This window comes from Ptychodera flava, chromosome 17 (genome assembly GCF_041260155.1).
Source record: "Ptychodera flava strain L36383 chromosome 17, AS_Pfla_20210202, whole genome shotgun sequence".
NCBI classification, from domain to species: Eukaryota; Metazoa; Hemichordata; class Enteropneusta; family Ptychoderidae; genus Ptychodera; species Ptychodera flava.
Window position 1 is genome coordinate 9954828 of NC_091944.1, and position 71851 is coordinate 10026678.

A 71851-nucleotide genomic window follows, 5' to 3' on the forward strand; every position below is an offset into this window, starting at 1 on the left:
AAAGAAAAAAAGAAAGTCACTCGCGAAATGCAAAAATTAAGTTGTAGAAACTATATTTTCAAGTTCCAATTTTGGTCCCTCATCTGAAAGTCCCACTAGCTGTATATTTTAAGATTATTTTTATTATTTTACTTTCAAGCTTAAACAAGTTTGTGAAAATGTTCTAAATAAATTTAGGTGTGTGTATACACTAATTATTTACTAGCCGCCGGGACTGTATGTGCAATTTTTAACAATATAAAATTTACACTGTTACAGTAATTAAATGTTTGTCCAAACATTAAATCGCAGCCCCATGCGAAAAAGCACAAACTGTGGATACTGTACACATCTACACTGAAATTTTCGCACAAACTGCACAGAGTAGTCCGATGTAATGCATATAGGGGTGAATGTTTTCAACTGTGACTTATACTCTGTTTCCTTTCTAACATTACCAAATTTTGAAAATGGCTTGAAATAAAAATGACTGTTAAAATTTGAATTTACTTATCAAATGTTTCACAAAGGAATGGTTTCCTAATGCATTAAAAGCCTATATCCCTTCAGAGGGTAGAATTCAGAGAAAAGAAGGAGAGAATAGGAAGATATTTTGAGGTCAACAAATGTCAGCAGTTACAGCTAGTTGGACTTTCAGAACGTTTGATTTTGAATGGCAGATCGATCTGAACACAAAGTAGCAAAAAATCCTACAAATGTAGCTGAGAAGATTTAAGTATAATGTATGAAAGGACCAAGAAAAAAATTACACTATAATTAATATACAAACAACAAAGTATTTAATTACAGTTAGTTGAAACTGAACTGGCCACTGGCATAAAAAGGTTTCAGTAGCGAACTTGCTAAATGCATGACGAAACGAAACGAAAGGAACGATACACGCCCTATGATTGGCTAGACGCTGCAACGTTCGTTCTTTTCGTATGCAATCTTTTGTTCTGATTGGCTGAACGAAAACGACGACAGCGTTTTCGTTCCTTTCGTTCACATTCTTTTTCTTGATTGGCTGAACGAAAGTGACGAAATATTTGCATATTCATTTTGTCTGCATTGAAGGGCGAGCTGTTGTTAACCGAAATGCTGGCGCCTCGCTCTCATTATATATTCACTATGTGATTCCGCCTGTCTTTAAAATACAAGGAATAAAACTGAGCACAGATTGAAACACTTTCATGACACGAGTTGTATGTAGGTCACGGTGAATGAAGTGTTTTGTAAAGCTGGTGGATTTCACGTTCATGCCCTGCCGTGGCCACAGTGTAGTATTATTTCACTCAGTACACGTTTCCAATGTACCTGGAAATAATGATGCGGAGCCTCCCTTTTAAAGGACGCCAAGCTATGGCGGCGTTCACTGTGTAAGTGGACACCAAAAGGGCAACACGCGGGCACACGCTCCAGAAAATGCCACTTTTAGTTTTCCCCGGCCGCAAAAACACAGACAGACTGTCAAGTGGTCAGCGCGAAGTTGCTGCCAATCGAACTCTGTGGGTATATTCAAAGTCTAACGCGACTGGAAGACAATTTTTTAGGAAATTGGAGCGTTTATGGGGAATCAATGACCTTTGGTGATTTTAACCGACCGTCAATCAAACGCTTGTATAAACACTGTTTGCAGGATTAGCAAAATGTGACAAAAGGTTGATATCAGTTTGTGTAATCAATGTTATAGAAATCAAACATCGTACTGGCCAAATGTTTTACTGGGAGGAGAACGCCACTAATGCGAGAACCTGGGATTGAAAAGTGTGGCTTTAAAGCGGCACTTTTCAATCCCAGGTTCTCGCATTAGTGGAGTTCTCCTCCCATTCAAACACTTGGCCAGTACGATGTTTGATTTCTATACCATTGATTACACAAACTGATCTCAACCTTTTGTCACATTTTGCTAATCCTGCAAACAGAGTTTATGCAAGCTTTTGATTGACGGTCGGTTCAAATCGCCAACGGTCATTGATTCCCCACCACAAACGCTCGAATTTCCTAAAAAATTGTCTTCCAGTCGCGTTAGACTTTGAATATAACCACAGAGTTCGATCGGCAGCATCTTCGCGCAGACCGCTTGGCAGTCTGTCTGTGTTTTTGCTGCCGGGGAAAACTAAAAAGTTGCATTTTCTGGAGCGTGTGCCTGCATGTTGCCTGTTTGGTGTCCACTTACACGATGAACGCCGCCATAACTAGGCGTCCTTTTAAAGGGAGGCTCCGCCTTTAAGAAAGTTGATAATTTTGTTTATGTGATAGAACAATTTATTGTCGCGAGAGGTCGATTGTTTGCGAATTAAATTACACGCGGACGAAGTAAATAATCATGAATAGTAATAATACAAACACTGATACGTAAACAATTCACAACATACATAACCCATACATAACCATTACATAACATGGGAATGAGATCAAAACCATTCGTTTTATTCATCAATAATTTACGTATAAAATTATGAAATCTACGTGTGTGGAGGAAACGATGGCGCTGCTTTGCGCGAACTTCAAATAAAATTGCATTTTATTGCTCATACGTGATAATAAAAGTGTCTGAAACAAAACAATATATAAAACGAAAATAAAACGACGCAAATTTTCTTTCCTTTAAACGTTCATCTCACTTCCCTGAACAAAATTATATGTCTCTGCGCTAAGAAAGCACACACGTCTGCAACAACAGGCATAAACCACCTGGGGTGTCGGTACATCTCTTTCACAGCTCTATATGTTTTCAGGTAGGAGATGACATGTTCAATTAAATAAGCGTCGATCACGACTATGTGGTATGGTCATGTGACGCCGGCTAAATCTCGTCATCAGCGGATAAACATTAGGATAACCCTGGTCGGCTAATAAATACACATCTCGTGGTAAGTGCAGTGCCTCGCCGGGACCAATCGTCGGTAGTAAAGCGAACTGACCGGCGTCGTTATTGGGCCCCAGAAAGCCCGATTGGATGAAGATTATATTGCATCGATTATCAGCTATTATCTGAGTAGCAATGCAATGATAATGTGCATAACCACTGTAAAAGTCACTCTGAGGTTCAACAGTTGGCCTATATATGTTATGCAACGTTCCGTCAATTGTTCCGATTGCATTCGGAAAGAACTCCCAGTTACCACGCAAATCGTCTATTTCTTGCCGTGTTGGCCATCGCACCATACCGCGGAAATAGTGCCACATCATTGGTACAATATGGTGAATGTCCCGGCTAACAACTGATGCCCTTACCCTAAACCAGGCACCCAGAGTGTCAATATTGAGATATTTCCTCAACCATATGAGTACCATCAGGATTCGTTGTTCTGGTGACAACGTGTTATGTCGTCCGACACGTCTTGTAAGGCGTGGCGACAAATCGTCAATTATTTGCAATAGCGATTCCGGTGTTTCTCCAGTCAGTAGCCATAAATTGGTAGGGTTGTCAAGGAGTTGCATCCATGCTTGCGAGTGGTAATACTGGGGCGGAAACAGGATCGTAGTTATCCGTGACAGTTGTGGAGGTATTGGCAGTGACGCATGCAACAAAAGCAGTGTGTCCAGCAGAGGCATAGTAGCAGTCTGATACTCCACGGAAGACTGATGGTTTGGAGGAGGTGGCAATACCAGTACACATAATTCCAGATATAGAGCAATAATGCCCAATATCTGAAAAAGCAGTTCACGAGTAAATCCAGGCATGGTGATATTTATTGATGCTGTGTCAATACTGCAGAAATTTGTTATTATAGTTTATGCAGTGTAGACGATTTTCTCCGCGTTGGCAATCATTTCAGTGATTGGTTAATAGAATAGTGTCTCGTGTATGCAAATTAAGGTGTAAATATACACTTTGCTGATTGGGTAATAACAACAGATGATACGCAACTTTATTGATTGGATGATGGCAGGTGCTATAGACGAGGAAAGTGTCTGTCCACGAGTCTTGAAAAGTGTGACGATCAGCATTCTCAGCATGGCCGCGCCGACTCGTACACGTACATGTATTTGCGTGCGAGAGCCAGAAATAGCAATTATTGCCGAAGGGTACACTATCTTCGGCAATAACTACAACCGAATTGTTGAGTATGTCAGGGGTCGTGGCAATGAGCTCCCATCGCAAATAAGGCAAATGTACACTACTGGTACAACAGTTAGACTGAGGCGGAGAATTCGTGATGCAATATCAAGTAGAATTGCAGAGTAAGTATCATGCAATGACATTGCATTATTGTTGCTATTATGGTAGAGGTGATAAAGTATTGCATGTTTTAAAGATAGTATAAGTTATTCTCTAAAATCGTAATTATCTTTGTTTCCATGGTAAAATCTACTGGTAAATCATTTTTACATAATATTTTGTAAATTGTTATTATTAGTATTATTGTTATTATTATTTATAGTCAAAGACACGTCCGGGAAAGAGAGATGCGATACGCACAGCAACACACGCCAGAACAACGACGACGACAGCAACAGCAGCAGCAGCAGCAACAACAACAACAACAACATCAACAACAACAACAACAACAACAACAACAACAGCAACTACAAGAACAAGAGCAACCAAATCAGCATGTGCCACCTGGCCGCGAGATCCCGGTTCCAGGACCACGGGCCGGCAACCGACGACCGCTTCACAATATTGTCAGGGAAAGTTATGAGGCATATCTGGTTCAAGTTATTATGCAGAGATTGCCCAGAATTTTAGATCAGATTGAGAGAACACTTGAAAATATAAACAATTCTTTATAGAGTTATTTCACTTTATTGTCATTAAAAACAGGATATTTCATTCTCATATAATTCTGTTTGAAGTGCATTATTCGCGAATATAATATCTTGGGTCAACTTTGTATGAGAAGGCGTCCACACCCTACCCCTCCCCTCGCGCCCATTCTAGCTCCACCACTGTCTGGTTACTAATTATAGCGAGGCTTGGACATTTAAGGTCCGCCGTACACCACACACCCCTAGTCATCAAATCTCATCTCAATTCACACAGTTAAGTTCAGATTTGTTCAGATTTAACGACTGAAATTCCACCAATGTGTGCCTGAAAAAGTGCGATCGCAGTCGTAGAACCACGTGCACTGCTACGACTGTCCATGACTGCGTGTGTTGAGATGAGTCCGGGCGTGTTGTTTCGGGCAGTGTGTGCCACTGGCCTAAACAATGAGCGTGATTCATTGCAGCACGCTCGATTGTTGCTCCATTCCATATTTGAGACCAAAATAACGCGAAATACTAAATGACCGGGCGGAAGTCTCTGTTTTAACCAATTTGGAAAAAAACCTTTAAAATATAAAGGACTAAAAATGCAAATTTGTCAGCCTTTCAAAACCGTTTAGGAGGCGTGTTGAATGGAGGTCGCGGTGAATGAACTCTGTTCAATCTGTGTTCACTGTTATTCCTTGTATTTCAAGGACGGGAGTTTAACATGGTGAATATATAATGAGAGCGGGGCGCCAGCATTTTGAGGAACAACATTAGCTCGTTCTTTCCATGCAGTCAATCAGAAAAATGAATATGCAAATATTTCGTCACTTTCGTTCAGAAAATCAAGAAAAAGAATGTGAACGAAAGGAACGAAAACGCTGTCGTCGTTTTCGTTCAGCCAATCAGAACAAAAGATTGCATACGAAAAGAACGAACGTTGCAGCGTCTAGCCAATCATAGGGCGTGTATCGTTCCTTTCGTTTCGTTTCGTCATGCATTTAAGTTCGCTTGTGAGACAGAAACTTAGTGTAATTAGTTTCAGTAGATAACATTTTATAGGTAGCAAGATGAATCGGCAAATCATGCTTGATGTCACTGTCGCACAGGAATGTGCCACTTTTACATAACAATAGAGTCTAGAACGGATATTTAACCATACCTTTGCGATTTTCGTCCGTCTTCTCTTGAGAGAATTTAACCGCGATGGAGTCGAGAATGTTTGCCGTCTGTTCATTTTCCTTCCCAAAATCTACTCTGAAATAGGGCAATCCGACAAACACGAGAAGAAGAACTACAACAAGTAACACAGTCACTTCTCTTCTGACCATTTCAACAGGTTTATCTAACGACTATGAGAAGGTTCGTGTCGTGAAGATCCGAACGGAAGGTCAGCATTTGTAAGGACGAGAGCTTAGCTGCGCATGCGTAGGTGGTACCTTTTTCCAACTGATTCTCATGATGATAAACTGCCTGGTAGATTTGAATGTGTAAAGCTGCATTAAATTTGTTGCATCATTACCTTTAGTACTAGACCGGTATTATATTTTTTTAATGCTAAGCTCTGATGAAGCCAGCATAATTCTGCTCACATTTTGGTCACGGAAACAGATACATGCGTGCTTGTAGTTTTATGATAATTTAGGGGAAAACCAAAACGAATGCTTGCAATTTGTTCACAAAATTTCGTAAAGAGCATTTTAACAAGAGAATTCAGATCGGCGATTTCTTTGAAGAACTTTTTTGACAAAAGAGTATGCTGACGTAAACACTACTGCTAATTATATCCCAATCTTAACAAATTTCAACAGAGTGACATTTTACGGGCAAGTTTAGCTTGAAAAATAGCTGGCAGTCATTAGACAATCCTCTACAAATCAGTTTCGACAATTAAAAATAACCACTATTTACTACGTTGGACAATTTAGGCGGCCATTCACTATGTTTGGAGGCCTTTTTACCTCCAACGATTGCCTCGTAATGAAACAAAATCACCTTTCAGTCTGGCTCTCTGCTATTCTGTGGTCAGATCTCATTCATGATAAGCACGCGATTGGCCTACCGATATCGGCGATATTTTGTATCGTCTATGGTAGGCGTTTTGCTGACACAGTCGTTGAGAAATATAGAGTTTTCTTCGTAGGTTTCAATAGGGAGATATACTCTGCTTTCGATCCTCACCGGGGAGTACTGGGTACATTCTCATAAGTGAATGATGATTATTTCCTGTATCACATAAAATGGTGAAAATTTGCAGTCAAAAATTTATGGAAAGAATTACCAGCTCACCGGTGTCATACCTGAGCTCACCTAGGACAACAATTCTTTGGCGAAAGCAAAAACCTTTCTCACCGACGGCGGTGAAAATAGCGAAAGATTCTCACCATGAGAAAAAGCGTCGCTTCATACTCTTGACTTGCGAGGTTTCCCAATAGTGCTTGTGTGTCGCTCTTCGTTTTGATCGGCGCCACTGTAGTTCTATTTTGAATTTTAGCATCTAAATAAGTATGGTTGGGACCACTGTTGCCTTAGCTTTGCTTCATCTTGCCCCCATGGGGAAACTCCTTTTTATCCCCATGCTAAATGAATCGTGGAGTTTCGCAGGCTGTTCGCTTATTCGAAGGAAACAACAGCCCCAGCTACATATTTTAAGTGTAGCTGGTGCCACTCAATTGTAAACCAATTTATTTGTCTTTTTTCCGTTTGACTGTCACCTGTATGGATCAACAATATGCCCAGTGTATGCAAAAGAAGTGTTTAAACAATAAAAAATTATATTTTTCAAGCTACAGCATCCGAAAAACGGGTGTGTAGGCTTGAGAAATTTTATATTACTTTGTTTTCTTGGCTGAGACCATAAAAACTTAAAGAATTTACTCAAACTGCTTTTAAACTGCGAAAAACTCTTGAGTCCGTATATATTTTCTATGGTAGGTCGGGTTACTGGAAAAACATTTGTCTGGGTTTTTAATGCCTTTTTAGCGACTAGGATAACACTGAGAAAGGTAAGTGTCCAAAGTATGCTGACGTCTGACAGGTTTTGTCGTTACTACACCCGTAACAAGTAGAATTATGAGTCAACATTTCACACCAGGGCACTTAAAGGGATAACATCATATTTGTATAAGTTTTAAAGAAGGTAACATTGTTTTCCTCATGCTGTTCCCCGAAGTACATTAATTTACTGATTAATAATCTTCCAAGAATGGCACGTTGTGTACAGTATACGATCATGATGTTATCGGTGAGAAAATGAATATTCATTTAGACTTATACCCATGTCTCTCTGAATAACATTGGACATTGCATAGAAATGTGTTTGTTTAAAGATTGAACACAAGGCATTCTGATATATTCTGTTAATTATCAGTGAAACTTTTCTCAATGACTTTCACTCTGACACTGACTTTCTGATCGATGGCCACGACTTATGCAGAAAGGATAGGGCAACAGGTATAGGAGGTGGGCTTCTTGCATTTGTGAAGTCACAAATTTTGTTCAAACGCAGGAGAGATCTTGAGTCCAATTCAGTAGAGATGATTGTTCTCGAACTTGAAATGAAAAGTGCACGCCCACTGATTGTAGTTGGAGTATACAGGCCACCCGCTTCCTCAATTTCAGTAGACATCGAAATTGAATCAGTTATTGAAACTCTTTATCTTGAAGATAAAGAAATTGTCGTCTTGGGAGATTTCAATTTTGACCTATTATCTCAGAATGGTAACAATCACTATATTTTTAAGTGTATGGATTCAATGAATTTTACACAGCTTGTCTCTGTTCCAACCAGACCAGTGTCGGGGACTCTCCTTGATCACGTGTATGTCAGTTGCCCACAGAATTTTTCATCTGTCTGTGTTGCTGAAGTTGGCCTATCTGATCATTATCCTGTTTTTGTTGTACGACGTTTGAATGCATGCTCTGATACCACTGGTTCCCATATTACGATTAAGTCAAGACAGTTTCGTAATTTTATTCCCGAGCACTTTGTTGGGGATCTGGAATCTACCTCATGGCCAGATGTCCAAATGTCTGATGATGTGGATACTACTTTCAATAATTGGACTAACTCCTTCAGTCGTATTTGTAATGCGCATGCACCGATTATCACGAGACGTGTGAGTAGGATTAGGCAACCACCATGGTTCTCTCCTGAAATTCTGGATCTTATTCGTGTCAGAGATTACAATCTTGTGAAAGCCACTCGGTCCAAAAACCCCAACGACTGGCTTGCGTATCGTTCGTTACGGAACAGGGTTGTCCATGCAATTACCTCTGCTAAGCGACGTCATTATCGTAGTGTCTTCATAAACAACCCTAATAACGCTTCTGTTCTTTGGCGTTCTGTTAATGATATTTTGTCCCGTGGTAACAGTCAGTCTCTCAGCTCAACTTTCTACCATGATGGTAAGAGGCTGAAAAACCATGGGGATATCGCCAAGGCTTTCAATATTCATTTTACTAGCATCATTGATAAGTTTCGTCAGCATTTTGACAACACTCGTGATCTCAGTATAACCAAAGCTTGGGTTAACTCGTGCCATGGTGACTCTTCACCAAGCTTCCGAATTCCTCCTGTCACTGTTGACTTTGTGAAAAAGCATCTTTCTTTGCTCGATGAAAAGAAGTCTCCTGGTAATGATGAGCTCTCCTCAAAATTTCTGAAGATTGGTGCGTCGTGTATTGCTGATTGTGTTACCAGTATTTTTAATATGTCAATAACAAATGGGGTCTTCCCTACTTGTTATAAATGTGCCCGTGTTGTTCCCATTCACAAGGGTGGTTCGAAAAGTGATGTAAACAACTATAGGCCAATTTCGATTTTGCCCTTCCTCTCTAAAATCCTGGAAAAGCATGTTTACATTAGCCTTTTTAACTATTTGCATATGAATCATTTGATTGTTGAGTCCCAATCTGGCTTCAGAGAACGTCACTCATGTCACACTGCTCTGATTAAACTGACGGATCATCTATTTTCGAACATTGATTCTGGTCTCTTCAATGGTTTATTATTTTGGATCTACGTAAGGCCTTTGATCTGGTTGACCATAATATTCTAATAGATAATCTTGCTATTTATGGTGTTTCCGGGTCATCCCTCCGTTGGTTTCGCTCGTACCTGACAGACAGAACTCAGCTTGTTCAGTATCTTGGATGTGAGTCGGAGGTCTTGCCAATTGTTAGTGGCGTCCCTCAAGGGTCTATTCTCGGCCCTCTGCTTTTTTTGATTTTCATCAACGACCTTCCCCTTTGCCTTAACACGGGTGAGTTAGATATGTTCGCTGACGACCAGACTTCGTGTGTTTCAGGTAATAGCGTCGATGAAATTACTTCTCGTATGAACGATAATGTTGTCCCAGTCTCATCGTGGGTTTCTAATAATGCTATGGTTGTCAACACGGAGAAAACTAAAAGTATGGTTATTGCTTCTTGCCCTAAAATTAGACATGTTACTAACACTGAGGCCTCTATTTGTGTCACGATACAAGAAACAATTATCTCCAATGTCTCTTCTTACATCCTTTTAGGCGTTTCAATTGATTCAACTTTAAGTTGGGATGTTCACGTTGATAACCTGTGTAAGAAACTTTCTACCAGAATTGGTATCCTTCGCAAACTACGTCCATTTGCCACTACGAGTACTCTTTTGGTTGTGTACAATGCACTTTTCCTTTCTTTAATTGATTATTGTTGCACTGTTTGGGGTAACACTTCGAAGTCAAATCTTCACCGTATTTACAAACTCCAGAAGAGGGCTGGAAGAGTAATTTTAGGGGTTGACATTAGTGTTCCCTCACGAACTATCTTTTTAACTTTGCACTGGTTGCCGATTGACCTTCGTCTTATCTATTTCACCGCATTATTGACATTCAAATCATTGAATGGCCTTGCACCCTCTTATTTGAGTGACGTTTTTCATCGAATTTCATCAAACACCCGTAATACCAGTCATGGAAATTTGTGTGTTCCAAAATTTAAGACTACCACAGGTCAAAAGTCTTTCTCTTTTCGTGCTGCAAGTACTTGGAATACAATTCCCCCTGCGATTAGAAATACCTCAACTTTAGCCACTTTCAAAGTAAAGTTGCGAGATTATCTTATGACGAAGTTTACAAATGAGGGTTCAGATTTAGATTAATTTATTTCTTTTTGTTGCAATGAAGATGTTACTCATCCTTTTTTGAACACTTGCTGTATTTACATGTACATTGTATTTGCTATTTATACGCATGTACTTTTTTTTCGAGCTCACAGAGGGCTCTGATGTAAATTACAATTTGTTTTGTAACTCAGATTACCCTCTTTAAATAAAGTCTAATAATAATAATAATAATAATAATAATAATAATAATAATAATAATAATAATATAATTTTGGTAGAAGAACAATAAATAAAATTGCGTTTTATTTACAGAACAAAAATGACGGAAGATACATACAAGCTTCAAGCAACAAACAATTAACATTTTGCCTTCGTAGAACCCATATAATTCGCAGATATGAATATTTTTATTACTGAAAAACATCACTTGTGATGACCAATATTTCAGGCCAATGTATGTGGAACATATTACACTTTCTGAACGTTGCTTTACCATTCGTGCAATATGACCATATTCATGGACAGAAGCTGTTTTAAGGTAGTATGTGCCTCGAAAGTCAAGGCCTTAATCTTATGCTCAAACTCTCCCAATATAAACTTTTAGTCATCTTCTTTGAAAATTAAGCAGGGCTAATTGTGCAAAGTTTGGTACGAGAGAAACAAATCACCTGAAATTTACCAATGTTTGAATTTCAAAAAGGCATCCATCCCAGTTCTAATGCTATGGAAAAAATAAATGTTAAGTTTGATAGAAATAATTCGGTTCAAACTTTACCTATCATAGGCTATTCAGCGAGCTTCGAAGTGAGCCCTCACAAGTGGTATGTCGGAGAGGTTACTGTGAACATTTGAGTCCGAATATCTGTCCTGAATATTCTGAATATTCAATTTTGATTGGTTCAGTATTTCGGTTGTGTCCTTTCAAATCGGATATAAACGCTCCGTCGATATTCACGGAATGCTTCAATCATAAAGACCAAAGAGTATCATTTTGTCAGTAAATGATTTTCACATCATTTTTTATATAAGATAATTTGATATTTAGTCTCGGGGAGGAGGACTGATTGTTTAGTATTTTTAAAATTTTTCCAGCTATGTTCAAAACGCGTCTTGTCTTGTAATCACGATTTTTTTCGGTGAATAGGTTACCTGATTCTAATAATATCAAGTTTCTGTTTGATACATTAGACGACCACAACAAAGTTTTCGGCTAGGGTAAAATTCCTGCGTCATTTGTCTCATCTTTGTTCTTGACTGAAATCGATGTAATCAACATCTTAGAATCTTACCTCTGCACTAGAATGATAAATTCTTCGCAATAAAAATGCTAAATATTACACTTGTAGAGCGTACACATCTATGATGATCACTAACATCAGTTATTCTCTGTCAATTCTTTCCTTCGCATCATCACACAAGCTGTGACATTCAGAGATTATGAGATGAAAACATAGCGTGGATAGTTTTATCTCTTTGTTTGCAAATCATATCATTATTATTTTCTCATTATTTGGTTATGCGGTCATTTTATATCGTTCTTTGGTCATTGTTTGCTCAATATTTGGTTATTTGCACCAGGCTGAACCATTACACACACCAATTTCTCTACATTTTACATGCATGAGAGGGAACACCCCTCTGACGCATTCCCTTTCTGCCTCTAGCGTGTTCTCCACCAATAATTCTGCCCTCTCAGGCATCCTAAGGAAACCCTTTCATGATACCCCTCCTCATTAAACAATACTTATATATGTTGGATACTGGTTGTAGCATTAGCTGTTATATGTATATTTTGTTGTGACTTTGGATTTCATTTTGTTGGTTTCACCTTTTTACCCGTCATGAGATAACCGATGATAATCTAGCAAGGTACACCAGGATTTGAAAGGTCTTTACTATTTCTGTATTTTTGTAATTCGACAAATACATGATGTTAACTTTTCTAAGTGTGTGTTGGGAGGGGTCAGTCAAACTTTTCGTGTTAGAGAGGGAGTTACTCAAATTTATCATGGCTGGAGGGTGGAACTTGAAATTTCAGAGTTTCCGTTGAAAGTCCATCGTCTCCCAAGGCCGTAAAAGATGGCGGCTCCCCCGGCGGTGGCAGTCCCCGGGTTGTTGGGTACCCATGCTTGTTACCCAAGTTTGAAAAGTACCCCCTTTCCTAGAATATTTCTGAGAAAAACACCCCCTATTTGTGGCAAATCTGGGAGAAATTAGCTGTAAAAAAACATACCCTTATTTTCGAAATCTCGGAGGTTTAATGTTGATGTAGGGATGGACCCTAAGTGATGGGCATGTATGTATACGTCATATGTACATACAAACGTACGGTACTGTTTTTCATTTTCTTTGTGAGTGAGACTAGACCAGATTTAGTGTCCTAGGGAGATTATGAGTGGACTACCCATAAGCTCGGAGGTTACTCTGGAAAAGTACCCCTTTTTCTCGATTTCACGGACCTAGAATCTCCGAGATGACTGAAGAAAAACACCCCCTTTTCCGTGAATTTGGTAACGCGCATGGGTACCCACAAACCCAGGGACTGCCACCACCGGGGCGGCTCCCTTATGCCACGATTCGCGGTACACGGTACTTCACTGCTAAGTTGCTGAATAATGACCGCATCGTATAAACTATTTTCCCTTAAGTTATTATGTTATTATGTTGCTGCAATTGTGGTTTCCTGGTTCAGATAATATCAGTAGACCACATTGCTCTGCAAACGGTCCTTCGTTGAGATACATTGCTCTATACAACATTGAAACTGTATTTCGAAAGTACCTCTCCCTCTCCTAGATTTTGTAAATGAATGGGTGATTTTTGATCCACTTTACTTCAAAATGAGTATATCTTTTTGGGTGAAAAATCCCAGGTAGCGATGTTTTGAATTTTTTGAACAAGCATGAGTACCTTTGTAGCCGTCTTGTGAGTGCCGTCGACGGGACTGCGAGTGGCAGCGTCATTTGCCGTTCCAAACGTCCGTAACACCCTGCCGTAACGACGTGTACACGACATCTGGTTATCATCTGTACAGCATGATTAAGTCATATAATCACGTAACCACGTAATTACGTAAGTAAATAAGGATAGAACAATGACCAAATTATCCTACAATAACTACAAAAGTGACAAATCGAAGTTGTGGCATAGTTATGATGAAATACGTTCTAAATAAAATTATCGATACTGAATAATGAGATAAAGCCAACCACTAACCAAGTAACAACTGATATACAAGAAAATAATAACCAAATGATCATATAATGACGTTGTCATAATGATGTTTAAATTAAGGATATCAATACTAAATAATGGGATAATAACGACTGGATATTGAGATAATGACGAGCAAATATCTAATTATTGAGCTAAATAGTGACCAAATTACGGATGAGACGCATATTTATTTTGAGAAAATATTGCCACTAGTGAACAAAAGATCTTCTAACACACCTCATCCGCAGTCTGTGTTCTAATTCGCCAATTGATAGTCACGTGGGATGCGTTCTTTTTGTGCTGATCTACGTAAACGACGTCATCAGGCATCATTTGTCGGAACTGTTGCCTGCCAGGCATCAGTTCGGAAAAATGATGCCCGCTGACGTCAAAAAACATTGGCGCATGCGCGAACTGGAATGTAAACAAAGATGTCGTCTGCGGCGGAGCGAAACGATATTCGAAAAATTTCTCGGTTTATCCTACTCTCTGAAGAAGAACTGAATGCTCTGGTTTCCAACAAGGACTCGAAACGAACGAAAACGATAATCAATGGTGCATTGAACATTTTGCAGAAGTATTGCGACCCTGTCGGGAAAAATTTTTTTTGCCGAACCACTTCAACATATTACATCATTCATGCGACAAGTTTTGTGTATAGTACGTTCTTATGCATGGCTACGGATGAGGTGTGTTATAAAACACATATTGACTGGCCATGCGGGCGACAGCATACGTCTTTAACCCCTCGGGCCTGTGAGTCACCCCAAAAAACAGACTGTTTCCCGAGCTGTAGGCCGAGGGAAACAGTCTGTTTTTGGGGGTGACTCACAGTCCCTTGGGGTACAGACGTATGCTGTTGCCCTCATGGCCAGTCAATATGTGTATATTGTAACACACCTCATCCGCAGTCTGTGTTCTAATTCGCCAATTGACAGTCACGTGGGATGCGTTCTTTTTGTGCTGATCCACGTAAACGACGTCATCAGGCATCATTTGTCGGAACTGTTGCCTGCCAGGCATCAGTTCCGAAAAATGATGCCCGCTGACGTCAAAAAAAACATTGGCGCATGCGCGAACTGGAATGTAAACAAAGATGCCGTCTGCGGACGAGCGAAACGATAGTCGAGAAATTTCTCGGTTTATCCTACTTTCTGAAGAAGAACTGAATGCTCTGGTTTCAAACAAGGACTCGAAACGAACGAAGACGATAATCAAAGGTGCATTGAACGTTTTGCAGAAGTATTGCGACCCTGTCGGCAAAAACTTTTTCTTGCTGAACCACTCCAACATATTACATCATTCATGCGACAAGTTTTGTGTATAGTACGTTCTTATGCATGGCTACGGATGAGGTGTGTTATAAAACACATATTGACTGGCCATGCGGGCGACAGCATACGTCTTTAACCCCTCGGGCCTGTGAGTCACCCCAAAAAACAGACTGTTTCCCGAGCTGTAGGCCGAGGGAAACAGTCTGTTTTTGGGGGTGACTCACAGTCCCTTGGGGTACAGACGTATGCTGTTGCCCTCATGGCCAGTCAATATGTGTATACTGTTGGCCATCGATTTTGTTATATTATTTTGAAGGGTCACAAAAGGTCATACTCAATATAGTACCTGGTGATTACGCAGAGTTACTCTGTCTATGCTATGCCTTGAAATGCCTTGTTCAAATATATATCCCTGACAAAACGATTTTGTACACATTTTGTTCAAAGTATCAGAATGTTGAGCCTTTTTGAATCATTCGACATGGGTATGGTGTGTATTCATTGCTTTTACACACAGAATGGCTTGATAGTGACTATGACCTCTGTGACCTTGATAATGAAAATATGCCCTTAAATCCATGGTATCAGGATAAAGCTAGATTGGCTGCACCACAGGTGCAGCCAATCTAGCATTACAATTACCACTCATTTGCTGACACCCGTCTTGTCTCATAATATGATTGCTTTGTTTTACTTTTTTCTTTGAGATTGGGGCCATGGACTAGATTAGTCTCTATGGACTATTTCCATGGTCCTCACCAGAAACATTGTAACGAGGTATACCTTGACACTTGTTTTTTGTGTCGTAGTTGTTTTTTCTTTCTGGTGAAATAAATTTGATGATTTGATAAAGAAAATGAATGAGATTTTTGGTGCTACAGTTTCCCTGTGTGTCTGTAATTGTCAAGTCTGAACGTGAATGCGTACAGCTCACTAAAACGGAAAAAGACATAAGAGCCAGAGAGGAAATTCAGTCTGTCAAGGAAACATTGTGAAGTGAGGAAAAAGTTTCTACCTGATGTTTAAATATCTGAAGGATCCGGCTCAAAACTGAGAGAAGTCAATCTTGAGGACTTCAAAATTAATAATTCCCTTAATGTATTCAAATTGCTTAAATTGGATGCATTCATCTATTGTTTTCAGAAACATTCAACATTCAACTTACCACCTGATACAACTCTCCTCAATTTTAAATGCATTGTAAAAGGCCAGTTTGTCTACAACAGCATCATCTAAAGTCCTAAAGAGACAAGAAAACGTTTGAACATCTGACAAAGTAAAATACATGTACAGTAGTGAATATATTAAAGTTATCGCCCGAAGGGCACGTCAAAAACCGTGACTGAATGATGCAATTTGTGACTTTTCTCATGGAAAAGAAACTTCAAATATGCAAACATCCAGACATCTGATATATGTCTGATATATTAAAGTTACCCGCCCGAAGAGCACGCCCAAAATGTAGGTCAATTATGAAATTCGTGGCTGGCGTGATGTATTTTGGGCAAGTATGACCTCGTGTTGTAATTCAAAAACACACTGATTTCCTCCCCCTCCATGCAGCATTTCAAAAACATGGTGACCACCCATCACCAAAGTTAAAAAAAAGGTGACTCTCTCCATGAATCCAAAGCCCCCTCCCCAAAGGCCGAAGTAACTGACCAGTCCCTTTGATCTTTCACGTATACTGTTGTATCGTGTACGTAAAGCAAACGGCTGCCTTGTGGTTGGCCTATAACAATGCAACGAGACTTGCTTTTCAACTTAAAAATGGCTGTAGTAGTACTGTAATACCTGTCCGCCGAGAAATATTTTAAGTTAAGGTACGCGGAACATCGCATATTTTCGTTTTGCACACTTTTCTGGCCATTGCATACGCAAACAGTATAGAAAAAGAAAAGGCTCCTCCCAGCACCTTAATCGAAATGGCTTGCTGTACATACTAAAAAAACATTTGAAGTGGTGTTGTGCAAGTTCTCAATGAGTGATGATCATATAATGCATGCCAGATAATGATAAAGAACTGTTTTGTAATACCACCTCTTTTACTTGTCTTTGCAAACAGCTTTGTTGATCGCCAATGAGAGTTTAAGTTGTAACCGTCTCATAACGTCGTCTTTTCTTCCCTGACAGTGAATACCTATGCAGGAAAGCAGACTTGAGTTATAGCAGCCTTTGAGAATCAATACAATATCCAGATCTCTTTCACTGCAACACAAAGGAGAGGAAAGATGCATCGATGTCAGACGTCAATCTCCATGTAGGTCGTAAACGCCCTTTGACATAAGGAGCGTAAGGATGGGCCAATTTGTAAAGAATGGTTATACATTTCTCTACACTACCTATACTCAGTAACAATCTTTCATATTCAGCGGACAGTTCGAATCAAAAAATGCATAACGTCGTTGGAGGAAAGAAGATGTAAGACTTCGATGTGGTGTAACACTTAATCTCCATAAGACCAAAAGCCACGTACCGGCATGAATAGGCCTATAGCAATCATCATTTCCGTCTACCTGTCTTGACTTATGAATTGAAATAATGGGACAAAGACATTCTTTTTTACTTTTTCTATGAAATCAAAATATATGGAATAATTGCATAAAGTCATTCAGTGTCATATGAATGTGAAACTGTATAAATTTACCCCTTTGATTAATACAAGTAGATGATTTGTGACCGGTAGACATAATAGATTTCCTATGATAAACAAATATTGCCACAATGTAAGGAAAAACTAATATACATATCTATATGAAAGGCACCGCCGGATAGGAATTCACCGGTAAAGTTTGCATGAGGTCGATGATTTTCAGGGATAATGTGAATGAGGAAATTCAACCATTTTCCTTGGCATTGGGGAGAAGAATCTCTATTTGCTTGTCGTAGTTGCCGGACTATTTTGGATGCATGTCCTTCTTTGGTCAGTACCTCTAACTATTCACCCCATCGTATCTTCAGGGACTTTAGTGCGGCTTCTGGAATGTTCAGTTTGCCATTCGTCTTCGAAACTAGGGTTTCTGCATCGAGGTCGACCAGCTGCTGGAGCGTCGTTTGCTGGAGTCTGCCCTGTTCGAATTCAAGGAATTCAGGGTCACTCTTAAATCCCTCCGGGAGCGAGGCGCCAGTCTTAATGACATATGGATGCATGCAATACCGGATAATAGTAAAGACAACTTTTCAGGGCGGTATCCGCTGCTCATTCGTTTTGCTCGAGCTTCAAGACTACGGTTATGTTGCTCCAAAAGTGTGTTGTCAGAACCTATATAATCCGAAACACCAGTCTCTCTTCTTGTGGGATTTATTGCCGGGTCAAGAAATGCAGCGATTTCCCTGATCTTTGCTCTCACCCTCAGACAGTCCGTTTTGTGGCGTTTCCAGTCCGCTGTCTGGCACTCTCATCCGCAGTACCGTGCCTCCAAAGAAGATGCACACATTCTTGATGAGGCTGTGGTCTTCGTAGAGTGTTCACAGGTTGGCTTGCTCATTACATGCTTAAAATAAACTTTAAAAATTAAAAATGCCCGCTTTACCCAATGTTAATGCTGAGGGCTAAATATTCTATTCGTTAAAATAACGTTGGTGAAAAACAACGAGCATATTGGCATTGTAAACTGTCGTCGAGGATACTTCTACATCAAAGGCCGTTTTCAATTGTTTCCCTTATTTCTTTGATACAAATAGGTACAGAAAGTATCGTTACTCAAGATAACGTAATTCTGGTCCAAAAATTTGAGCTCTTTAACTGGAGTTACAATGAATTCCGTGTATATGATAGAGACAGTTTCTTGTGAAAAATGTTAAAACAAGAACTTAACAACTTTTCATTTTAGCGTGTATTCAAGATATTGCCGAAAGCCGGCGGATGTGACCCTTGGCAACTAGCAAGTTAGTAACTCGTGCTCGAACAATAACAAGTTAACATAATTCAATGATCAGTTCAACAGAGCTTTTGTTTAGCGAAGATATGCAGCTTTCTGTCGCAATCAAGAACGTATTTGATTCCATTACCAATAAGGGACGAGATCTCTAGCTTTTGATAACTTTTTTATATTCCGCGAAACAAATAAACTTTCTTATTCATAAGTATATTAACATAAAATACATTATTTAGCGTCGCAAACATTGTGCATAACAAACAATGGCAAATAGAGTTTTAAAAATCGTTAAAACCAACACTATGTCTGGATTCGTCGTCGTACAAGCAAATGTCACCACAGTACAGGGCAAATCCACACATGGGACACTTAACTGTTCCCTGTTGACCACACCGCTAACAGTCAGCGATTGCAGAGTAGTCCATGTTTCTTCCAGGACTGGTAGGTACGTACTGTCAGATTTGAAGCTGGTTGCTTGTAGTTACGGGGTGGTGTAATCTTGCATGCCCCTTCATGGAAAAAAATGGGAATCCCCTTCTGCGCATGCACTTTCCTTTCCGCATAAGCATAGCTATTCGGAGAATTCCAAGTCCAATATGACCTCAGTACTACTCGCACACAACATGAAAGTATTCTGGCCCTGCTTTCAACTATTTCCGCACATATGTAACGCTCGTTCACGTTGATTAAAATAGCTCTTGTTTCCTTTTCAAAGAGTTTGAAGACATTGTAAATAAAATAAACGGTTATTAATTTCAACTTTCTCTATCAGTAGTACCTAACACGCTCCAGGACCTAACTCTAGTTGCAAGGTTAAAGATGAGATATCTACTATTGTGTTCGAGTCGTCAAAATGAAAATTCACTCAGGGTATTTGACTTTTTGAAGAGAAAAAATGCAAACATACATACATACATACATACATACATACATACATACATACATAGATACATACATAGATACATACATAGATACATACATAGATACATACATAGATACATAGATACATACATAGATACATAGATACATACATACATACATACATACAGACAGACAGACAGACAGACAGACAGACAGAGTTTCTGCCTGTGGATATTTACTTGTCCCGAATCTGTCTATAGCTCAGTAAAAAGCTTCGTGCTTTTCCGATTACTATATGTGTTTGTCTGTGTGTCGTCTGCTCCACGCACACTGTGTTGTTCGGTCGCACACAGAATTGTAACATCTAAGTCGGTTACTGTGACTTTTGGGGTTGGAAACGGTGGCCGACTGGTTTTATGTGAGGCCTAGCACCTAGGCGATGTTGCCGTGAGTGTGTGGGGTTCGAATCCCGTTTCGGTTATAGTAAAACATATATATACATACATACACACATACATACATAAATCGGACATACATAAATCGGACACATACATACATACATACATACATACATACATACATACATACATACATACATACATACATACATACATACATACATACATACATACATAAATCGGACACACACGCCACGCAAACCCGTCTGGTGATCATTATTCGCCGTGAAAAACAATCAAACTGCTTAAACGTGACCAAATAAATAACATCGATCGATGATTATAGTCTCCCGACATTTAATGATCGACTTTGGTAGCTGAAAAAAGGAATGAATACCATATCTTGACCCCAAAATATCTTATCTCTTTATCCGGACAGCGGCTACCATGGAGGCACTCTTTTGGTACCTCCATACTACTACGCTAATAAAAGCGTTTTATCCACGGTTTTACCCGTGGTTAATTGTATGAAATAAAATTCCACCTTAGTCATTATCGTTTTTGTTGTTCTTGCCTTCGACTGATTCTCCCAACACACTTGTCAGATGTCGACTGTAGTGAGATTTTTCTAAGCCGACAAGACCACACGGTACCTCATATTTAAGCAGATCGAAGGAACTCTGGGAACATGGAAAAAGAGATCCCTGACACTCATGGGCAAAGTTCAGATTTTGAAAACCTTCGCCCTATCACAACTTAATTTCGTCATGAGAATGACCACAATAACACCTGAAATTCTTAAGAGATTTGAACAGCTTATCTTCAATTTCCTCTGGAATGGGAAAGATAGAATAACCAGAAAGGTAATGGTCAGAGGGGTCTCCGAGGGGGGCTTAAAGGCCCCGATGTGAAAACTACGCACAAGCTTATGCGTATAAACCTTATTAAAATGGTATCTAGATGAAAACATAGAGCACCCCTGGAAACTCTTTCTAGACCATCGCCTAAAATCTGTGGGTGGAAAGTACCTATTCAAGTGTAACTTCGATATTAACTCACTCAGCCTGCCCCTACCGAGATTCTACCAAGAAATGCTTGAATCCTGGTCGGTCTGCAATGTTGCGGTCAATGACTCTGAGATTGACATTACTTGTCAAACAATTTGGAACAACAGAAATGTTCTAATTGCGAGGGCATTCTGTCTATAATCCAAAGCTAAGACAGAAAGGGTTTGATTTAATATTTGATTTACTTACCGAGGAGGGGTATCTGTCATGGGAAAAGTTAGCCAACAAAAACCTCCAAGGGAACGAAGTCCTCCTTCTTTATGGAGCAATCACATGTCTCAGAGTTAGGTGGCCAGAGCAATTGCTGGTTGAACCGGTGTTTAAAGGTGAATACGAATATGTGTTTTTTAATTGTAACTTTCGACCCTCCCACAAAGTTACCAGGGAGAGCATCAGAAACGCCATTTACAGTAAAGAGGAATTAAGTTTAATTAATGAACGCTATTATGAAAGAGAATATGACTTTACCGGACCATGGTCTCCCATATATAGTCTACCATTTAAGGTAGCCATAGACACAAAAACACGTGAATTCCAGTTCAAACTTCTTCATCATATTCTATACACAAACTACGATTTATCTAGAAGAGGCATGGACCAATCACCGCTCTGTTCATTCTGCCAAAACAGCAACGAGACACTAGATCATCTTTTCTACACCTGTAAATTCACTGAGACCTTCTGGAACGAGTTTCACACATTTTTCGAGGAATCTCTCAGTTTGTTCACTAGACATAACTTAAATGAAGTGCTCTTTGGTGTTGACGGGTACTCTGACATTCATAATCACTTGCTACTGTTAGGCAAAAGACACATCTATGCCATGAAAATGAAACAGAGTAAACCACACTTTGCAGCTTTTATGTTGCAAGTGAAATTCAGCTACCATCTAGAGTACGAAATAGCTCTGGAAAAAGAGAAATTAGAGAGACATTGCAGCAAATGGATTTCGATTTTACACAAAATTGTAGATAACTAAGCATTGTACTTCATTTCAATTTAAGTTCATGTTACTAAAGAAAATGTTACCAATAAAACAATTTAAATACAAAAAACGTGTTTTTTTTTCTACCAAATTAGGGGTTAATGAATTGTCCAAAATATTGAAGTATCTGACGATAAAACAACTTGAAAGCAACAAATTTAATATGACACGGACAAAAACAATGGTGACACTAATTCTCGAGAACTATCCTCATGGATTCTAATGAAAAAAAAAACTGACAGCGAGAAAACCTAATCACAACAGGCATGGTTTGATAGAAAACTGGTTTCGCGTGAACTGGGGCCTACTGGGACTTGAAACACCTTCATTAGAGAAGTTTTAGTCACTAAGTTTCTCGATGCTCGAAAGAATGGGTTAAAAATCATGTCATGCCAATATGAAAGGTAAATATATATACCTACAACGAAACAACATGTCACTTCATATGCTGTTAACTTTAATTAAAATTCGTTCCAGTACTTGATATAGCCCGACAAAATGAGTGACCGAATACGATGACAAAGTGTTATGTTTATGTTTCCCGACCGCTTTAGTCAATATTATGTGGAAACCAGACAGAGCGAGCTCAGAAAGAGAGAGAGAGAGAGAGAGAGAGAGAGAGAGAGAGAGAGAGAGAGAGAGAGAGAGAGAGAGAGAGAGAGAGAGAGAGAGAGAGAGAGAGAGAGAGAGAGAGAGAGACAGACAGACAGACAGAGACGGACAGACAGACAGACAGACAGACAGACAGACAGACAGACAGACAGAGACGGACAGACAGACAGACAGACAGACAGACAGACAGACAGACTATGGTGGAGAGGAGTGGAGACGGAGACAAATAAGACAGACAACGCCAGAGAAAGAGGGTACGAGATTTAATACTTACATATAAAGAGAGTGTAAGCGCAAGATTGAGACAATTAGTGCCGGATTCAAAGACATAGTGACGTATATCTGGAGGAAGAGAGAGTCCAACAGTCACAGTGAAAGGAGGGGAACCGAAAAGTGTTACTGACCGATACATACTGTGAAAAAAGCCTATAAGCACAGTCACAGTTTAATTCAAAATACTTATTTCGTAGAAACTGTACATAATATAATCTTGTGCTATTGGCCCATAGGTCTCCAGCAATCGTCGCAATATTGTCAAGTTGTACTGTCCAGCAAACATCTGGAATACGCAAGATTTTCAAGTGTGGGTTCAATTTAGGACAGGGTGGAGTTGTCCGCTGTGCAATTGGAAATAGATGACACTGCCTTTGAAAACAGATCACAGCTGGACACCGGATGTTCCTGTAGGCACGGTAGTGGGTCATGACCTTTCTTCACAAGTACCATTGATACCCTTCTCATGCCATCCAATGCTTTACATTTCATTTGATCTGTGAATGCTTCATACGGAGCTACTATATCATCAAGTTTTCGGTGAAAGTTGCCTTCCATGTTGTGCTCCACACACATTTCCCGCTCTTTGCTCATGGTCATGTTCAGGAACTTGACAATGCGCCGTACTTCTACCAGAGTATGTTCTTTCAGGTTTTCGTAGTGAACAACCAAAGATGGCACTTGCAACTCAACGAAATTGTTAACAATGTTTTCAAAATGATTGAGCTGAGCTTGGCGATTCCAGTCTGAAACATGTGGAGAAGTATAATTTATTGGCTATGAGTCGCCGCCGGTAGACGTCGAAAGATACCACTAATTCCAAAATACAAAATGAATTGAGTGACGAAATATTCTTGTCGATAGTCTCAGATATTGAAATATTATTCCCGAAAAACCAAGAAAACAATTACCTTTGTCGAATCGTAGGGATCTATCCCATGGTGCAGCTTCAGTAAGGCTAGACGTGAGTTTCCGGTTTCTTTTCGCGATTGTTGAGTCGATTGGATTGCGAATGATCAAAATTGCTGCTTTGCTAATTGAAGCCAAACGCGACACACCATGCACTTTTACCGTTAATGTGGTGCCTGCCATGTAGTCCTCCAACTCACCGAGTAATCCTTAATAAGAATAGGAAAAGCAATATTATAATAAAGTATTTTAACATTCAACATTTGTTAAAATTCTAAAGCGCCAATTCTGCAATGAGGTATTCAAAAGCTCTGTACACGATAATTATAAGTTATAGCAAATATAATGAAATCAGAGCCTTCTAAAAATATTTACAAATGTTCTCAGCTTTCGTTTGAATTAGCCAAATTATTTATAAATAATAAAGTCCAACACCCAGTTCACTTGGTCACCAACTGATGCGCAGAGTTCACAGGCTTTGTCAGACCTAGGCAGGTCTAGGGTTTTTGTTTATGATGTCAAAAAGTTGGACAAGAATGGAAATTTTTGTACAGAACATTTTGCATTTACCATCATGGTGCATCTAACAACCCATTTTGTTAAACAAGGGCTCGTGGATAATTAAAACACATGCACGGTGAATGCCATTTCTACGTTTGTGGGATTGGCTGTATTTCGATTACCGTGCGAAAAAACATGCATTTATGTATCGCAAATATCGCGCTATATTTTTAGCAATCCATGTACAGGCCAGTGTGACACTAGCGCTACAAAACTGTATTCTTTTGACATGCATGTGGTTCAAAGTGCGTATAAAATAATGTAACAATCATTTTGGCTAAACTGTTTTAAATTCAATTAATTCTATTAGTTGCGTCATTGTCGAGTTGGCGCTCGAGTTGGCGCTGAACAAAGGTTGATTTTAGAGGGGGCGGGGGGGGAGTGGCAGGTGGTGGTAGCGGATTCGTGATTTCATGGCGACGTCATTATCGATTGTATTTATGCTGATACAGTATGAGACTTTGTAGATTTTCGCACTTCCAAACTTTCGGATTTAGGGGTGGGGTTAGCCAAGCGCAATTAGTTGCGTTTACCGTGCTCATAGTTGTGCCATTATTATGGTTGCCATAACAACTGCACTGCCCGATTTTCAATTGCGAGCTGAAAACCTTTCAGTTTACTAAGAAAAATGGCATTTTTTTGCAAGGTAGGTATTGACACAAAGGGCACTTCTAAATGTTAATGCTGTCGTCTACAAATTCAATCCCAGCATTCTTTACCTGTCTCCTCGTTTATATATGCACGAGTTTTCTGTCTCTTTCAAATCATAAGTCTTAGTACATAAACGTGGCCTTGCACTCCCTCCCTATGGAACCCAAGGCAAGGTTAAGACCTACTTTGGATCACCAATATCGCTCCATCCTGTTTATGTTAAATATCAGCCGTGACATATTACGAAAAACGTCGAGATATGCACGATGAACTTTATCAGTTTGGAGTATTCATTTGCAATTTGATAGTGAATGAAGTAAACAAACAAAATTCCTGCCGCTATCCGCCTATAATGCGCTGTGCTGCGCTGTGACACGGCAGTAATATGATTATACTTGTAATGTTATCCCGTTATTATTCCATTCAAGTTCTTGTAATTTTTTGGAGAAGCTCTTGCAAATACCCTACCATTCAAACGGCACAGACGTCTTCTGCCGAGCAGGTAGTGAGCGCATGGCGTAGAAGTTGTGTGCAACACCTGTTGACATGGCCTGGAGTAAATGGCCGTCTTTCTCCGTTTTGTAAGATAATCGAGCACCATTGAAATTCACTGAGGACAGATGCGAAAACATATTGCAGAATTAAAAGTTCTTCCCGTGCGACTGTTTTTGAGTCCCGGTGCCTTTGCTGATGATGATGTTCATTGAGATATGGAGAAATGGTCGCCCGCACATAAGAAATAGAAATGCTCGGCCAAGGTTACTATACGCTACCCAAAACACTGATGGAAGCTTCTGTTTACACATCTATATTTATACGGCTCACGCCTCAAAATTTAAAGCGTATCCTATCATTTGCAAAATTCTAGGCATGAATATCTAAAAAATCGGTTATTAAAACAATGATGTCCCCCGACCGATAAATGACAAACTTTGCAACGACAAACGACATAAGGAAGGACGAGGCGTACCCGAGCACATAATGCAGTGCAAAGTTGGCTTGAATCCATTGTTGGCCGGAAGGGGGTAACATTATTGCTATTATTTTACAGTTTTGGCAGTGTCACTGAATTACACAAGAAGAAATTATTGCGAGAAAATAGCAAGAAAAAACACTTTCTGGCTTTTTATGAGAGTACTGCTAGATTTCATTTTTATCAGATATTCTTGCAATATATCTGCAAGAAAGAGAATATTCATAATCGATCTACTATAATTTTTGTTTTGCAATCAATCTGAGAGAAATAGAATTCAACCTGACCAAATGTCAGGGTTGATCTGATACGTATAACATCGCAGAGATCTTCATTACTTGAAAATATCTTAACTTCACTACTTTGAAATTATTTATCAGAATTCTTCGAGGCAATTTAGAAACCTATAACATTCTGAAGAATCACCATACAGATAAATTCAACTTGGGAGAAAAAGGATAACTTCTTTGCAGATTAACAGCACAGCAAACTAGACATCTACTGAATGTGCTTATGTGGTTTACAACAGGTCCATTACATAGTAATACGCTTCACAGTACAATCCGGTGTCTGTCACATCATTATATGTAGCATTACCCTATATACTACCTAATAATAAATCAACAACAACAGCGAGTAATGGTAATGCACCAAAGAAATTGTTTTTATGATTTTACTGTTAGCGAAAACAACACTGAAAAATATGGTAGCTCTGTATTGACAAGCCTTAATATTTTTAAGCAGGCTGTACTCATAACACATAGGAATACACCAGTCCTCTGTTCATATGGTTTGCATTTACAAAACTCAGCAGTCCAATAGTGACAACTCTGTTGTTGGTCACTATGACAACTAAAAGTTATCTCAAAGTAGAAACACACTGTAGTGAATTTTTAAGTGTACAGAGAAATAGCCTGCAGGCTTGAGGCTTACTCAAAACTGACACTTGAACAACGCAACATTTCGGTACAATTCAGTAAACACTAAACGTCAAACTGAAATTAGTTTTAGTTCAACCAAATTAATACTACAGTATTTCGGTGTCAGAATACTTGTACAAACACTCATACATAAGTACAGTTTACTCGGTTCGGAGGACTAGGACAGAATCCTTGTTAGGTCGAAAAAAAAAATTATGGTGTTCCGATAACCCGACCTACCCTATTTTTTACCTGTCGACCCTAAACTTCTTAGAGCTACGTAAACACGGTAGTGAAAAAGAGGGGAAACCCCGTACAATCACGCGTTCCTATACTTGGCATTTGATTTTTTCTTGAACGAGGATGTCTTTTATGTTTTTTCCCCTTTTATATGTACGATACATTTTTCTGGAAATATTGTGGCCAGTGTTTGACTGCCCTGAATCCTAAAAATGCATATTTAAAATAAAAATGTTTTGAAAAAAATCCTGCCGACCTACCTCCCTATTTTTGAAAACCATGTTATCGGAACCGCACAATTTATTTTTGGCCTTATCCTACAAGCGTGTATATCTACTAAACCTGGTGGTTGCTGTTCTTGACGTCCGGAGTAGCGTTGAGGGTGCCCAGAAGTTCTATAGGTCGGTAAGTTGCCTTTCGCGCCGAAGCTCCCGTTCTACCCTTCATGGACCTGGTAATATATTACCTTGAATGGAAATGATTATTGGACCAGTTTAATGTCATATTTTGTAGCTACGTCACTCGCCCACACATGGTCGGTGCTCGGTGGATCGTTTTGTCAGAAATTGTCACACTTACCGTATACCAATGTTCTTAAAATGTTCTTGAGTCTCACCCATACTAAACGGTGTGCATGTTTGAATCAGTTCAGACGTTCAAAACGTTCGAAACGGAAAGCTTGAACATATTTACACAAGTCACGTCCGGCTGCATGCCATCTACGAGTTTCTTCTTTTATATACGTCACCAGACACGTGACATATACGTCATGGCCCGCCAATCGTTGGCGCTTAGCAAATAGACTCTGTAGGCTGGTGTTCTGTTCGCAGGTTACCGCACAAGACCAGCAATAAGTTCTTGAATTATCATCTCCATTCAAATGTAAGAAGATTGATGGAGTCTGTATCTCCAGCAATATAACAACGTGTGACTTGAATCCTTCTAGGCCCGTTTTTGCGTACAAGTAAAAATAATTTTATTTATCAAAGATTCATGGCGGCAATGTTCTTTCACATGTTGTAGCTAGAAAAATAAATTCTCGCTGATTTATTGCTGGATTTTTGTTTCTCGCAGACTCATGGCGAGAAAAATAAATTATCATAGACTTAGAAAAAACTATGAAATCTCGCAGCAGTCTCCCAAAAAGCGAGAAAGTGTTCATTTCTTGCTATTTTCTCGAAATATTTCCTACTCGGCACAATGCGTGATAATTGGATACATTATCAGTGCTAATTTGATGGATGGTGTCACAAAATTCACAGGTATTGATCAAGCTATATTATAATTTCGTATTAGCATTCGTTCAATTTGTGCTGCGTCAGACATGAGAAGAATGATACATCACAGGAACAGGGGAGACCGAGTATTATCAAATGATGCTTACAGAGCCAATGTATCCTTGGGACCAACATAGTCTATCGTGTCTTTATCGCACGGGGACGCCTTATTCAGGAATGAAAGCGATTAAAGTCACATGGCCGCGTTCATGTGATTCGCAAACCCTTATCCTATCCGATGCATTTAGTGCCAATGCCGCTGTGTCAAGGGGAATTAAATTCATTTGTGATATACCATGTTTCATTTCATCAAGGAAGTTATCACCCTGTCGTGTAATTATCATGTTAATGTGATCGACATTTAGCCTGCACCTGTCAATGTTAATAAGGAGGAAAAATATTGAGAGATGGGTTTGATGAGTTATTCAAATTGAATTAGAGATATTTCCAACACCACTTTCATTGGCTACTATGGCCTCCTCGCACTTTAGGCTTAATCTTGACTGATCACTTTCTTTCCCATTGCTCGGCGCACACTGTGCCATATGTGAGCTTATTAACGTCATCTGGAGATAATGATGGAATTTTGACATCTCGTGTCAAGAATATGAACAAAATTCCGAATAATTTATTCGATGAGTATATTGCTTTATGTTGATTCATTGATCGATTTAATCCCTCGTTGAGGTTAATCGAACAGTGTGAATAGGCTGATCATAATATGGTTTGATCAAGCGATCAAAGGTTGCCACTTTCAGTGAAGAGACCTCTGGTAGCAAATACATGTTTTATTGAGAATATCGATGCTGTAACGAAGATCAAAATCGTGCCCAGATTATCTGTCAATCTGCGAAGCACTTTTATACGCACGAACCCGAACAAACCTTGTTCAATTACAGCATAGACTCCTGAATATTATTACAAAGACGGTCAAATTAGCATACACAGAAGAAACTACTAAAAGTTGTAATCAGTGTTTCTCTAACCTTATCCGTCAAGAGGCTGTGTTCGTAAATTGTTACTGGGAAACGAACTCGATTATCGAGTGCAGCTGTTGTGTAGTGTGCATTTTGATTCCAAAGCAAAGCGGGTCTTCTGAACCGCTGGCATAATTATCGATCGTACTATATATGTTTTCAGCACGACTGCTGTATCAGGTGTTGCTTGCAAAACAAATAAGAGCTTAAGATGTAGTGATTTTGTGAGAGAGTGGACGTGCCGCTGGCTCCCTGATAGATGTTGGCCACTTAGGGAGCCGTCATTATTTATGGCCGGGGAGCACTCAAAAAATTGAAAGCTACAGGGGGGGGGGGTGCTCAAAAGTGGAGAACAAGAAAGGGGGGCTACTCAATTTTGTTGATATGTAATGAAGCATTTAGTGAAGTTATGAATTAATACAACAATAATAGTAAAGATTGGCAATATGTATGCTTGAGATATGTATGTTCATACCCGGTATATGTACACACACACACACACACATAATATATATATATATATATATATATATATATATATATATATATATATATATATATATATATATATATATATATATATATATATATATATATAATACAGGTGGTTTCAAGTAAAAACTAAAATCTCATTACAATATGTGTTCCACGTTATTGTGTTCTTCCGACGAGAATGATCAGCTATTCGACGGGGCAAGCCTTATGTTAGAGGCTAGTACTGAGTACATTTTTCAGTATTTCTTGATTAAAGATTGATATACTTGTTTGATCATTCATGAGAAACGTCTGCTTTCTATATTCTACATTGTATAGGTTACCGATAGGGGAAAATGTGTAAAGCAAGCTAATTTTGATTCTATAAAGTTTAAAACTAGTGGAATGACCTCGACAACAAACCCATCTTTTATTGCACGAAAATAATAATTAATAATAAATGTGAATAAATCTATGTCTGTCGCTATTTTTTCGTTTTCAAAAAATTATCTCCATTGAAATCAGTGATCTGGAATATACGTTTTGGAATACTGTCTCAGATTTCTGTTCCTTTTAGTTTTTTATACGAAAAAAATCTGAAAAACATACTGCCCTAGTGCCACCAAATAACACTATTTTAAGCCCCTTTTTTTCATAAGCTCCAACGACCTCCTAACCTCCCCCCGTGACCGCTTGCGCGGTCGCTTGTGGTGCTTTCACAAAAAAATCCTACGGAGAATACTGCATCTCATCAGAGCACTGGATACAGACCTGTACATCAGCCCCTGTCACAGCAATGGAACCTCTTTCCGACACAGACCTGTACCTCAAGATTTAACCAGGGTCTGTACAGGGCCTATCGCAGCAAGAATCAATTTTACTGGCGGGGGTCACTCAAAATGTCTGTAGCAGAGAGGGGGGGGGGGTCACTCAAACACGTCATGGTTGGCAGGGGGTTACTCAAAATTTTGGAGTTTCTAAAACAATTCCTCTGGACCCGCCCACCCCCCGCCCAAGGCCGTAAATAATGACGGCTCCCTTAGTGCATCTAAACATTGAGGCGCAACAGCAGAAAGACTATAATAGTCGCGCCAGCGGATTACTGACTACGCATGCGCAGTTCACAATATACCACGCGAGTAACCGGAAGTGTGCCCGACCTAATTCACGGACGCCGCCATGTTTATTTGAGTGTTGAACTCGTAAATAAATAAATAAGAAACGTGCAAAGTTTCATTTTATAACATGCCATTGACAAACTATATCCCTTTTAATAGCCAATAAGTACTATTATCCATCTTGTTACTGATACAAAATATCGTTACTATCACGCCTAAAAAACGGAAAAAGAGAGAAAACTGTCGTGCATATGAACAAGGACATACGCAAAGACTGCTTGGACTGAATTCTAGAAAAGCGCCCTCTGTGTCAATAACTAGATGCAAAAAATGCCACTTTAGACGGAACGCTAGCTTTCAGATTGCAAGTTGAAGTTAGGCGGTGCAGTTACTATTGCAACGATAATGACGGCACAATACGTCCCCTGTTAAACACAGTAGATAGTTTTCATGCTAAAAATTGCCAATTTATCCCAACATTTTTACACATTTCAGAAAATCTATACCTGCAGGGTCTGACATCATGTACGTGATCTGTTTCCATCAGAGGGTAAACTGGGTAGGCCTATAGTTGTCGTGCAAATCTATATAGCAAGTAACAATTAATTCTATTTTATTCTTTACTGTTACTAATCATAAATCAATACAAATAACATTTCTAATCTTAACTCCTGGCGCGACAACAAGGGCTGAGCCCTATGTAATATTAGGAATGAAGTGAGAATCGGAAGATAAATATTTAAATCTCTATATTTCTCTCTTTCGAGAGAAAGAGAGAAATACATAGAAATGACTTATCGTCATAATGATTATGGCAAGATTCCATTTACTTACCACCTCGGTAAAGTTTCTCATCATTGAACCTGGAGCCGGTGTAAAACCCAGTGGCTTGTTCTATGAGATGTCGGTCCATGTATTGCCTGAACCTGGTACACTTACTAGCATCGTTAACGGGAATGTATTAGGAGCAGCTAACCGAACGGAGCAGTTAGTCGTACCCGAGGTTTGGTTTGCTGAGAGGAGACAAGACGACATTTGAAGCGGGTATAGGGCGAAAAAAATGCATTATATACTTTCCCAATCTCAAGCTGTCGTAACGAAAAGTCATAATACATTAGTTGTGAAATTATGTTTTCAAGTTCCGATTGTGGTCCCTCATCTTAAAGCCCAACAAGCTGTATATTTTAGCATTATTTTATGATTTTACTTTCAAGCTTAAATTAAAGTTTGTGAGAATGTACTAATTTACATGTATCTATACACTTATTATTAACTACCCGCTGGGACTGTACAAGCAAATTTAAACAATATAAAGATTACACCTCGATTAAATTTTTGCCCATACATTAAATCGCTGCCCCTTGTGGAAAAAGCACGAACTGTTGATACTGTGCATATCTGCACAGAACTTTCCTCATAAACTTCACAGAGCAGTCCGATGTAATGCCTAGGGGAATGTTTTCAACTGTGACACTGTATGTTCTGTTTCCTTTGTAATATTACAAACTTTTGAAAATAGCTTGAAATCAAAATGACCATTAAAATTTGAATTTACTTATGAAATGTTCCACAAAGGAATGGTTTCTTAATGCTGTGAAAGCCCACATCCCTTCAAAGGGTAAAATTCAGAGAAAAACCAGGAGAGAATAGGAATACATTTTAAGGTCAACATATTTCAAAAGTTAAGACTAGTTGGGCTTTCAGGACGTTGAATTCTGAATACCAGATCGATCTGAACTCAAATTAGCAAAAATCCTTCAAATATAGCTGAGAAAATTTAAGCAGCATGTATGAAAGGAGCTAGTATAAAATTACACTATGATTAATATGAAAACAACAAGGTATTACAATCAGTGAAAACTGAACTGGCCACTGGCATAAAGAAGTTTTCTGTGAAACAGAAACTTTAGTGTAATTAGTTTCAGTTTAAAAAAAACTACAGGTTGCAAGATAAATCGGCAAATCCCGTTTGATTCCACTTGTCGCACAGGAATATGCCCCTATGGTGTAACATTTAGTCTAGAGTCGATATTTAAACTTACCTTGGCGATTTTCGTGTGTCTTCGCCGTCTGTTCATTTTCCTTCTGCATATCTACTCTGAAGTAGGGCCATCCGACAATCACGAGAAGTAGAATTACAATAAGTGACACAATCACTACTCTTCTGACCATTTCAATAGCTTTATTGAACGAATATGAAAAGTTTCGTCTCGTGACGTGCCGAACGGAGGCTCAGAATTCGCCGGGACGAGAGCTTAGCTGCGCATGCGTAGGTGGTATATTTTCAACTTAATCTCATGATGATAAACGGTCTAGTAGATTTTAATGTTTAAAGCTGCATTAAATTTGTTGCACCCCTGACATTTACTAAGTACAATTTTTAGCTTAAGACTGGTATTATATTTTTTTATTTATGCTAAGCTCTGATGAGGCCAGAATTATTCTGCTCACATTTTGGTCAGAGAAATAGATACATGAATGCTTGTAGTTTTATGATAATTCTGGGAAAAAACCAAACGAATGCTTGCAATCTGCTCGAGAAATTTCATAAAGAACATTTTAACTAAATAGTTCAGACCGGTAATTTCTTTCAAAGAACATTTTTTTACAAAAGAGTGTGCTGAAGTATACAATAAGTCCTACCTGAGTCTCACGAAGGACAACAATTCTTACAATTCGTTTGTTAAAACAAAACCTTTCTCATCGACGGCGGCATAAACAGCGAGAGATTCTCATTACGAGAAAAGGCGTCGCTTAATCACTCTTGACTTGTAAGGTTTCCCCATAGAGCTTGTGTGTCGCTCTTCGTTTTGATTGGTGCCACTGTATAATTCTATTTTGAATTTTATCAAAGCAGTCAGCCAAACAATCTCTATAACACATTAGATTAGTTTGGGTTGATCCGTGCTTAAAAAAACCATATTGTGACTAAGAAATATGCTGTTTAACATGATTGAACATCTAATCAAATATAGCCTACTCAAAAATCTTACCGAGAACTGAAAGAAGTGAGACATCACATTTGGTACCACTTTTAAAAATTGGAACCACGTTTGTTCTCTTCAGCTGGCTTGGAAATTTCCAACTCTGAACTGTTGTACATATATGAATGTCAATCATTGATATCAAAGAGAGAACAGCACTATATGAAGTACTTCAGTTGGTAATTTCGATTGTTGCCTGCTATCCAATTACATCTCCTGAGAAGCCGTGAACAGCTAATTTATAAGTTGAAGCAAAATCTTAGAAGACCTTTTATTTTATCGTTGAAACCATAAATTCAAGGTTATAATGACAAAAACTATGCCTTTGTTAACGATCATTTGGGTCATGAGAAAGACTTTGACTTGAAAAAATGTGGCATGAAGGAAAATAGTTGAATCAACTAGAACGAAAAATATCTTGTCATTTTTTCTTTCTTAAATATTCATTGTATCGAATGTATTGTGAAATATTAGTGCATGTTGCTTTCTTAGACCGCATTCTCATAGAGAACCTAGAAAAAGATCAGGAATTTGCCACGCTTTTGTTATGAACTGCAGATATCATAATGATTAGTACTGCAATTTGCAAAAACGATTTTCAATTGCACACATTAAGATGTGTCTGATATATATTTCTGATATATTTAAGTTATGTGCCCGAAGGGAACGTCAAAAACTGAGACTTAATGATACAATTTGTGGCCGGTATGACAGACAAATAGAAAATCTGTCTCTCTATTTGTCTGTGCCAGTATCATGCTTTGCAAAACAAACTTCATATATGCAAACATCCTGACATCTCTGATATATGTCTGATATATTAAAGTTACGCGCCCAAAAGTCAAGCCGAGAAATGCAGGTTAATGATGAAATTCGTGGCTGGTGTGATGTATTTTTGGAAAGTGGGACCTCGTGTTGGAATTCAAAAACACACTGATTCCCCCCTCCCATTGAGCATTTCAAAAACATGGTGACCCCGGCGGAACATCGCAAATTTTCGTTTTGCACACTTTTCTGACCATTGAATACACAAACAGCATAGAAAGTAAAAGGCTCCCAGCACCGTTAACAGCATGGCTTGTTGTAAACACTAAAAACCTGTCTGAAGTGGTGTTGTGTTTAAGATAGTCAAGGTCTCAATGAGCGATGATCATGTAATGTAGGCCAGGCAATATTTAAGAACTGTTTTGTGATACCATCACTTTTACTTGTCTTTGCAAACAGCTTTGCTGATGGCCAATGAGAGTTTAAGTTGTAACCGTCTCATAACGTCGTCTTTTCTTCCCTGACAGTGAATACCTATGCAGGAAAGCAGACTTGAGTTATAGCAACCTTTGAGAATCAATACAATATCCAGATCTCTTTCACTGCAACACAAAGGTGAGGAAAGATGCATCGACGTCAGACGTCGATCTACATGTAGGTCGTAAACGCCCTTTGACATTAGGAGCGAAATCTCTTAATCGTCGGAATATTTCCGTTTAAGGATGAGTCAATTTGTAAAGAATGGGTATTTGACAGGCTGACGCTTCGCAGGACGCAAGCGACCTGAAATAGGTAACCGTAAGCTCGATTGATGCCGGGCAGACACGCTTTCCTTGTAGCGGTCGTCACTTGTACATTTCTCTACATTACCTATACTCGGTAACAATCTTTCACATTCAGCGAACAGTTCGAATCAAAAAATGCATAACGTCGTTGAAGATGAAAGAAAACTTCGATGTGGTGTAACACTTCATCTTTACTTATGAAAGGAAATAATTAAATCACAGAACGAACAGCCTGTCCAATGGGACAAAGTAGCTCTTTTTCACTTTTTGTGAGATCAAGAAAATATAGAACATTTGCATAAAGTCATAAAGTGTAGAAAATGACGGCATATGAATGTAAAACTGTCAAATTTATCCCTTTGCTGAATACAAATATCCTATGACATACAAACATTGCCACAATGTAAGGAAAAACTGTTATACATATCTATATGAAAGGCAACGTCGCATAGAAATTCACGAGAAAAGTTTGCATGAGGTCCAACCTTTATGAAACTGTACGTTCAGTCATGCATGCATCATTACTCATACGGAAGTCGATTTTTTGGTGCAGACCGTAAAACGTTTCTCTGAATGTTGAATCTTGTCCGGCTGTAAATATCCCCTGGCAGGTTTTTACCTCGCCTTTACAATGGTTTACATAATGGATCAGTCTTTTTTTAATTATTTTTACATACTTTTGATCAAATGTAGTCAATACTTGATTAATTACAAGTAAGTATTTCCTTTTGTGCTTTGCTTTCAGTTTTTACAATTTAGATTCTTGCTACCCCTGATTGAAAAGGGAAGTCAATTAATCGATCAACCAACCTATTAACCAATTAATCAACCTTGGATACATACCTCACAATTGATATGACGGCTATGTTTCGTTCATCATTGCTAAACTGTAGAATTTCTGCTCACTCTCTTATGATTGAAAAGGGAAGACACTTTGGTATTCAAAGAATGGACAGAAAATGTCCGGTGTGTCTCGACATCATTGAAGATGAGTTTCACTTCGTTTCGTTTGTCTTTTTTATGTATATTCCAAGTACTTTCACAGAGCAGCCACTTCCAAAATTTAAATTCATCAGACTTATGAACACTACAGACCCTATTGTTATAAGGAATTGTGCACGATACTCGTTCTATGCTTTTGGAAAATAGCATTAAAGGCAAGTTTGTACACTGTGCTGGTGGCGTGTAGTGCTTATTCAATAAATACTATTACAGAGACTAAAATCGTCTAGAATGACATCATTCGTACGTCATTCTAAACCTCTTCACCTTAGTCCTGACTGACAATCACGGCGTGTCTTGGTTGCTCTTCCACTCCAAATTTCTTGCCCATACAGCGACCGATACTCGGCGACAGTTTGCCTTCCATCGGAATGGAATGACAGAATTCAGTTGATGGATAAAATCGCACATTGTCAGTCCATTGTAGTTCGCGAAAAGAGCCTTTGTAGGAATTTCGACATCATCGAGTTTCTTTCCAGTTTTCGTTGCACTGTGTTTCAGAAATTCTGCTCTCAAGTATCTGATGAACTGGGGCAAGGTGTCCTTGTACTCTTCGCCCATAAGTTCAGAAATTCCAGAATTGATGTTCGCTGTAATCCCAGTATCGTTGAAGATGACGTGAGGTATGTTAATTTGAACTGCTTTGGAGCCAGGTGGCTGCTCAGTATTGCAGACCGACGACAGATTGATCAATTCCGTGATGAGAATTGCTTTGGAATTGGTCACAGATAGGAAAGGTCGGAAGTAATCAAGGATAGCCGGTATTCCATAGTAGTCGGCCAAGTTTGAAGTCGAAACGCGATCAAATTTAGTTTCGACCGGGTTGATATGCTCATGAATTTCAAAACAGTCGCAAACGAGAACCCTGAACGACATGTTACCAATCTTCAACTTCTTTGCGAATGTCTCTATCATGTGGATTATATAATTTGCATACATGGTTTGCAACGATGGGACATCGCAGAACGCTTTAACCTCGAGATAGTCCCATCCAAGAAAAGGGATAAGATCTGCCACTAGGTGAATCATCTTTTCTTTACGCATCCAGCTCGGCAAATTTTGAAAAGCTAATCGTCTGTGTAGGGGTAGGCTGCAGGTAGGGCTTAGTGTCGGGTTCTTGTGTAGCAATGTGACATTTTCGACTTGCACTTTTGATTTCATCGAGCTCGGTAACATGAGTCCTTCGTCGACCCAGTACTGAAGAGAAGGCCGATGCTTTTCGGGGATAATGTCAATGAGGAGATTCCACCATTTTCCTGGAGTAGAATCTATCATTGCTTGTCGTTGCCGGACTATTTTGGATGCATGCCCTTCTTTGGTCAGTACCTCTAACCATTCACCCCATCGTATCTTCAGGGACTTGAGTGCGGTTTCTGGAATGTTCAGTTTGCCATTCGTCTTCGAAACTAGGGTTTCTGCATCGAGGTCGACCAGCTGCTGGAGCGTCGTTTGCAGGAGTCTGCCATGTTCGAAACTTATCGACACCGAGTACCATATCTGAACCAACGTTTCCGAGGTACTTCTAGTGTCCTCACAAGTGTGAAGCCAGTACAGGAAAAGGACGTTCCTGGCCATGATGTAAGGGCTGCTATCGTTCAGACAGAATTCCAGGTCACCCTTAAATCCCTGCGGGAGCGAGGCGCCAGTCTTAATGACATATCTCAGGTCACCAATACCGGCTAATAGTAAGGACAACTTTTCAGGGCGGTATCCGCTGCTCCATTCGTTTTGCTCGAGCTTCAAGAGGTCCACTGCGGGTGTGTTGCCCCAAAAGTGTGTTGTCTGAGCGGTATAATCCGAAACACCAGTCTCTCTTCTTGTGGGATTTATTGCCGGGTCAAGAAATGAAGCGATTTCCCTGATCTTAGCTGTCACCCTCCGACAGTCCGTCTTGTGGCGTTTCCAGTCCGCTGTCTGGCACTCTCGTCCGCAGTACCATGCCTCCAAACAAGATGCACACATTCTTGCTGAGCCTGTGGTCTTCTTACAGTGCTCGCAGGTCTGCTTGCTCATTGCATGAGTGCATTCCACCTGTACCAACATAATTCATTGCAATCAATAACAAGGAAATGTATCTATAGTGTTTTTGAATTTTGAACAGTTAGTGGTATTCGAAGTTTGAAGATTATTTATATTTAAAATCTGATACTAATTTTCGGGCGCTCAAACTCCTTAGCAGTGCCGTTGTGTTCCAGACGACACCTTATGCAAAACGCTACCCTCGCACAGAAAATGCTATGTACATTTTGCAATCTTATAATATAGAGTGAACTGGTAAAAAGTCGAAAATGTAATGTTATGTAGGTCATTTTATCCCACTCATGACCAGAGTTTAATTAGTCTAGAACATTCGTAAGGTCACTGTCCTTCACGACCTTGAATTCAATTAGTCATGTTTGTAACGTTCTAGAAATTCGTTTACTTAGTCACAGGTGGAGATATTTTTAGAACAGTAATTAGCATATCGATAGAAGTTCTAGATTGTTCTTTGGAAACTCCAGCAGTGTTAATTCTAAGACTTTTCAAGACCTCCACAGCAACGCTTGATTTATTCTGTGGACTTTATGCAACCTTAAGCCTGCAAACAAGTCAAAGGACTGTTCACTTTGTCTCAGTGTCTGACTTAACTCTGGAGCTGTGTGCCGTCCAAGCTGAGATAAGTAGCCTGTAATTTTTTACAGTTTGTACTCTAACCCTTGACTTTTAAATGTTTCCCATTATTTCTGTAATACAAATACATACAGCAAGTATCGTTTCTTACGGTAACGTAACTCTGGTCCCAAAATTTGAGCTCCTTCACCGGAGTAAGAGTCTTACAATGAATTCCATGAATATGATAGAGACAGTTGCTTCTGAAAAATATTTAAGCAAGAACTTAACAACTTTCATTTTCGTTTAAAATAAAAAGTACTGGCGTGTATTCAAGATGTTTATCGAAAGACGGCGAATGTGACCCTTGACAACTAGTAGTTAGCGACTCGCGCTCAAACAAACAGTTGATAAAATTATCTGGCGCTTGATAAATGGCAAATGCTCCCGTGCAGAAAGGTGTTCAGGTTTCTCTATCCCTGAATAGCTGCGCGGATGATAAGCAAATAACATTGTTCAATAATCAGTTCAACATAGCTTTTGTTTAGCGAAGATATACAACTTTCTAACGCGAGAATATCTTGATGCAATTACCGTTTAGGGCGAGATCTCTAACTTTTGATAACTTTTTTATATTCCGCGAAACAAATAAACTTTCTTATGCATAAATATGTTAACATAAGAAATATTATTTAGCGTCGCAAACACAGCCTTCTGTGCGTAGCAACCAATGGCTAATGGAGAGTTAAAACTCATGAAAACCCACCCTATGTCTGAATTCGTCGTCGTACAAGCAAATTTCACCACAGTACAGGGCAAATCCACATTTGGGGCACTTCAATGTTCCCGGTTGACCACACCGCCAACAGTCAGCGATTGCAGAGTCCATGTTTCCTCCAGGACTGATATGTACGTACTGTCTGATTGAAAGATGTTTGCTTGTAGTTACGGCGTGGTGTAATCTTGCATGCCCCTGCCATAAAAGGAGTGAGAATCCCCTTCTGCGCATGCACTTTCCTTTCCACGTAAGTATAGCCATTCGTAGAATTCTTTGTCCAATATGACCTCAGTACTACTCGCACACAATATGAAAGTATCCCGGCCTTGCTTTCAACTATTTCCCCACATATGAAACGCTCGTTCAAATTGATAAATCTTGCAATTGCTTCCTCTGCAGCGATTTTTAAGACATTGTTAATAAAACAAAGGATTGTTCATTTTTAACTTTCTTTATCAGGAGTACCCAGGATTCTCCATGACGTCACTCTAGTTACAAAGGTTAAAGTTGAGATATCTATTATTGAGTTTTTTTCAAAACGAAAGTTCACTTGGCGTGTTTTCATTATTTGAAGACAAAGACACAGAGTGTTCTCAAGAAGTTGAATTATCGTACTTTTCGGTTTATAAGAAGGCATTTACTATTTGTATAGTGGCGCCAGAACATTTCGTGCACAGATATTGGAAAAAAAATCAAAAGATTGCAGGTACGTGTCAAAGTGTCCTCCTGGATACAAATAAAATTCAGTTTCTTCACATTGCTTTAAAAGTTAAGCTTTCAAATATTTGTGACAGTGCCATACTGAAGATGTATCTTAAACATGTATGTAAATACAGTATATGTGAAGGAGTATGAAGGCAGGGATGTACATGTATACGCTCTCACACATGCACACCATACATACATACATACATACATACATACATACATACATACATACATACATACATACATACATACATACATACATACATACATACACACACATACATGCATGCATGCATGCATTCATGCATGCATGCATGCATGCATGCATACATACATACAAGCCTATACATACATACAAGCCTATTCTATATACATAAATGCATATACCGGGTAAATTAGTTTTGCGTGTAAATTGACAAAAGTTATACGAAGAGCGTGATATGAACCGCCTCCAAGCGACGAAAAAGAGAATGACGTTCAGAAGAATCGGAATATCTATATTTAAATGAGATGCGTCACATATGTTAGAACGCGGTAATCCCTGAACACAAGGCTCAAATACGCAGCATAACAGTTGAATCGGATACTGTATTCACAGGAAGCAATGACAATGACAGCTTCTGCGTTGACAGTACGCAAAACGTACAAACTGTGTTCTTTGGTGATATTCGTGGTTGTATTGATATTCATTTCGGTTCATATTGGTTCACTATCATCAGGCCGGCCAAGGTAAGACTTGTGATTGAGATAGACCTAGATTTGAAATGCACCTGCCAGTCACAAGTGAAAATTACTTGAAAAAGTGTCATCGGTTGCATCAGGGGTTTGATCCTCCATGTCTTCACTCTCATAATTTTGTCCTCTGACAACAACAACTGTACGTATCTTAACATTCCTCTTTTGTGTGAGACTGACAAAGACAATCTATGGTAGATTTACTGACAGAAAATCTTTTCAATACTGATATAATAACATTTGCATAATGTTTAAAATTTGTGAATGGTTGTCTGTTACAATCCTCTTTAGGTTCGAATTAATCATTTGTTTAACACTGTATAAAGCAAAATATGACAATTTTTATGCTTTAAAAGCAGACTAGCAAAATTTTTATCAACTTTAATAGTTTGTCTGTGTGAACACACAAAATTTAAATTTTAATTGTCTTAATTGTATGTAAAGACGTGGCAGCAGGTTAACTATCGACCAAAACATGGAAGCCTTTTCCGTACAATCCATTCTTTATTGCACAGTTTGCAAGCAATGGAACATTTGTATCGGATGGCCATGCAGCTGGTGCAGTTTGCAAGCAATGGAACATTTGTATCGGATGGCCATGCAGCTGGTGCCTCGCTTTGTCTAGAATTATGAGGGAACCAAGCAGGAGAATTTAACATCGGTACAAACAGCAACGTCAGATTCATATGAATTCACCTTCAAAAAATCAGAAAAGAATAAATGTCATGTCAAAGAAGTGTCATTACAGTGAATTTCAAAATAGCTTACAACGCGCGTTGGTGATTAGAAAAACGTTTCTGGCGATAGAAAATAACGCAAACTGCATCCATTGCAAACGTTCTCCTTTGATAGATTTTGTAACAATTGAAGCCAATACGACGTCCACTGTTCTCACTTCCAGAACACGTTCAGTGTAGGAAACACCAATCGTTGTACCGACCCATACACATATCGAGAAAAAACCTGTCGTTAATTTTCTGTGCAGTTTCATTACCGGGAAATGTGATAAAGGCAATATAAGAATGCTCAAGCAGTCAGAGTGCGGTGAGTTTTTCAATGGGAGCGCGGTGTTACAACCGATAACATAGTAACTAACCGATAACGTATCAAACCCGATAACGTAGTAAAAATTTACCGATAACGTAGTAAATCAACCGATAACGTAGTAACGAACCGATAACGTATGAAACCCGATAACGTAGTAACAATTTACCGATAACGTAGTAAATCAACCGATAACGTAGTAACAAACTGATAACGTAGTAAATTTTTCTAACCGATATAGTATCAACAAATTTACCGATAACGTATCAAATCAACCTATCAATGTATTAGATTAAGTGATTCATGGGAATAGATTCACAGAGATAGATCAATTCTCGATCGATCGATCAATCCATTGATCAATCGATGCACTGATTTATCAATCGATTGATCTGCCTGTCGATTAAATGATTGAGTGAATTGATCAATTGCCAGATCTTTATATATATAGGTATATATATATATATATATATATATATATATATATATATATATATATATATATTATATATAATATATTTCGATGGATAGATCGATCGATCGACGGATAGATAAATAGAAAGATAGTGTATCAAATCAACCCATAAGAGAGCCAAGTGAACAATAACGTATCAAATCAACCGATGACGTATCAAATCAACCAATTATGTATCAAATCAACCAATGACCTAGCCAAGTCAAAGAGTAAAGATTCCAATCAACTGCCAATTCATCAAGTCAACAAATAAATTATCAATCGACCGATAAAGTATTAATAAATGGAAACTAACTGAACATAAATGAGTGTTGTATCTTTCGTATTACTAAGACATCACGAATCGAATTTCATCAATTTGGGAAATGCGAACTAATTAATAAGTACTTCTGCATGATGAATTAGAGATACAACACATATGTGATACTATTTATCGACACACTTTCTAAGTTAGGAGGACTTGCAAAAAAGTTTTCAACATGATCGAAATCTGGTGACACAGTTTTTCTAGCCACTTAGAGCCAATTTATAGCCTTCAGAAACGGATTGTTCGCTCAATTTCCTTTCCTCATTTTGCTCATTCAGAACCTCTGTTTTACAAACTGAACATTTTAGATATTTACAAACTGAGTAAATATTGTACTTGTATGTTTGTATATGATTTTAAAAAATAACAATCTTCCTCATGCAGTTGAACACTATTTTGAGATTCCAAAGCATTCGTATCCAACAATTTACCACAAATTGAAAATTTTCGCATTCCAGGTTCAAATTTGACAATTTCACAACATAACAGCTGTGAAACACTGGAATTCCCTGCCTGGCTATCTCAGACAATTGTCAAGTAGACAAGTTTTCAAGTCCGCATTGAAGCATCACTTACTGAATCTACATTAAAACGGTGTTTGTTTCCATCATACATCATACTTAAGCTTGTGTTACATAATTATAAGTATATGCAAGGGCCATGAACTCGACTAGTCCATTAGACTATTTTCATGGTCCCCACCAGATTATAAAATGCTGCAATGTTATTTCTTTTTTGACTATGTACAACTTAAGTAAGGTATCGTTTCTTTTCATTTCATTATTTGTATATACTGTGAAGCATCTGGTGAAATAAAGCATTCATTCATTCAACCGGCGCTCGGAAACTCCATGTGGTCGCAGTACATACACACATACATACATACCTACCTACCTACCTACCTACCTACCTACCTACCTACCTACCTACATACATACATACATACATACATACATACATACATACATACATATTATACATGTGCGCACATTGAATGAATATTTAAACTATCTCTATTCCGAAAGCCTATTCTGTGCACATCAGTGCACATGCCGGGTAAAATGGGCTTTTTCCTGTAAATTAACAAAAATTATACGAAGAGTGAGACACGAACTGCCTCCAACCGACGAAATAGAGAAATGCTGTTTTGAAGAATCGAAATATCTGTATTTAAATGAGATGCGTCACATATGTCAGAACGCGATAATCCCTGAACACGATACTGAAATACACAGCGTAACAGTCGGGTCAGCTGCTGTACACAGCAAGCAATGACAATGTCAGTTCCTGCGTTGACGATACGCTACACGTACAGACTGTTTACCTTGGTGATATTTGTTGCTGTGTTAATATTCATTTTGGTTCATCTTGGTTCACTGTCATCAGCCCGGCAAAGGTAAGACTTGTGACGTACGACGTGATTGAGATAGATTTGATCCTAGATTCGAACTGCATCTGCCAGTCACAAGTGACGTGACAATTACTGAAAAAAGTGTCATCGGTTGCATCAGGACTTTGATCCTCCATGTCTTTACTCTCATAATTTTGTCCTGACAGAAAATCCTGTCAAAACTGATAGAATAACACTTGCATAATGTTTAAAATTTTCGAAGGGTTGTTTACTACTATCCCCTTTAGGTACGAATTGATCATTAACACTGTATAAAACAAAATATGACAGTTTTTATGCCATAGCAGCAGACTAGCAAAATTGTATCAACTCTTAGCAATTTGTCGGTGTGAACACATAGAATTCAAAGTAACGTCGTTTGTAAAGAGGCATGTCGACTATCGAGAAAATAAGGAAGCTTTTATGTGCCATCCATTCCTTATTTTAATATATTGCGCAGTTTACATGCAATGGAAAATCTGTATCCGGTTGTCTGGCCGACACCAGCTGGTGCCTCGCTTTGTGTAAAATGTCGAGTGAACCACGTTGCCAATTGTTTGAGGAGTCATCCATACCGCTTCGCTTAATCTGGGTCATTTTTCGGGATGTCAAATAGAAATGCCATAATGATCCCAATGACCACTGTAGCGCTAATACTAAATAGGGATCTGAGATCACTTATCGGCATTATGGTGAAGCAAATTAAATAGCGCGTTACTTCGTTCATTCATCGATCTGACATGACATGCGCAGAGAATAATTTTTAAGGTTATAGTTTTGAAGGTAATAATTTAATAGGAAATCATCTCGCGACTTTTGCTATTTTGTTATTTTTCTTGTCTTATTCGCTTTTCAGCAGTTTCAATAGTGTTCTCATTGTAGCCATGGATATCATACATCTTTAGATAATCATTTTAAAAATCTATACATCATAATTGGATAACTTAGTGTTACCTAAGTAAGACAATTTTTTCTTCTTAACAGGAATTTCTCTCTGAAGACCAAACTTAAACATTTGAATCGCAACGGCGACGTCACATTCGCTGGCAGTTTTGACGTAGGGGAGAACAGAACTTCACAGTCCGGCCATTTGCAGAGCCTCATGTCACAGTATCCATGGTTACAAAAACATAATTTCATACCGAATTATTACACGCTAGGCAACGGTGATAGGAAGCGCTACAAAAATCCACAGCTGTCAATAGTATTTGTGCACAATCCAAAGGCTGGTGGCTCGAACGATGAAGTCTTGCCTGGATAACATTGCCCATCTACGATCGTATCCGAAACCAACGCGCATCAGAATACGTGACAAGGAATATCCATACGACAGTTTGGAGGTCCAGAAGTTTTACGTGTCCGAGTTTACATTTGGGATTTGCGATACACTCGATGGGAGCCCATGCTCTTATTTCACTCTTTTGAGAGATCCATATGAGCGTCTGATTTCATGCTTCGATTACTGCAACGTGCCGGAAGTGTACGATCCCATTTGTGGAGTCGGCGACGTCAAACACACCCCTCTGCGGGACTGGGTCGTCAAACAAGGAAACCACTTTTTCCGCCAGTTGCTCTACAACTTCAAAGAGGTATGTTTCAACTCGGCAACTCACGACCGACTCATTGGAGATACCGACGGGCACAAATTCCCTTGCTGGTATCTGAACAAACTACTTCTTGATAAAATTCTCACCGAGGAAGAAAAAGACATTTTATTACATCACATCCTGAGTAATCTTGAAAGGTGGTTTGCCGTGATCGGATTGGTTGAAGACTATGATCTGTCTTTAAAAATGCTCGAAGAAGCTTACGGCTTACCGTTTTACCAGGAATGTGGCAATGTTCATATAAGCCGACCAGGAGTGAACGTCGAAGACGGAGATGAAGACGACGAACATAAAAAACAGCAGCAATTTGCGTTTGACAGGAAGAGAGAATTGATGGCAGATACTGCCGTAGCCGAGGCACTTAAGCGCGACGTACTCATTTATGAAAAAGCAAAGGAAATATTTCAGAGACAGAAAGATCGATATTTGGCACTTTAGAATTCATGAAAGTACTTAGTAACTGTCTGTGATGACAAGGGCACAGCCCTCCAACTGTACCAATTGGAACTGCAAGTGATGACGACTATCAAAGTGTACAAATATGACTATGACAATCTGTCCTCTCCACCGTATAAACTTTGAAATCCACAGAAGGCTGAATTTTCAGTCAAAACTGATTTTGTTAAAGGAAGGTATGATTTATTGGTTAAATTATGTATTAATTCGACGTCTTTTGCTGTTGCGCGAGCGAGCGAGAGAGAGAGAGAGAGAGAGAGAGAGAGAGAGAGAGAGAGAGAGAGAGAGAGAGAGAGAGAATGTCTGTATGTCACTAGCTATATGTGTTTTCATAGTGCTTTTTCTCTTCCCTTGATATTTACTGAACAGGGAATATTTAGCTTTGGTGGTAATACGTGTCAAAACACAAATTCGGCCTTATCGCATCCAAAGGCGGAGTAGATACATTTGAGACAACGGGTACATAAAACCCTTAACTAATCATTTTTAGCTCGTATTTGGTATGTATATAAATACCAAAAAGAGCTTATATGGTGAGTCGGTGGCGTCTGTGTGTGTGTATGTATGTATGTATGTATGTATGTATGTATGTATGTATGTATGTATGTATGTATGTATGTATGTATGTATGTATGTATGTATGTATGTATGTATGTATGTATGTATGTATGTGCGGATGTATGCTCCAAACCGCCCCACCTACCGTCTTGGTATTTGGCGTACAGGTAGACCCAGGGGTTGAGATGTGACGTTGGTCAAATGAACATGTCAGTTTCAAAAATATGCAAATGAGGTAAGAAAAAGGGGAAATCCTGCAAATGTGCAGGAGTGATGGCAGTAACTGAAACAGCCCACACATCTGAGTAAGAGGTTTATGACCTTTAACCTATTTTTATGCAGTGTACCTATTATGTGTAGGAGTGGTGGCAGTAACTGAAACAGCTTGTGAGTCATTTCCTGTCATTGTTCATGAACTGTTACATATTGGCAGACCTGCTCAAACTAAGAGGGACTGAGTTGAAACATTCCTCTGCTATGCATGCTAAAGTTGACCTCCAGTACCTAAAGTTTCAGACTTTATTTACTTTTGGCATTCTTGTTTTTCTGGTTTAAATACTTCTTGAATGAACCAATTCAAACCAAATATGAGCACACTGTCCTTGATGGTATTTTTTACATGAACTGTTCATCCATAATCCAGTACGTGCCATTCTCAGACTCCAGGCGCACTGCGCCAGCCATCGTGCATTTGGCGTCGTGGTTTTCAAGTTTTGGTCTGAGAATAACAACATTTCTTGTATCTCTCATCCACTGATATTTTGGCGATTGTAGCAAGCTATGATTCCAAGATCAGGTGTTAACCTATCTAGGTTACATACAAGGCTGTTGACTGGGAGATAGCTTTAACGTGGAACACGAATTCACTGCCGCTCCCACTTTTCCATTTAGTTTTATTCATCGAATGGGATCTAGTGTTTCCTGCGCGTGTTTGCTGCCGATGCTTGTGAAAGCTTTTAACTTTTCAAGATTGCAAGCATTTCTGGTAGAATTGAGATTGATGGTTTTATATACAGCACGGGAACTCAACTTAAACTCTTTGATATCGTCTCTCTTCTGAATGAATTTCATTTTTTATCTATTACAATTCAAGTTTATTTATTTATTTTATTTATTTACACTTTTACTGAGCGACCGACTTACTCAAAGAGTAATTTTACTCTCTTACTCACCTTATCTACCTTTGCTCTAAAGGTAATGTAAAAATATTCATTGCTTTTCAATGACACAATCATCATCTCGTAATACAAAGAATTGTGGACTCTACATAATTTGTTGATTCTGCAAACTCAATTTACTGCCGGTACTTTTATTACCACCTGGACACTTTGTCATGTTGAAACACCGCGCGGCATCATCTTGGCTGACTCGCAGCGTGTTTGCAAGGTTATATCTGATTGGTCGATTGTCACTATTCACAGCAACTTAGCGAGTTTATTTGTATTATTAATTGTAACGGTAAGATTCTGCCAACCAATTGGATAACAGCTTCGAAATCGCTCTAAGTCGGCCCGGCATCATCTTGGAAACAATGTGTCGTATAGGGCCGTGACACTTGTTTTCAATCTACGCACGATCATCAGCATCAATGAGATGCCCGAATACATAATGTATAATGCAAATTTAAATTATGTCAGTGCGCCAGGTAACCAAGTGCATCGTTCTGATTGGACGAGAAGTCACGCCTGTAACGTTACGCTGTGCCACAGTAAACAACACGCAAAATGTTAAAACGTACCCCTCATGCAGCTGCCATAGAGAATTCTTGTTGATTGCTATACTCATACGGCGTTTGCATTACATAAAACCTTTGGCGTTCCAAACATTAATGATTGAATACATGGATTTTCTTTTAAAACCGCAGCTTCATGTGCTTCAAATTGTGTAGAACCACCAAACCTGAACATTTGGTACGTGATAAACCACACTTGACCTTTTACTTTTTGTCGTTTGCTTCAGTTTTACTGTACGAGATCTAATTAAATTTCACTCAACGACACTCATTCAATTTCAAACTCTATTTTCTCCTTTTCAGCAGCTCAAAATACAGAGAAACGCGGTGAGAACTCTTTTTTATATACCATCCTTATTTACTACTTTTATTCTGTTTACTGTAATCTTACCATAAGACACTGACAAGTTCTTGGCTGCGATAATTGTTGATCGTCTGTGCTCACGCTCTGTTCAGTATGTTCGGCAAAGTTTGTGTTGTTGTTGTTGTCGTGTGCTGCTGAGCGGAATTGACGTGCTGGCGAAAACGGGAGTGTTTTGAGCTTCAGGAAAGTGAGTTTTACCGTTTTTAAATTCCTCTCATATTTTTATGAATATCTAAGAGTGTGTTTGAACAAAATTTGAAAGTATTTATCGATACTGTCTGGTTTTACTCAATGGTTTGCGGTCAGCCATACCGTCTTTTACACGTGCGTCAAGGAAGGACATGTTTATGAAACTGCTGGCGTGTTGTGTTTTGATTTGCATGAAGCAGTGTTTCTGGCCTGGGAGCTCACAAAGTAAACTATGGTTGCTACGCGACTGGAAGTAGGATGCCATCTCGTCGTATTTTTCGCATAATCTCGTGCATTATCAACCATAAACAAAGCCTCCAAAACGTTTAACACCTTTGAAGCTCATTTTAATATGAAAAGCCAATAGTCTACCGAGACGACCATGGAACAAAAGGCATGCCGCGTTTCCAGTCTCTCTATACTATTTGTACGCGTTGAAATAAAGTACCGCTTTCCATTTCATTTAAAGCAATGCAATCCTAGAGACATTAAGTCGCAGGCTCTCTAGCAGTGTGTCATGATATCTCATCATTTGAATTGATCAGGATCAACCCCTCCAAAAGTCATTAACCCTTTGAGTGCAAAAGTCAATTTTTGTTGCCTTTACAGAATATACCATAGCCTGCAACTTTTTTTCAGATCTAGACAATTTTTCCAGATTTTCGTAAAATTTTGGTCAAAAATTGTAGCCTTTCATTTGACCATTTAGTCCAAAATTATCAAAAAAATTACAGAAAAATTCATAAAAATTGGTAAAATGTTTCACTGAAATTTTGGTTGGAAAAATTACAGCACTCAAAGGGTTAAAGTAACTTGAAGGTTTTCGTTGTATTTTTATGTCCCCATTGAATAAGGTTTTCTATGATCAGTTTCGTATGCAAAATTTTTGACACAAAGCTTTTTCGATTATCAACTCCTCCGAGTTTTTGAGTCAAACCCCACTCTCAAATTAGAATAATTAGTTTTTCAACCGGCATTTAAATATTCATATTGCACTTAAAATCCCTTTTCTGTACAAAGCAATATGAATCATCAAACTTCGTTAAATGGCGATAGACAATAAGCCTTCATATTAGCAAATGACAAAGAATGTAATTAACGCACACTGGGGAAAATGCTTTATATACAACAATATGTACACATATCCTGATTCTGTACATTCGTCAAATACGTTCAGTATACACGTACGTATACTAATAAAATGCAAAGCTACAGTGTACATTTGGTATACAAAGATCTGCAATACGTATACTCTTGATCTACAAAGATGTACGCTACGCATATCAAAGTATTGAAATTTTCCATATACAAAGATATACGTCACGTATGCAGTTAATAATGTGTTCCATATACGTAAATATGCGTAAATATACTGACCGCATATCAAGCATTTTGTCCAGTGGCAGCAATTTGATGGATGTATCTTTATCGCTTTGCCTGAAGAAAAAGTGATGGCTGTATATTTTACTGTATATGCTATTTTTACAGTCCAGGCGAAGTTTAGGATTGGCTTGGCTGTATACCGGGAGAGATAATGAGGGCTGCGGCGACGGATGTCTCCCAAACTTTAGCATGGGGCGATCGCCCCCGTCCCCACCCGGTTAGTACGTCTTTGTGACCAAAATTAAACTACAGTTTGAGCAGTTTATCGATGCATCTTGACAGATCCGTCGCTCGATGGCGCCCTGTACGCACGGTAGCATAGAGCGCGTCATCGAGCGAAACCCAGTGCAGCTCTTTCAGTCTGCGATGCATCGTACACAAACAGACTCAGTCTCGGTGACCCAGACTGACTCGATTCTCTGCTTGGGGCGCTGTCGCTTCTCCTTCTGTACGTTGTTTCAGACATGCGCAGAGCACATGCAGCTGTTATCAATATTCTTGAAACCCATATCGTTCAACCACGGTGCTTCCACAATGTTGTTAGGTAGTGTGTGCCGCCGGGACCCGGGCCTTCCATATATTCTCCGATACGAACCAGTGGTGAGGTTCATTTGAAGCTCTCCGGGTCGGCACACAGTCCATGTAGCCGACGATGAGATGCAAATGATATGCGGTTAAGGTCTCCTCGACTAACTTTCAGCTGGTTGCCCACTTTCTACTATTTTTATAGCTCTCAGGTCAGTAAATTTTTCACCGTCTCTGTTTTTTTAAATCGAAAACTCATTTTTTTTTTGTGAAAATCGAAAATTCATTTCCCCCATAGTACATAGGGAGGACGGCCTCATTAAATTTCAAACATCAGTATATGTTACGTTGGTAATTTGTTTCTCTAACCTCAAAATTTTATTCAAATCTGCATAGTGACCCCTGTTTTTATTTTGATTACGTAAGAGCATGGTTGAACGTCCTCTTGTGGAACGTTTGAACAAAAGAATAAAAATCTTTCACTTTCAGGCGTAGCATTGGGAAGAGGTGAAACGGTACAATCTCTGTGTCTATATGAAACTACCGCAGTGCGCAAGTGCTTGGCGAGTCGGGTGTCCGTGGTGGTAATTTTTTTCCATGCTACAGCGCAGGGTGGCTGTTGAGCAAAGCTATTCATAATATATTGACCTCCTTGTCAAGTGTGACCCTGACCATTTTCCCAAGCCACCTCGGCGTTCTAGCATCGGTCTCGCCGACAGACGAAAAATAGGTGAAAGCAAGGTAAGGCGGGTATATTGTATCTGAAAACGGCAAAACTTGCACTAACACTTCGTATTTAACCTGTAAGGTGGTTGATTTTTAGACTCAGCAGTGACGGTAGACCGGACAGAATGTACGAATTCTCAACCAACCCTCTTCATGCTCTTCTCACCCTGGACATTTGCCAACGTCACACACACAGGATTGTCTTCGCCGAGGTAGAACATGATGCATGTACTTAGGCCTTGACCCGGGGTCTTTACCGTGTAGTTTCTCGTCAGTATCGTTCAAATCTGATTGACGGCAAATATGTCTTTTTCGGATGAGGTGCAAAAAAATAGCACACGGAATTGTACTTTGTGTATTCAACTTGAGTGTAACATAGGCTGCAAACAGGGAAGGTCAAAGTCCTGTCAAACAGGCTTGCGTGTGTTGTAAGGGACGTCCATGGTGCTCTGACGGCGAAATATGTGTACACAATGCCGCCCATGATTGCGCAAACACTGTATCGCGCGTATGTCATTCTGGGCAACTTAAACCACATTGTGTGGAGGGACTGTACGCTCCCGGGTCTGCGACGGGTGCAAACGACTGAAACGACTGGCATAGGGCAGCGACAAATCAGTATCTTTCTAGTAGAAAGCCGTGGTGTTCGTTCACTTGTGGTCGATGCTCTCCAGGTACCATATTGATGCAAGTTGTCGCACCCACCATGCCAGCACCGCAAACGCCAACAATAAGATGCTTTTTTAACATTTCTCACGACTAGGCAACTCATTGACCTTTGCAGTTACGGAACATTCTCTATTAAGGTAGAACGCACCTCGGGGACAGACATTCGGACTCTCAACTTTTACAATTCTCTTCTGATATACCACATGTGGGGGTTCATTTTAAAGCGCTTGGTGAAAGAAAACTTCTCACCGGCTTAGTTTTTCGAAATTCGAAAAGTTTTATTTTCTCCATAGAGTTAACACAGGGATGGCGGCCATTTTGAATTTCTAATATCGGTAAATCTTTGGTAATTTGTTTCTCTAGTACCAAAATTTGCATGGTGACCCCCTATTTTTATTCTTAATTTTGAAAGAGAATAATTGAAAGATTCCTTGAGGAAAGTTAGAGCAAAAGTTCAAGTCTTCACTTTCGAGGTGCATACTACCTTAAAAAGCATTTGCCCGGATGCAACGCTTCTAGCCATCATATTCGATACATGAGGACTTTAGCATAGGGATTAAAAGGTTAACGAACTTTTCGAGTAAGGTGACCTGTTGATGCACAAGACAATGCAATATTATATGTCAGAGGTCAGACGCCCTCTTTAATTTTATTGGCCCTGTTTATTTTACATTTTATCAGAAGTGGAGACAGACTTTGATAAGCCTCCGGTAAAAAACTGTTGCTGATACCCTCATGGCCAATTAATACGTGTATACTATTAAATACTGAAAAGTAATACGTTTCTTTCACACCACAGAATGTTCTGTTCAGTCTGTCTGATTGTGGGCGCCATAATCGCCTTTAAAGTATACGACTGGTGGCGCAGACTGCCTACCATCGAAGGTATTCCGTCAAAGTATGTCCTTATCACTGGCTGCGACAGAGGTTTTGGCAACCAACTGGCCAAAAGGCTCGACCAGAAAGGCTTCAACGTCATCGCGGCGTGCCTCACGGAAAAGGGCGAAGACGGCATTCGATCAGCATCGTCAGAACGACTCAAGACCATTCGAATGGACGTTACTAGTGATGAGAGTATCACTTCAGCATACAACGAGGTGAAGAGGATTCTGCCCGAAGGAAAGGGTGAGGACAAAATGTTCATGCCGTAGAATTTAGACCGACGATTCGTAACGATGGTGGTTATAATTTGTTTTCACGGAACCTCCAACATGCTAAATACTGAACACGGAAATTTAAGTATTTGCCATCATTATATAACTTTTTTTGTGTGGATTTTTACCTAGTTTTTAAGCATAACGCATGAAGTCTGTATCATCAGAGATAATATAGATGCAAATGTCGATGATTACTAGTCAGAGAACTGAAATATTAAAAAAAAACAGTATCCAAATCTCCTGTCACGACGTAACGGCATATAGATGCTCCGTTGAACTCTGAGAAGTTCGCGGCGCTTGAGCTGTAGACAACTTCCACATGTGATAAGTCTGGCTGATATGGATCGGAAATATGTGTACATACGGGAGAGAAGACAAAAAGTAAAATAAAACAATCCAAAACAACAAAAAAGACAAACAGATACACAAGCACTTAGAAGTCAATGGAATGAATGAAATCAGAATTCGAGGAATTTCAGATATACTATCAGAGTACATATTACCCGGAGCATAATCAACGCTTGAATTACAAGCACTGTATCGAATTGATTTTTTTTTCAATAGGTCTATGGGGACTCGTTAACAATGCAGGCATCCTAGGAAAAGTTGCTATGCCAGATTGGCTATCACGTGACGATTACCGACCGGACTTCGAAATCAATACGCTCGGACTTATCCAGGTCACCACGACCTTTGTCCCCCTGCTCAAGAAGGCCAAAGGTCGAATAGTGAATATGTCTAGCATTGCTGGCCGATTTACCTTCCCCACGTCCATACCATATTCAATTTCAAAGTATGGAGTCGAGAGTTTTTCTGACGGCGCCAGGTAACGATATATTTCAGTCGTTCTGAAAACTGTAAATGCCGCCTTCATTTTCTTTTTACAGCCTGGGACTGTGACAAAGTCGTTCTTTTTCACCTGTTTGTGATATCAAGAATACAATGGAATGCTTGCATAAAGTTACTTTCAACACGATTGGAACTAATTTGGGATTAATAGAATCTCACACCCCCAAGGACCTTGGTTTAGATTTCTCACACGAGTTGGGGATATTTTGTCTCACACGAGCCGCAGGCGAGTATGAGACAAAATATCCCCAACGAGTGTGAGAAACCTGATCCCAGGTCCTTGGTGTGTGTGAGATTCTTTTTCTCACATGACCACATGTCCGCTATTATCCGCTATTAAGCTCAGAGAACGTAATTTCAAACCCTCGCGTGGCAGTGCAGTGTAGGGCCTACGTGATAGAAATTCCAGGTCAGTGGCATAGTTTCACTCAAATTCACAGGTTTATGATTCACCACTACTAACGTTGTGAAGTACTGATTTTTTAGTAGTAAGCTTATATTTTTGTTAAAAAATTAAAATCATCTCTCCCTTTTCCCCGCGCTGACGTAACGGTGTTTGAGGTCAAAGGTCAAATAGCGTCATATCACACCAAAAGTTATTGTACTCTACGTCAAAGTTATTGGACTCCGCGTCCTCTGATGCTGAAACTTACGAAGAAACTCCATAGGTTATAGACGCAGGTGTATAATAATTGACAAATAAATTACTCAACGCCCCTTTAATCCGTTTCAAGGTTTACGAGCTACAATGCCCTCGCCTCTTTGAGATGAGAGGGCTGATTTCTCATAGCGAGGTTGGTTGCTTCCCATGTAACCAGCCATAAAGGCACCTCCGAGCGGTAGAATCTGTCGGTAATATACTGTCACCCCTCTCGTGTCTCTTGTTATGATTGCAGGCAATGGTTACGACCATTCGGAGTTTCCGTTCACATGTTAGAGCCGGGCTTCTTCAGGACTGATCTATTCGAGACCGAAACCATGGAGCGACGCCTCAACGACATGTGGAACAACTTATCTCCGGAGATCCGAGACGAGTACGGCGAAGATTGGTATCGGAAATGTGAGTTTTCCGATTGTATATTAAATCACATTTCTCTCTAAGTCTGAACAAGATGACGTGAACTATTTAAACAATATTGCTGAAAAAAGTTTCAGTGAAGTATGTGACAGAAATTACAAATCCTACAAATTATCCCATTCTGCTGACGTCTACCGAAATTTAAAAATATGAACAACGCGACCCACGTTTTCTCTAACACGATAGGGGTTATAATTTTTGGTTTCCATGTCATACTCCAGTTTCAGAGACAACATTGAAAACGACGAGGGAGAAAACAAGCACGAAAACGTACCGAGTCGTCGACTGCATGGAGCACGCCCTCACATCAGTTCACCCACGACCTCGTTACACCGTTGGCTTTGATGCAAAGCTGCTATTCATTCCGTTGTCACTGCTTCCGGCGGAAATTCACGATTTCATTCTGCAACTTTTGTCAAAGGCGGTTCCGCCTAAGGGTGCATCTCGTTAAATGAGGAGGACTGAGCAAGGGCATTTAGCTGTATAGTTTCAATATAGTTTCTGATATCGTCAATGTGTGCGGTAGCTAGCTATTCATTGTCCTTGCTCCGCTTCCTTGTATTAAAACGCTAATATCCAGCTTTTCAACACCGTGTATTTGGGAACCATTGTCATATCTGACAAGATAACATACAATTTTTACTTTCATGTCATTTTTGGTTGCAAAATAAAGGGATCATGGTAAACCAATCAATCATCCTAAATGTAGATGCATATGCCAACGAACTGGACCATTTAAAGAGTTAATGAACTGATGATAATTAAAGGTATACGGTCACCTGTAATACCCATATACGGTCAAAGGGGCGTTCCTTGGTATTCAAAATGCCCATGTAAAGACGCTGTTTTTAAAAAGCGGCCACCCGCTTAAAATCTGTGTTTGGTTAGATTTTGTCTTTGCATGGTAACTGTGGCAAAATTGGAACAGGTGACAGTATACCTTTAAATTATTTATATTGTCGTACTTAAAACTGCTAAACTCGCTGTTTTTTTAACAAATAGTGAACGTAAGCATTAAGGTTATGACTCGACTTATTTGAATGAATTTCTTTCTAAACAAATGTCAAATTTTTTTAATCAATCGCTGGAGGGATAAATGTTGTATTGTTCATTCCACTTAGGCCAAGAAAAATTAAAAGTTTGTGCCTCATCCTCGTGCGCGTCAATTCATACCCGCTGCTTCAACCTTTTGTTCTGCTCATGAGGAAATAATATAAAAAACACGGCAAAAGTACGCGACGATAGTGCATATCACAGTGCTGTATAAAACAGAACTGTAAACAAAATCACTGACACTAAAATCCTATTCAGAACTGTAAACATATGTCACTGTTATATTAAGCTGTCATAACTGTGCATTGCTGCACTAAAAGTCAAACCACAGAACTGGTGCTATATACAAACACTAGTACTGCTGTGCATTTATCTGTGCGTGCATTCCTGTGTTGTATTCATGATTTTGCGCGTCCTTGTTGGTTGAAGAATAAAAAAATGAGAAGAAAAAACCGCATCATTTTTGCGATATGTCTAGGATGAGAAACAAACTTTTTTTATTTTTCTTGGCCTCCGTGAGAAATTCATTTTAAAGAATGACAATTTCAGTGCAGTGATAAATGGATCAAATAAAGAATAGCACTGCAGACAATCAAGTTCAGTTACTTTCTTTTCACAAGGAATTCGAACATCCTGTTTTAGCTAACATGGCTGTATTGAGATCTAGCACCTGGCCGTGGTCGAATGTCACATCTCCTACGACCCTCGGCTCTGCCTACGCGCCCGTGTTTATACACAATTTCCTATTTGACTTGCCGAGTTTAAGGTGGAACGTAATAAGTGTACACTGTGAGGCCCGAGGTACAACGTTCAAGCAACCTCGATTGACATACAACTTGACAGACGCGTATACGTTTGCTCAACCATATAACAGCATAAGCCTGTACGGTATTGTGTTATCAAACACCTATAATCTGGTCTTTATTCGCTATACCGTGACCCCTCGGTCTACGGCCTCGGGGATAGCTATGTATTTCTGCCTACGTGCGGCTCCTGGGGGTTATGAACAGGCGCTAGATACCCCTGATGACCAGATAATAGATGTTCAAAATTGTCTTCTCACCTATCAAACAACCGAGCTTTTTAACTTCTTTGGATTTTCTCATTAAATTAACTTAGTTTTCTGATTATACAACTTAAAGTCAATCAATATGGAAGTAGCGATTAGCTTGTCTAACTGTACTTAAACACTATCTCCTGTTGATTGACCAATCAGAGTGCTCATTTCAGGGTGTTTTATTTACTCGTAAAGCCTTGGTCACCAAATTCCAGAAACGAATGACAGCGCCGTAGTAAAGTACTGTCCAATCAAAAGTGAACATGTCATATTCTGTAGACATCTGGTACGTTTTAATATTCAAATTTGGTAACACAGCGGAAACCAGCTGCAACACAAAATCTGCTGTGCCCTAGGGCATTTATATAATGTGCCCTACGGCATTTATAGGATGTTCCATTACATTGGAAGGCTATTTCACAAATAAAAGTTTTAATTCATATCCTAAACATGTTACATTGACAAAGGGGACGGTTGACGTAAACACATTGAAAACGAAAATATATCAGTTAGGGGCGATAGTTTTTAAGTCGGATAAAACCCTCGTACTCGGGCTCTTCTGGTATATAAAGTCCAACCCTACGATAAAATGTCTCAGCCTGCGGCCTCGACATTTTATCGTTGGGTTGGACTTTATCTACCAGAAGAGCCCTCGTACTCGGGCTTTATCCTATACATAGCGGGAATGCTTAATAGAACTTAAAAAAATGTTTGAGGATGGAAAGATTGAAACTATCCTCTGTCACAGTGATACAGTGCTTTTTTCTAGGTGGGGAAAATTAGGCCAGAAAATGGGAGTGTTTCCAATGATCAGACCCATCACTTTTCAAATCTGCCAATTCTTCTCCCCCATCCATTGAAAAAATTCCGGGAAGACTGAAACACGTTATATTGTGTCTGGAGTAGAAGAACCATGGCCGTAGCAATAACTTAATCTTTGCGGACCAAACATTTTATCTTTCGGTCTCTCAAAAACTGAAGCTTTGATGTCTAGCCTTGCCAACAAACAAGAGAGAATGCACAACAAATAGAACAGATTGTCCACCCTATGTGGAATAAACATATTTTGTGAACAAAAAGTCAGACGTACAAAAGATAAAAGAAATGTCAAAATTAGCCTCAGATAGGGTTTTTCTGAAATTCTATAGAACTAACATCTGTTCGATAAAAATTGCAACCCATTTTTTATCGTAGCCATATGGTACCCCATCCCTCTATCGCCCTATAACTCGGCACAATTCAGAATATAACGAAAATAAACTTACTGACGCAATGTGCACTGCGTATACAGTGATATATCATCTGTACCTCTGAAAGCTTGTTTGCTTGGTGAGTCTCTGCATATGGACTAAAATACAAACATTTTCAATGGTTTACAGTTTACGATTTACGATGGGTTGTTTCGTTGGCAGATGATCATAACTCCTCCTGTAATATTATTCTGATTTAGAATCATTCCAGAACTACGTTACTTTTGATTCTCTGATCATCTTAGTTGTCGTCAAGGATACAGAGCTTGAGAAATTATAATATTATTTTTCCAGGCAAATAATTTCAAAAACTCATTCAATTAAATAAGGTCTTTTACATGATGTTTCGCTCATGAGAAAACTTGTTCTCAACCATTAAGCAGTTTCTATTTTAAAATAATATGAGTAACAAGAGTAACAGTGGATGTCTTTGACTTAGGCCAGTTTCCTCATTACTATTGGTTTTTGATCGGCAACATAGGGTACCAACCGACGTAGACCTACAATCCGCCTACATTGTTACCGTACCCATCTGGTTGCTGCAGAAGTAAACATACAAAGTGGAATTAATCGAATATATTTCAAGTTTCAAGAGCCTGCTTGTATATTTCCTTCGGATTCCACTACACAATTTTATAACCGATATGGCATGGTATATCGGTTGGTTAAGGACTGGACAGAAATTAGTGAGGCGCGGGTAGTGTATTTTGGGGTCGGTTGCTATTTTGTGCGCAAGCATTTTTGAAGGGCCATGAAATTTTACGCATGCATTTGCGGAAGGGTCACCATTTTTTGCGTAGCTATTAAAAGTCAAATGTGGCCGATATAGTGCTTCGTTCATAGATATCAAATCATAAAAAAATAAGTCTGTTCGGCAAACTATTGACCCCCAATTTCCCTGCAAAGCAAGCTATGTCTGTGCTTTTATATATTTTTGATGATTTATGTGAATGTACTTGGTTGAAGTGGGAGGTAAAAGTGCATGTGTGTACAATAAATTTGATTTTTGAATTTCATAGAAGGTGTTGATCTACTATACATGATAGTCTATGAGAAAACTATGAACAACATTTTCCCAACATAGAACAAACATTATATTACCATGCCCTGCCTGTCGCATTTTGATTGGTCGAGCTGAACCACGTGACTGATTACAAATACACAGTAATGGTCTGTTTACATGCCCGTGAATATGAATAATAAGATTAACAACTCAAAGTATCGTAACTTTACAGCTCCGAGTCAAACGTAAATCATAATCAATCACAAAATAAAATGGAGCACTTGTGGGCCAAGTTGAGATACTTTTTTCTGTAAAATATCTCCGGATTTGCCAATATTTTACAGCACGCGTGACAGTGCATCGCGTATTGCTCAGTTCTGGGCCCAGTTGTCGTTCGCTCCGAAAATATTTGCAAATTTTGACGGTTTTCTCAGGTTCGATGATAATATAATGGAAATAACAGACTCCGCTCTGACCATTAACGTTTATTTATGGGCGTGGGTTCGAGAAAAGCCAAATTAACGGGCGAGGCTTTGGCTTTTCTCTCGCCCTTGCCCATAAATAAACGTTAATGGTCAGCGCGTCGCCCGTTATTTCTATAGTGTTTGACAATCGATACAAATGTGCTTGATGAGAATACGGTGTTTGAAAGTTGAGGTGCAAACAGCAAATATGATATTGGAGTTTCACTGAAAAATATCAATTTACTTCTCTGGTTGTCCAGGGGTAAACTATTAAACATTATTGCCCCCAGGAAAACGTGCTATATCTATGCATTTAAGGATAAATAATGTCCAACAGTGACTTATAGGCTCTAATAAGTTTCGTGACAAATAATATTGCTCTCTGTATAATTACAAGCCAAACTATGACACAGCTACTGTCCCTTTTGATGTTGAGTAAACAATTGTACTGCAAATTGTTGATAGAATTATTGATCGTGAAATTTGATATTTTTTCATCAAATTACTAGAAATGTTGCATAAAAGCACAGAGTATCATAGACAGAGTGGTAACGCCTGCATGCCTTTTGTTCCATGGTCGTCTCGGTAGATTATTGGCTTTTCATATTAAAATGAGCTTCAAAGGTGTTAAACTTTTTAGAGGCTTTGTTTGTGGTTGATAATTACACGAGATTATGCGAAATATACGACGACATGGCATCGTACTGCCAGTCGCGTAGCAACCATAGTTACTTTGTGAGCTCTCAGGCCAGAAACACTGCTTCACGCCAATCAAAACATAACACGCCAGCAGTTTCATAAACATGTCCTTCCTTGACGCACGTGTCAAAGACGGTATGACTGACCGTAAACCATTGAGTAAAACCAGACAATATCGATAAAAGACTTTCAAATTGGGTTCAAACACACTCATTATATATTCATAAAAATATGAGAGGAATTTTTAAAACGGTAAAACTCACTTTCCTGAAGCTCAAAACACTCCCGTTTTCGCCAGCACGTCAATTCTGCTCAGCACCACACGAAAACAACAACACAAACTTTGCCGAACATACTTTCGCTTAACAATTGGCGAAAATCCGAAAATTACCGAAGGATTCATGGTCGGCACTCTTCGGAAAAGAGAGGCGAGAGCAACCTGAGGCGAGGCGAACATGGATGGGTTACGTAACCGCTTCACGCCTTAAACAATACCTGTTGCGACTCTATCTATCTTTCTCTATGATAAAAGTAATTATATGTAAGGGTTAAAAAGTATTACCTGAAAGTTCAAATGTAAAATGAGCAATTATGTTATTGATATGGCCTATGACACGCAGGGGGGGGGGGGGTACTTTTCTTGCAAACACTGTTGAAGGGCCAATGTTTTTCGCGCAGCGTCATTTTGAAAAACACCGGCCCTCCTACCTCTTTAATTTTTGTCCAGTGCCTTAGAAAACGTCACATTGGCAACCAGACGGAGCCTCCAAGCCGCCACAATTAGTCTGGCTTACACACAAACACTAGCGGATAGGTAAAGGTCAAACATCAAACACACACAATATTCGAAGTTGTCTGTAATGTGAATTGGGGTGTGCCTATCTGCCATTGCTGTAACCGTAACTCTATGGACAGTCAATGAAAATATAGACAACCCAAAGCAAAACAGAATTAATCAAACTCTTCATCCGTAAGAATGTACTTTCACTAGCTAGTTGGTGTAGCTTGTAGACTCTGCCTTCGGCTCTCGTGAAAACACATAGTGTGTTTTTCAGAATTTGCGAAGCTTAGTGGAGGGCGTCTGAGAGTGAACGTAATGCAGATATAACCATAGGGAAAGATTTAGTCGTCAATGCATCATGACTTTGAATTATTTACGGTAAAATTGAGAAATCAATTGACACTTTATATCTTTCCTTTGAACTCGGACCTAATGAGAAAAATGAACACAAAAATATCAGCATTTCTAATTCAATTGCAGTGACATTTTCCGGTGTCTCCTTGAACTAATCCGTACACTCACTTTGTGACTCATGCAACGTCAGTACTATTTTTGCCGCAATGTATAAATAAAACAGCGCTTTTTTCAATTAAACCGTGTAAATACGCGAACGGAGTGTGTGACTCCGTTTTGCATCAAATACCAGCAAGCGTTAAGTAGTTTTATTAGAAAAAACTAGTTTTAGTGAGTCATATAGGGTTGCATAGCTTTCTTAAACTGAACTAGCTTTAGTAAGTCCAAGTTACGTTGGTTTACCTTTACTGACTGAGCCGCAAATGACTGATTTTTTCGTCTGAGGAACCAAAATGATGTTATCACATCTATTTCCGTCTGTTATTTTTTTCGCGAGAGCGAGCTCATTATAATATGAATTTTAACATCAATACATTACTCATGGGGAAATGTAAATATATTATAAGTGAGGATCGCCACAATATATCAGGAACCAAAGGGCATTGTGAGGGATTTTCATCCCACATTTCCTACTGTACGTCAAGACTGATACAAATCCATGGGCTGGCTACAAATTTCAATCATTTTCGCCGCTTTCTTCAATACCGGGACAGGTAAGATTTTCATTTTTCTGAAATTTGTTGACCGTTCCTGATATTTAGGTCTTATGAGTGCAGTAAGTCAAATATGATTATTTATCAAGCAAGATAGGTGATGCACAAAGTTCACTATGTCCCAATAGACCTGAAAAGTCTGTCTTCCATTTCGTCATCTCAAACAAACACGATTGGAACTAATTTTGGATGATTGGATAGTGAAGTAATGTTGATTTAATCTACAAATGCGATTCATCTGCTTTTCTTTTTATATTACACACTTGTTTTTATGAGTAATTTGCGATATTGCAACATTCAGATATATGGCACCTAACACTTTTGAGAAATTTGCAAAATATGAAAATCTAATTATCCCAAATTAGTTCCAATAGTGTTAAAAGCATTATTTCTACGAAATAAACCCTGTGGGTAAGCAGTTCTCATCCATTGGTATTCATTTATTGAACTGGCGTATAAGGGGTCAGCGCCTATGTGAAGGTCATCAGAAATTTTCCTATGTTAGAGTGCACACATACCAGCATGTTGTTGCGATGAGTTTTGGAACCTATTGCTGAGGTTTGTACATGGGTAAACTGAATAAATTTTGAGACCTTCGGTATTTGAGAGGGTAAAGCATCATTCATAGACCATCACTGTATAGTAAAGCTCTCTATGGTCATACAAATAATGTTCTTTGAATAAAAATAAATGTTATCAAGTTAAAACTCATTTATGAAAATCTACTTCTCGAATATATATTCTAAGCATGAATTTAATTTAAATACTACGTTGTACGCAGATATGATATATATATTGTCTCCGGTAGTGACTTTGGTTTACAGTACTGAATGCGCTAAACGTGTGCACTGAATGGTTGCTTTAAAACATCTTTCACAGATTCTCTGACTATATTCACCCCATATGAGGCGTTCATCGGGCCCAAGAGTTACGATGATGCCAAAGCGTCGTGTGAAGCCAGAGGGATGACCCTAGCCAAAGACACAACCGAGTCGAGCCACTCTGCCTTACTTGCTGTCGTTAGGGCTAGAGGTATAGGGAAAGGAGATGTCTGGATTAACGGCATCCTGGATTCAGACGACAGGTGGATCACTGATGATGGAACTGCGCTGAGCAGTGACGGTTTATGGGCAACTGGAAAACCTGATGGTAGTGGGCGTTGTTTGCAGTTGCGGTACGTGATAAATGAAAAAATCATTACATATGTTATGATTGGGAAATGTTTGCCTTAATTTAACTAAACAAGTTTTGATACTTTATCAACCTACCATTGGTCAATTACTCAGAGTGAAGTTACCGACTTATGTTTCTTTCTATTATCTTTAACGTTGATAATTTACATTGATGAATTGTTCTCTGTTTATCAGGGCTTCTATGGAACATCAATGGGATGATGACCTCTGCGAAGTAACCAAAGCTTATGTTTGCGAACCTGCAGGTAGGGTACACGCATTTCCACCATTGTACACAATCTTAAAATAGCATTACACAATTTTAGATGGTTACCATACTGTAGAGTAAAAGTTTACCTCATCGTGTAATTCTCCTACTAATCCCTTCTTGCCCTACGTTAGATTTCATATTTTGAGGGAAACATGGCATCCTAAGTAAGATTAGAGAGATGATACTGAATTCAAGGTTCGAGACTTTGCTTGACAATTTCTCTTTTGACGGTTAAATTGCTGTTAAGGTTGAGTCCCTTTTGGGCAACATATTTGCCAAGCGAGCAATGGTGTTATAGCTTGGCGCGTCATCGATTTATCGCGAGTGTTTTTCATTCACTTTTCACAAAATAGAAGAAACTGTTATACATATTTTGATGATATATAATTAGTTGTGCAACCGACTCGAAATGTAAGAACTGGCTGTAGGTCACTGTCTATGAATCCCCGTACTGACGTCGAGTAAAACAACAATGACGCAAAATCTAATACCATAGAATATAAAGCACATTCATTTACTGACACACTTTCAACGTTGGAAACGTCATGCGCATTTATCAATTTTGATTATTACCAGAGAATATCGCAACAGTGACGTTTCTGCGTTGAAAAAATGAATAGGTATTCGCACATATGTTTGTTAATGCCAGTGAGTAATTTTACATTTTCAATTTATCAAAGACGACCTTTGTGAGATTGGATAGATTTAACTAGTATTAGGATATCTTATCACCTTGTGAGTAGAATAGCGTAAATAAGTTAAGCGTATTCTTGCTGCTTAAATAATACCGTATGAACTCATTCACGGTAGCATATGGAGACTCATCGTATGTAGTGTTCAGTGAACCGAAGGGTCAGCGTGAAGCACAGGCGTCCTGCGAAGCACTAGGCATGACCCTAGCCAGAGATACAAGTGTTGGTTCCCACTATTCAATAGTAACAACCCTTAAGGTGTATGGTTTGGAAGGAACAGACGTCTGGATAGACGGTCTTCGAGATTCTGACGGTGCATGGATCACTAATGACGACGCCGAGCTACCAAGTTACCATTCGTGGGCAGATGGGGAACCTAATGGTAGCGGTCGCTGTTTGCAGCTTTGGTAAGTAACATTTATATTTACATAACCATTACAAACCATTACGAAGATACCGTTTGCCATCGCTACGGAGCAGAAACTAACACTGGGCAAAATGTTGTGATATACAACAATATATACACATATACTGATTCTGTATATGTGTCAAACACGTTCAGTATACACTTACATATACTAATAAAATACAAAACTACAGTTTACACTTGGTGTGCAAAGATCTGCATTACGTATACTCTTGATCTGCATAGATATACGCTTCGCATATCAACGTATTGAAATGTTCTATGAACAAAGATATACGTTACGTATGCAATTAGTATTGTGTTCCATATACGTAAATATACGTAAATGTAGTGAACGTATATCAAACATATTGTCCGGTGTAAGTCTCAATGAACTGGTGTATAACAGATTGAGCCGCAACTGAACTATCAAGGCATTCATCATGATGAAACTTGAAAATATTTTGAGGAAACTTGAACTGTCAAATATTCGTTGTTCTTTATCTTTCATACCATAGGTCTGCTAAGGGTCATCAATGGGACGATACTTCATGCTATTTCTCCAAAGCATACATATGTGAACCCGCAGGTAATGTCCTGTTGCTATTGCCTTAGCTGCAAGATGGTCCCTGATATGTGTTTCGCACCTTTCAGTCTACTCTCACGACTCTTCTGGTCTATATTCAACAAAGCAATATACTAGCGGAGTGGCACCAATTCTTAATATGGCATTGAAATTCAATTATATTATTATCCTAGACAACTCAGATGCATAGTGATTCGACAGCTATGATAAAAATCCAGCTTTCTGTGTTGTGTTATGCAGTTTTCGTGGCTGCGATAAGTTGGACAAGAAAGTTTGTATACTTTAATGGATTCCTCTATATTCTGTGAGCAAAATGATGACAGTGATTGTAAAGAACGCATCGAATTTCCAACAGCAAGCCACTGTGACATTTTGTACTCCAATAATACACCATGTCAACCTGGGGAGACGTACTTTAGCAGAGCAAAGTTTGCCCAAGTCCATCGTGGGCCAGATGCTGGGTACATTATTGCCATTATTTTATAGTTTTGGCAATGCCAGTGAAATTGTAGCATCTCGGGCCACAATACTGGATAATCAAAATTATTACCAGTGATAAATTTGAGCGATGACGTCACAAATTCACTGGTAATAACAAAGATATAATGAAATTAGAAGTATATTTTAAGTTACGTTTTTCAATTTACGTTTTCATGATAAATGTGAGGGTTTACACCCGCACATACATTCATTTAAAATAACAGCAAACCGTTGTGGAAACCGTCTTTACAGACGTTTGAAGAGATGGCATTCAAAAATGTATTTATTTGTTTTAACAAGATGAGTGCATCAAAAATAATGAAGATTTATATTTGAAAAAGATTATAGATTCTCAGTTGGGAATAAAGCTTGGTTACATGTGTATACACGTGAGTATATCGTGTTCGCTTGATGTCTCTGTAATTTTTAGCCGTTTGCGATATCTCAAGAGATTTTAAAGATCCAATAAACTACTCAAATAGTATCCACGCGAAATAACACTTCAACTTCTTTTTTGAAAGTGGATTATTGGTTAAGTTTAGATAATATATGATTGGCTCCTGTACTGTCGGTGATGTGCCACTTTTCCCATGACACCCAGCAATCTCATGCTGTACCAGATTTCACAACATATCGTGAAACACGGGAAAGCAGTCCAATGGCATGGTTAGTTTTTCCCAAAATGTCGTTACTATACTATATTGATTTTTTATGGTTTACTTACCTCAGCCCCGTTTATGGCGTTCAGAGAGCTGAAGACTTACAGCGATGCCGAGGCGTCTTGCGACTCAAACGGCATGACTCTAGCCAGAGACACAAGCGAGAGCATTCATTCAGCCATACTTGCAGTGATTAGAAACAACGGTTTGGATATCACAGACGTCTGGGTTAATGGTCAACAAGACTCTAATAATAGGTGGATCACCAGTGACGGTGTTGAGTTAACCTCATATCATCCTTGGGCGACTGGAGAGCCGAATGAAAGCGGCCGTTGCATACAGCTTTGGTATGTAACACATTAAAGAGGAAATTATCATTCTTCCTTGAATCTTTGTTAATATATACTTACCATATGACCCTGTTGTTATACATTCTAGGGCAAATAAAGGCCACTTATGGGATGATACCCCATGTAGTGCGAAACAACCATATATTTGTGAAATTGAAGGTAATAATTTAATAATGTTATTCACATGCCACATTACATTGATAATTAAATAAACTTTACTAGTATAATATAATATGTCAAAAGGTCATTCACCTGTTACCTTTCGCCGACTAAAAGTTATAAATAAAAATAATCATAAAATCATAATGATATAGACTCAGCAGTGTGAGAAGAACTGACCATGCATGATATTACAGTATAGAAGTACTTTATAGGGATTTAAACACCGTCAATATAAGTTTACGTACGAATATGGGTGAAGAAGGGAGAACGCTAACCCGTATGTAACATCTATGGTAAGTAATTAAAAGGTGTCAATTTTGAAGACGAGTGGCAAATGTTGTTCCGGTATTCCAACGATCGACCTCTAGCAGTATATTTCCTTATGGCAGACTATGAGCTGTTTTACTTATGTTGTCTTCCCCTATCCTGAACAGGAGTGAAGTCACCGACCAAAACATACTCACCATCTCCTCAACGCACGGATGCACCATCACTGCCTCCATCTCATCGCGTCCCAACACTGCCACGAACAGATGCCCCGGAACCGTCGCTACCACCACAACCATCTCCAACGGCACGCGTAACGACGCCCCTTGGAACTAATTCTGGTAAATTGTTACCAATTTAATTCTCTAACCGTAATTGGATTCCCGACAAGGTAAACGTATGGTGACCGTCCCTCAGATTCGCGGCATTCGAGTTGGAAAATTTTACCCTATTGGCATACGATATAACTTATAATCATGTGCACAGGCGAACAAAATCGAAAAAAGGTAAAACAGAATAAATGGAAAAAAGTAGCACAACTTTCCGTATTGCTGCTTACAACTCGGTCAGACTCATCAGAGTTCACAATAGGGATATTTGCGTTCTGAATACCATTAATTGTGAGTAATGTATTTTCCTACGTCCTGTGGAATTAATAAATTGAAAGAGTTTAATATAATATTCAACATGACAAAGTACTTTGACAAAATTTTAAAATTAATCATAGATCGTACAGTAAGAAACATATGCTTTAACATACCTACTTAGTTCTTGCTTTTCAAGGTCTGTACTTCTGGTGTGTATTCGACCTGATCGGAAAGTGTTGTGGAAAGTATTTTTGGTAGATGCAATGAACGCGTATGGTTTTGGAAAACTGCATTTTTTGTGCGGGGTATTACCGTATCATGTATTCTCTATTTGGAAGGAAGTTGTGATTGGCTGTCAGTATGCTGCATGCAATCTAAGGGCTACTTTTAACCTCATAATAATCTTGGCCGATTGGAATTGTTAAACATCAACATACTTTAGACTATTGTCCAATTTATTATTCTAAAACTTTACATTTTCTTCATGTCTCGTTCTGTCGGATGGGTCAAAGTTAGTATACTTTATACGATAACTGTGATTTCAGGTGCTTGCAAATACACTGAATTTGGAGAGAGAGTATCTAAAATAAATTTCACTTACTGAAATGTACCCAATGTCACCAGTTTGCTATTAACAGTCTTGATTAGAGCTATAGTACGATTATAATAACAAAATGGAGAAAGGACTACAGCGGTCGCATAACTCCAGACATTATGTACAAAAGTATTCACATTGATTTTTACAACCAAATGCATTTTAGTGTATCAAAAACCTGAAAAGAACAACAGTAAAATCGATATGGTACCAAAATCGATGTGGTCCTTTTTTTCTAATTACATTTTAATCAACTCCGTCTGCAAAAGTTGAAACATTGTCTAGCAGGAGGTCAGACGCCGGTGTTTGTGGCGTTGTGGTGGTGTTGCTTTGACTCAGTCTGACCTCTAGCTTGTTAGACAATGTTTCAACTTTTGCAGACGGAGTTGATACCTCTGCTATCGCATAAAAGATAACTGCACATGACCGTGTAATATTATACAGTATTTCCTCATAAAAAGTAATTAAAAATCGTAGACCACATCGATTTACTGTTGTTCTTATCAGTTTTTCGATACACTAAAATGCATTTAGTTGTATGTGGATTGCTGTTTATTTAATAGACTGAACAGTATATAATTTTTGGAATTTAACACTGACTGACCATGAAAGAATCCCATATGACGTAACAGTGGGGGAAAGGATAGTTAGTAAAGACGGGAATTTAATTTCTAATTTAATTTCTAGGAAGACCTGCAGGTATATTAATGTTTACACATCATCGACAGAGATTTAAGAAAATATCATTTAAGGCGCCGATAAGTTTAATGTCGCGAGTTGGATAGTGCCTGAAATGCTTGTATTCGCTTGCGCGTTTTAAATTGATCGTCCGCTCGAAAAAATGGCATATTGCAATACATTACAATAATAAATTAAAATTAAAGAGAACGTTTGATTATTAATTTCTTTGACTTAAAAGTATACTGTCACCTGTTCCAATTTTGCCACAGTTACCATGGAAAGAGAAGATCTAACTAATCACAGATTTTAAGCGGGGGGCCGCTTTTCAAAAAAAGCGCCCTCACATGGGCATTTCGAATACCAAGGAACGCACGCCCCTTTGACCATATATGGGCATATTTAGATTACAGGTGATCATATACCTTTAAGCCTCTGCCCATCATGTTACTTCTAATATCAATGATATCTTATGACTTAGTTTGAGTTTCGTATCTTCTCATGCTTTCAGGGTGTGAATTACCCCTTGGACTTCACAACGTGGCTGAGGGCAAACCAACCGCTCAGAGTTCAGACAAACCGAAGAAAGACTCAGGGTCGGACAACGCAGTGGACGGGAACTTCAATACCGATGCTAGTAAGCGTTCATGCTCATGGACTAACAAAGAATTTCAACCGTGGTGGAGAGTGGATCTCGGAAGTACCTACAATATCTATGAAGTCGTCATAACTAACAGAGCAGACTGCTGTCGTAAGTGAACACCAACACTTCTGCCATGAGCATAAACAGATAAGAGAAGCAATAAACTACACCCTGCTTCCTGAAAAAAAATATCCAGTTTTGCCCTCAGCATAGCATTTATAATTACGTGGCATGTGACGAAAGCCATCGTATCCTTTATATCAAGGTGCAGGACGGATCGTGATGGGCACCACGAGTTTAAGTTTTGTATATGTTGCGTTTCTAAATAGTCAGGCAATTTGCCTTATATTATACAAGCTGTCTGGGGCAATTGTTGTAGAGGTGTACTTATCAACGTAGTCCATCTTCCTGCTTATAAAAAGTACCGATAATAACTCTTTGACGCTTATCATTTCTGACTAAGGACCAGAATATGCTCTAGCGGCTGAGGTGTTGTGTTCTAAACTATGTGCTTTAATAAAGTAGTTCGAACCAAACAATCCCTTACTCCTCAGACTTAGTCATATATTTCAGTTCTCCTTCTGTCTTTTATTTTCGTTCACATTTTAATTTTGGTACCCAGCT

The 71851-nt window shown here is 39.0% G+C and overlaps 6 protein-coding genes and 1 long non-coding RNA gene across 13 annotated transcripts in view; 4 read left to right on the forward strand and 3 right to left on the reverse strand.

The window, feature by feature from the left end:
- LOC139115366 (sialate:O-sulfotransferase 1-like) overlaps positions 1-6088 on the reverse strand; it is a 13824-nt gene extending 7736 nt beyond the window's left edge. For all 3 annotated transcript variants that reach the window (XR_011548110.1, XM_070677431.1, XM_070677430.1), the window contains exon 1: positions 5846-6088. Coding sequence is in view for 2 of the 3 variants with exons in the window: in XM_070677431.1 (XP_070533532.1) it covers positions 5846-6014 (169 nt within the window). In the remaining variant the exon portion in view is untranslated. The remainder of the gene's footprint in view (positions 1-5845) is intronic.
- Positions 2806-4777, forward strand: LOC139115364 (uncharacterized). Its single transcript, XM_070677429.1, has 2 exons — positions 2806-4170; positions 4371-4777. Exons 1-2 carry the CDS (start codon positions 3845-3847, stop codon positions 4720-4722), a joined length of 678 nt encoding a protein of 225 aa, XP_070533530.1. The 5' UTR covers positions 2806-3844; the 3' UTR covers positions 4723-4777.
- Positions 6089-22863: 16775 nt separating the features above from the next.
- On the reverse strand, positions 22864-32436 carry LOC139116461 (sialate:O-sulfotransferase 1-like). 2 transcript variants are annotated; one of them, XR_011548304.1, is made up of 3 exons: positions 28184-28317; positions 24262-24468; positions 22864-24096 (listed from the first exon to the last, which is right to left on the reverse strand). XR_011548304.1 is itself a non-coding variant. In XM_070679086.1 (3 exons), the coding sequence occupies exons 1-3, from the start codon at positions 32361-32363 to the stop codon at positions 23672-23674; spliced, it is 711 nt and encodes a 236-aa protein (XP_070535187.1). In that variant the 5' UTR covers positions 32364-32436; the 3' UTR covers positions 22864-23671. The 2 variants fall into 2 exon arrangements, 1 of the variants encoding a protein (XP_070535187.1); XM_070679086.1 differs by lacking the exon at positions 28184-28317 and adding an exon at positions 32285-32436.
- A 3720-nt stretch (positions 32437-36156) lies between these two features.
- LOC139115367 (uncharacterized) lies at positions 36157-40541 on the reverse strand. Its single transcript, XM_070677432.1, has 2 exons — positions 40342-40541; positions 36157-39017 (listed from the first exon to the last, which is right to left on the reverse strand). Exons 1-2 carry the CDS (start codon positions 40462-40464, stop codon positions 37272-37274), a joined length of 1869 nt encoding a protein of 622 aa, XP_070533533.1. The 5' UTR covers positions 40465-40541; the 3' UTR covers positions 36157-37271.
- Positions 40542-41630: 1089 nt separating this feature from the next.
- Positions 41631-57954, forward strand: LOC139115368 (17-beta-hydroxysteroid dehydrogenase type 6-like). Of its 4 annotated transcripts, none has more exons than XM_070677434.1 (5): positions 41631-41790; positions 54021-54346; positions 54943-55204; positions 56124-56287; positions 56527-57954. In XM_070677434.1, exons 1-5 carry the CDS (start codon positions 41666-41668, stop codon positions 56754-56756), a joined length of 1107 nt encoding a protein of 368 aa, XP_070533535.1. In that variant the 5' UTR covers positions 41631-41665; the 3' UTR covers positions 56757-57954. The 4 variants fall into 4 exon arrangements, with proteins under 4 accessions (XP_070533535.1, XP_070533537.1, XP_070533536.1 ...); XM_070677436.1 differs by lacking the exon at positions 41631-41790 and adding an exon at positions 51802-51920 and having other exon boundaries at positions 54016-54346; XM_070677435.1 differs by lacking the exon at positions 41631-41790 and adding an exon at positions 52381-52567.
- LOC139115369 (uncharacterized) lies at positions 44864-48904 on the forward strand. Its single transcript, XR_011548111.1, has 2 exons — positions 44864-45018; positions 45997-48904. It is a non-coding gene; the product is annotated as an uncharacterized lncRNA (long non-coding RNA).
- Positions 57955-63536: 5582 nt separating the features above from the next.
- The window catches only part of LOC139115370 (macrophage mannose receptor 1-like), a 9622-nt gene continuing 1307 nt past the window's right edge, over positions 63537-71851 (forward strand). The window contains exons 1-9 of the mRNA XM_070677438.1: positions 63537-63679; positions 64559-64853; positions 65047-65117; positions 65933-66221; positions 66739-66809; positions 68016-68292; positions 68384-68454; positions 68892-69065; positions 71096-71335. Coding sequence (XP_070533539.1) covers positions 63625-63679; positions 64559-64853; positions 65047-65117; positions 65933-66221; positions 66739-66809; positions 68016-68292; positions 68384-68454; positions 68892-69065; positions 71096-71335 — 1543 coding nt within the window. The 5' untranslated portion in view covers positions 63537-63624. The remainder of the gene's footprint in view (positions 63680-64558; positions 64854-65046; positions 65118-65932; positions 66222-66738; positions 66810-68015; positions 68293-68383; positions 68455-68891; positions 69066-71095; positions 71336-71851) is intronic.

What these genes read in the sequence shown, in the direction of transcription:
- LOC139115364 (XM_070677429.1), top strand. Translation starts at nt 3,845, where the DNA reads ATGATACGCAACTTTATTGATTGGATGATGGCAGGTGCTATAGACGAG. An exon ending in ATATCAAGTAGAATTGCAGA is followed by an intron (nt 4,171 to 4,370) that starts GTAAGTATCATG and finishes TATTATTTATAG; the next exon opens with TCAAAGACACGTCCGGGAAA.
- LOC139116461 (XM_070679086.1), bottom strand. Translation starts at nt 32,363, where the DNA reads ATGGACCGACATCTCATAGAACAAGCCACTGGGTTTTACACCGGCTCC. An exon ending in TGAGAAACTTTACCGAGGTG is followed by an intron (nt 24,469 to 32,284) that starts GTAAGTAAATGG and finishes ATTCTTATTAAG; the next exon opens with GATTACTCGGTGAGTTGGAG. An exon ending in ATCCCTACGATTCGACAAAG is followed by an intron (nt 24,097 to 24,261) that starts GTAATTGTTTTC and finishes CACATGTTTCAG; the next exon opens with ACTGGAATCGCCAAGCTCAG.
- LOC139115368 (XM_070677434.1), top strand. Translation starts at nt 41,666, where the DNA reads ATGACAATGACAGCTTCTGCGTTGACAGTACGCAAAACGTACAAACTG. An exon ending in CTATCATCAGGCCGGCCAAG is followed by an intron (nt 41,791 to 54,020) that starts GTAAGACTTGTG and finishes TTCACACCACAG; the next exon opens with AATGTTCTGTTCAGTCTGTC. An exon ending in AGTTTTTCTGACGGCGCCAG is followed by an intron (nt 55,205 to 56,123) that starts GTAACGATATAT and finishes TTATGATTGCAG; the next exon opens with GCAATGGTTACGACCATTCG.
- LOC139115367 (XM_070677432.1), bottom strand. Translation starts at nt 40,464, where the DNA reads ATGGACTCTGCAATCGCTGACTGTTGGCGGTGTGGTCAACCGGGAACA. An exon ending in ACGACGAATTCAGACATAGG is followed by an intron (nt 39,018 to 40,341) that starts GTGGGTTTTCAT and finishes ATGTTGGTACAG; the next exon opens with GTGGAATGCACTCATGCAAT.